The 72,089-nt window shown below is 42.0% G+C and overlaps 1 protein-coding gene across 3 annotated transcripts; it reads left to right on the forward strand.

Moving 5' to 3' along the window:
* Positions 1-888: 888 nt before the first annotated feature.
* Positions 889-39,118, forward strand: SEC23IP (SEC23 interacting protein). Of its 3 annotated transcripts, none has more exons than XM_054581615.1 (19): positions 889-1,129; positions 6,591-7,114; positions 8,043-8,265; positions 9,304-9,497; positions 10,406-10,495; positions 12,131-12,251; positions 13,394-13,483; positions 14,531-14,672; positions 18,004-18,212; positions 18,572-18,690; positions 19,011-19,163; positions 20,806-20,901; positions 24,613-24,810; positions 28,039-28,194; positions 28,818-28,920; positions 30,707-30,892; positions 31,536-31,698; positions 32,217-32,318; positions 36,466-39,118. In XM_054581615.1, exons 1-18 carry the CDS (start codon positions 970-972, stop codon positions 32,296-32,298), a joined length of 3,009 nt encoding a protein of 1,002 aa, XP_054437590.1. In that variant the 5' UTR covers positions 889-969; the 3' UTR covers positions 32,299-32,318; positions 36,466-39,118. The 3 variants fall into 3 exon arrangements, with proteins under 3 accessions (XP_054437590.1, XP_054437588.1, XP_054437589.1); XM_054581613.1 differs by having other exon boundaries at positions 898-1,129; positions 31,539-31,698; XM_054581614.1 differs by lacking the exons at positions 32,217-32,318; positions 36,466-39,118 and having other exon boundaries at positions 898-1,129; positions 31,337-31,624.
* Positions 39,119-72,089: the final 32,971 nt, after the last annotated feature.

The raw sequence follows: 72,089 nt of genomic DNA on the forward strand, positions 1-72,089 counted from the left end.
TCTATCCTTAGTGCTTTTACTAGTGCCTGGTGTTGCTTTTACGTTTGACAGTAAACACACTAAATAGTTATTGAATTAAGCAATAAACAGTTTCTTATATAGGTGTGAGCAGCTTGGGGGAGGTGTCATAATTTCAAAGCTTCTTTGGAGGTCTCGTCCATGTCCTTCTTCCACTCTGAGAAGCTGCTTGTCTTATGTTTTTCTTTCATAATTTCCTATGAAAAAAATGACAATTAGATCCATATTATCCACAGTGCATTTTGGGGATGAACTAGTCAGATTATTGTAGACACAGAAAGCTATTTAAAAGTCACAACCCTAAATTTCAATTATCTGATTTCTCTTTTAAACAGTTTTTCCCCCCTTAGGGCTTATAAACATAAAAAACTTTACTATCTCTATTTCTGAGCCAAAGACGAGTTCAGTCCAGTCCAGAAAAAACACGTAGGCGGGTTAGCTGTGGGTGCTTGAATGCGTGAGTTTGGCAAGGCCTTGGCTATACAATTGGCCCCCACACCTCTTCTCCGCCTGGGGACCGCACCCTGCTACCTGCTCCTGCAGGCTTCCTCTGTTCGTCCAAAATATTTGCCAGTTACACACGCTTGTCGGTGCTTTTTAAAAAGCCCAGAGCGCCCCCTGCAATTCGTGACTTTCCGAGGTAACTTGCGCCTTGATTCAGAACCCGCAGCGCTTCCTCTCCCATGTTTCTGCCCCCAGCCTCCTCCTCCGCCTGCAGCCTCACCCCACCACGACCGAGGGTGTCACGTGCTACGACTAGGGCGTGAGGCCGGCGCCGCCATGTTAAGTCACGGCGCTTCTGCTTGGGGCCGGAAGAGGGCCTCGGACCAACTGGAGTTCCGGCCCTTGTGCGCAACTGCGGAACTGTGTTGGCCCCGAGTGTGACTGGTTTCCGGCTGGTGGTGTCTCACCGGCTTCCCGGAGACGTGTAACGGGTGGTGGGCCACAGCCATGGCTGAGAGGAAACCTAACGGTGGGGGCGCCGCCTCCACCTCCTTGTCGGGCACTAATTTACTCTTCTCATCCTCGGCCACGGAGTTCAGCTTCAATGTGCCCTTCATCCCAGTCACCCAAGCCGCCGCCGCCTCGGCCTCCCTGCTCCTGCCTGGAGGTACGGAGGAGATGGGGGTGGCGGGGGGGAGTGGTTGGTGAGTGCGGGGAGGCGGGTGAGGGGCGGCTGTTGGGGTGACGACAGTCAGGACTGCAGGTTTTCCTTCTGCCTCGACCCGACCCTCTGGGTAGTTGCCAGGGCCATCAGTGGTCAACTTTGCGTGGTCTGGGTGCTTTAGGACCTTGGGGGTGGGGTTAGGTCGCAAGGCTTGCTTTGCTCTTCGTTCAAGGACCCCGGTTCCGAGTGCTGGACACCACTGCTCTGGCGTTCCATGAATTTTTATTGGACACTTCCTGGTGTGCCAGGTACTTTCAGGGAATGCGAATAAAGTAGACACTGCTCCCTCTTCTAGGGTACAGTCGGATGGATATCTCCTAGGGTAAGCGTGTACTATTTGCCAAGTAGAGGCACGGAATGCAGACCTCGTCTTTCAAGACGGCGCATCACTTCCTGTAAGGCTATTTCTTGTTCTCTTAGGTCCCACCCCTATGTGCACCTTAACTCCTTGTTCATATTTTTATTATTGGAGCGGGATTGCTCTTTACCGACTGTGTGGCATAACCCAGAGAGTGGTGTTGAGGGGCGCACGCTATGCTCCAGCCCTGGCCCTGCCAGTAACTTCCCGTGCGACCTCAGGCATGTCGCTTTACCTCTCTCTGCTCAGTTTCCATTATGTACAGCCTGAGAGGGCTGTAATGAAGAAGTGAGTTACTTTTTGTAAAGTGCTGAGTATAGTGCCTGGCACGTAGTGTTATATAGATGTTTGCAAAATAAACACCCATGTCTATTTGGACTGTGGGCTTCTTGAAGTTTGCAGCTTTGACTTATGTACCTTTTTGTTTCTAGGATATTTAGTGCCTAGCACATAAGATCCTCAGTGAATGTGGACTGTTTTCCCATTGGATAATTTATCCTTGCTTGGAGGACTAAGAAAAGCTTCTTTGGAGAAGTGAAGGGCAAACTGGAAGCAGTTGTACATGCAGGTTCCCTTTCCCTTGTGTTATTTTTCTTCTTGGTGCTTGTCATCGCCTGACGTGCACACATATTTATCTTATCCTTCTAGAATCGAAGTTCCACAAGAGCAGGAATTTATACCTAGGACAGTGCCTGGTATGCTGTAGGCCAGTTTTTCAATAGATAGTTGCTGAATGAATGAAAGGATGGGAGTCTGGGATATGCACGTCCCATTTTGACAGCATGGCCGAAGGGTTAGGCGTTGCCATTTTGGCGAAGGGCTAGCGTGGGTGGAGCAGGGTGCTGTGGGAGGTTTCCGGGATAAATAAGGCCATACATGGGGCTTTCGTGTCACCCCCTGCTTCACAAACGCTTGCTTCCTGCCCATCTTCCTTGCTGTACAGTATTCGGTTTGTGTATGTCACTATCAATTAATGCTAAACATTTTCATTGTCTGGTACAGGATAACTATACCTATTTTGAAAACTCTGGTTTCTTGGACATATTTTGTAATGAGAAAATTAATATTTTTTTTAGAACTGAAATTCTGTACAGTTATTTTTCCATCTCTAAAAAAAGATTTGATCATTAGAAACCATTCAGAAAATTTCCAGAGACAAAGGAAGCAACAGTTAGTTATCTTGGGGAGAGACCTCGTACATAGGAAGCAATTTTATTCATGCAGCAAACATGGATCGAGTGGCCTCTGTTTGCCAGGCCCTGTTCCGTATGTCTGGGAGTTCCAGAGCAGATAGCATTGTCCCCAATGATTGAACATTGATTATATGTGTACACACTTATGCAGGTTTTTAATGGCTAGAGAGGGGGATGACTAGCCTGCTGTGAAAGCTATAGAGATCAGTCCTGCTGACCTGGGAGAAGACATTCCTTGGGCCTCAGGGCCTCATGGCCTCACAGAGGAGGTGATTTCTTGAGCTCAGTGTAGAAGGATACCAGAAGTTAGGGAGTCTGCAGAGGCAGGCATATGTAAAAGTCTGAGGTGTAAGAAAATCTGCAGACCTGGTGGGATTTGGTGGTAGGGGCTCACATTGTCTCTCCTCCCGCGACCCCCTCTCTCCCGGTCCTTTCTTCCCTCCCCCAGTAGACCAGTATGACTAGAGTGTGTGCAGGGGAGCGGCTTGATTGGCCAATGGGGACCAGATCATGAAGGGCCTATAACACAGTGAGGAGTTTGTAGTCATCCTTGATAAATAAGGCAGCAAAATTAGTGGTGTGTTTTGGAAAGACTGGAGTTTTCTGACAGAGCACTGGAGGAGAGCTGACGGTACAGGAGCGGTCAGCCTGGAGGCCATGGTGAATCAGGCAGGAGTGGATGGCACTCTAGCCCTGTTTAGCCGCATTGGGTATGGAGGGCAGGGAATGGATGTGAGAGATTTTCAGGATGTAAAACTGCTGGGACTTAGTGACTCCTTGGTGGCCTGCCTGTCTACCATAGCAACTTCTCCTAGTTCAGCTTCAGCCTCAAGACCTAGCTCTAGCGCCTGGCACATAATGGATGCTTTGTATATATTTCTGGAATGAGGACCTGAATGATTAAATGGGGGGTATGAGAGAGAGGGAGGAGTCTGAGAGATGAGTCTTCTGGTTCGAGCGGATGGATGGATGTTGTGATAGAGAGGTGTGGTAAAGGAGCACGTGGAAGGGGACGGTGATGATGATAAATTCCATTTTAAGCATACTAAGCTTGAGGTATAAGTGGCCGAGCCTGCTGAAAGTGTTCAGGAAGCAGGGGGACAGTAGATTCTGGAACTAAGGAGAAAAGTCTCGTTTGAGACAGAGTTGGGAGCGTCACAAGTATACAGGTAGGTGCCCATTAAAGCTGTGGGTCTTTATGTTAAGCATGTCCACATGTAATTAGAAAGTGATCCTGAGGTGAGGCTGGCATCATGGTGAGACGAGTGTTTCATTTGTAATTGACGCTAATCAGGAAAAAAGCTTCTTGAATGAGGTTGATCCCTAAGTTGTCCTAAAGGATGGAAGAGTTGTTTTTTCTTTCTTCCCATGCTTGTAGTTATTTTTCTTTTTTTAAAAGTTTTATTTATTTATTTTTAGACAGTAAGGGAGGGAGAAAGAGAGAAAAACATCAATGTGTGGCTGCCTCTTGCACACCCCTCACTGGGGAACCTGGCCTGCAACCCAAGGATATGCCCTCACTGGGGATCGAACCGACAACCCTTTGGTTCTCAGGCCAACACTCAATCCACTGAACCACACCAGTGAGGGTGATACTTGTAGTTACTGAGAGATGAGATACAGGAGGTTTACATGATTGAAGAGAGGGTGGGAACTGGAAATACATAAGAAAAGTAGAAAGATACAAGCAGACAAAAGTCCTTGTGCAAGAGATGATATTTTATTTTTAGTTACAAAGAAACAGCCTAGAAGAGTGTTTCGAATAGTGTATTATTTTTGTTAAATTGACGAAATGTAGTGGGAGCAACCTAGAAGCTCAAACCAGAATCTCTGCAAGCCCAGTGACCTCCTGCAGCAGGTCAGGACGGAGCCTGCAGCTTGAAAGAAGGCTCCCTTTGTCAGGTGTCAAAGGCAGGGACCTCAGTGTGCCTGTGTACCGGGAGTGAGTCCACCCCTCTGACATGCTCCCTCCCTTCAGGAGTAGGAGATAGGAGGGAATGAAACAGGAGAGGGAAGAGATTAGGAAGAGGACAATGGAAGTTTAGTAAGGAAGAGTAGGCTGGACTTTTGAGGCCATGTAGAGGAAAAATGCTTTGATTTTACAACTTGGTAGCAGAATAGAAGTTAAATAGTTGGTGCTGTGATACCCACAGTGAAGATTAAGTTGGGCAGAGGGGAGGAAGGGAACTTCCCTTGGTTAGAAACGGACTTTCCTGACGATTTGGCATTCTCTGATGACAGATTATCTCGTTGTGATACTCTGTGATTTTAGGGATGGCAGTTCATGAGTGACCTACTTTGCCTTGTGAATACAAATATCACATGTTCATCTGTACAATCTGTGCTTTGCAGATAAGAGCCCTGACATACCCCTTCTCGTCAACAGAGTTAATATCTGTACTTTAGTTTCTTGTCATTACTGTAGAAATAAAATAATGTGTGTTGGGTAGCAGAATACTATTTGATTGCTTACCAGGAAACAAGAACATTCAAAAGAACGTGTAAAAATAGTGGGTATAGGTTTTGTTTCTATTTTTAAAAACTTCTATATGCAAATATATAGTTTCTGTATATTTACCAAAAAAAAAAAAAACACAACAAAACCCAACCCAAACACATAATTACTTATATTTATTTAAAAAGTATGGGAAGGTATGGACCAAAATATTGTTAATGGTGATTGTGTCTGGAAGGTGGACTTATGAGTGAATTATGATTTTTTATTCCTTTTTTATGTTTGTTTTTAAAATTTTTTTAAAAAGATTTTATTAATTTATTTTTAGAGAGATGGGGAGGGAGGGAGAAAGAGAGGGAGAGAATCATCAATGTGCTAGAGGTACATCAATGGTTGCCTCTTGCATACCCCCAACTGGGGACCTGACCCGCAACCTGGGCATGTGCCACAACTGGGAATGGAACCTGTGACCTTTCAGTTCACAGGCTGGCACTCAGTCCACTCAAGGACACCATCCAGGGCTATTTCTTTTATTTTACAAATTTTTTTATTTATAAAAAATTTTTATAAATTCTGGCTGGTGCGGCTCAGTGGATTGAGTGCTGGCCTGCAAACCAAAGGGTTGCTGGTTCAATTCCCAGTCAGAGCACATGCCTGGGTTGTGGGCCAGATCCCCAGTAGGGGGTGCACAAGAGGCAACCACACATTGATGTTTCTCTCCCCTTCTTTCTCCTTCCCTTCCCCTCTCTCTAAAAATAAATAAATCTTAAATTTTTCTTTTTTTAATTTATTGGTTTTTAGAGAGAGAAGGGAGACAGAGAGACAGAGAGAGACAGAGAGAAGCATTGATTTGTTGTTCCACTTATTTATGTATTCATTGGTTGATTCTTGTATGTGCCCAGACTGGGGATTGGACCCGCAATGTTGATGTATGGGGATAACAGCCTAACCAACTGAGCTCTCTGGTCAGAACCTTTTTGTTGTTTTTTATTCACATTTTTTAGTTTCTCATTTGAAAAGGAGGTTTTCAAAGAAAGAAATAAAAAGTTTTCATTTCTTTCCTATAATGCAGAAATGAAAGTTTGAACAACAAAATAAGAATTACAAGAGCCAGCCCTGGCTGGTGTGGCTCAGTGGATTGAGTACAAGCCTGCGAACAAAAGGGTCGCCAGTTGGATTCCTAGTCAGGGCACCTGTCCGGGTTGTGGGCCAGGTCCCCCGTTGGGGGTGTGCAAGAGGCAACCACACATAGATGTTTCTCTCCCTTTCTTTCTCCCTCCGATCCCCTCTTTTAAAAATAAATAAATAAAATCTTCAAAAAAGAAAAAGAATTACAAGAGCTAGATCTACAGAATGATATCATACTTTTGAAACCATTTACTCTTCTCTCCTTTTCAGAGGATTCCACAGATGTTGGTGAGGAGGACAGCTTCCTTGGCCAGACTTCTGTTCACACGTCTACCCCACAGACATTTAGTTACTTCTCTCAGGTATCAAGCAATAGTGATCCATTTGGGAATATTGGACAGTCGCCGTTGACAACTGCAGTCACATCAGCTGGACAGTCAGCATTCTCCAAGCCCCCAGCTCCCCTCCCTTTTACAACTGGATCCCAAGATGCGTTTCCACCTTCTAGTTCAAAGGCTCAATATGGTGCTCCGCCTTCTTCACAGATGGGAACAAATACTTATTTGCCTTCTCAGCCAAGCACTCTCCCGCCTTCAGATTTTGGGAGCCCACCCCAAGGAATGCCCCAACAAGGGTACAACCCCTATCGCCATACTCCCGTGAGCAGCAGAGCCAACCCTTACATCACACCACCACAGCTACAGCAGTGCCAAACGCCAGGCCGCCCCGCCCACCCTCCACCCTCCGGACCCCCTGTCCACACGTACCAGATGCCTCCAGGATCTTTGCCACCGGTACGGGGACGTGTTTTATGTACTAGTTATTCACTTTAATTTTTAATCTTTCAGTGCTTTTTATAATCAATATGATGACAGATTATTTTCGGAGGATGTTCTTTGTAAGCTGTATGCTTTGATTTCTTACCAGGAGAAAAGAGCATTCAAAAGAACATGTAAAAATAGTAGGTATAGATTTTGTATCTATATTTAAAAACTTACTTAAAACAAAAATGTTTTAAAGGTAGCTTATTGAATAGTTTATATTTTAGCTTGTGTTATCTGTATTGAAGCAGTAATTGATTTTAATGAGTTAATCTGTGCCAATATTTCCAGATTTTAGTGCCAGATACCAATAATAAATGGGATCTAAGGACCAGTGAGAGTCAAAGCAATTATTATCTTAAAAGACTGCCAGCTTCTCATTTTTTAATTATGCTATTCAATCAAGATGCTCAATTACAGGGACTAAAATTGATTACTCTAGTAATTTCTTTTATTTACATTTATGGAGTTTGGATCTAGACAAACTAGATCTAGGTCCTTCGGGTGTAGCCTAGGAAGCAGGCCTTCAGCACGAACTGCAGACACACTAGATCTAGTTAAACTCTGTCTCAGGAGAGTAATGGAATAACATTTGCATTGGGTAAATTTTGTGAAATTCCCTTACACTTTTTTCCCAACTGATATCCAGCTGACTTCCAAAGGGAAATCAACTGAATCAAAAAAGGGGAAACAACTGAAAGAAGAACCCAACCCAGAGTGGCAGAGATAGCAGTGGTTTAATAAGAGTGTGACCTAACTTTACTCTTGGAGATAGAGAATGGGTTTCATTTTATTTAATTTAAATCGGAGTGATACCCAGATTCTTGATAATGGGTCTGAAGCATATAGAAAAGTGTTCCTTGGAACAAGCTTGATGGTCTGAACTTTTTGTCCCCTCCAGATGCCTCCTTCAGTGCAGACAGGGTTGTCCTCTCCAACACAGGAGCAGGCACTTGCTAGACCTGTGGGCCCCTCTGTGCAAGTGCCACCGCCTTTTATACTTCAAAACCAATACGAACCTGTTCAGCCTCACTGGTTTTACTGCAAGGAGGTAGAATACAAGCAGTTGTGGATGCCTTTCAGTGTGTTTGACTCCTTGAATCTTGAAGAAGTCTATAACTCAGGTAAGTAAGCACTGGTCATGCATCATTTATCAATGTATCTGATTTTAGGGAGAGGAGAAATGAAGGGTAATTAGCCATGGCTTACTTTTTGTGAATGTCATATTCCTTAATCCTTATAGATCCCACCAGACTCTGTACTTTAAGATGGTGATGTTAATATAAGTCCTGAGTTATCTGAACAAGTTATTTGAAGAAGGGTTTTAATAAAATCTTTTTAAATCAGAGAAATAGAGCAGTTCATATAATCTAGGTGTCAGTTTTCTTTTTGGGTGTCGATTTCCTTATTTCCTTTATTCATTTGTAGCTATAGGGTATTTATAAAGCATTTTCTGTGGAAGTCTTATTTTTTAAGATACTGGGGGAAAAATTATTCATGCTCAGATGAGTTTTGGAAATGCTGTAACTACGTCTTTTGAAACAGTGCCCAGGAGTGTGCTAAGGCTCTGAGAAGTCCCGCAGTATAGAAATATGTTTCTTTGTGTATCCTGGTGATATTTTATCATGGGACCTAATTACCTATTAGTATTCTTTAGAAATACACTTCATTGAGTACTGTTGCTTTGGTTTAAAAAAAAAATCTACCAGTTATTGCAATTATTTTATCATCATGTTTTTAAGAATTTTGCTCTGGCTGTTTTTTCACTTAAGAAGAATCATGCCCTGGCCCACGTGGCTCAGTTGGTTGAGTGTCGTCCCTCAAAATGAAGGGTTGCGGGTTTGACTCCCAGTCAGGGCACGTGCTTGGGTTGGTGGCCTGGTCCCCAGTCAGGCATGTGTGAGAGGCAGCTGATCAATATTTCTCTCACACATGGATGTTACTCTCCTTCTTTTTTCTTACCTTTCCCTCTCTGTAAAATAAATAAATAAAATCTTTAAAAAAATCATAATTTTCATCAGTACAGATTAATCTTAAATATTTTTAAATAAAAATGAGCTAGTTCTTTGTCTTTAAGGCTAAGTTAATCACTGTATTCATTATTTATTGCTTTTAAATATGCCTTGTAAGTCTTGGGTTAAAATGTGGACTTTGTGCTCCAGTGCAGCCGGACCCTGAGAGTGTGGTTCTGGGCACGGATGGAGGGCGCTACGACGTCTACCTCTACGACCGAGTGCGGAAGGCTGTGTACTGGGAAGAGGAGCCGGCCGAAGTGAGGCGCTGTACTTGGTTTTATAAAGGGGACACAGATAGCAGATTTATTCCCTATACAGAGGAATTTAGTGAAAAACTAGAGGTACGTGAGCTTTAATCCTTTATGCTTTTGTTTAAAAAACCTAGGCCCTGTGTACATTGGAGCCTCACAGGGAGCAAACTTTGTTTACAAGAGAACTGGTCTTGATCCTGTGCACAAAGATCTTTGGTGTCAGCAAGGTGCAGGCCGGAGTGAGCCGCAGGTCTGCCTTTGCTGCTCACCAGTGTGTAATCACATGCAACTGTGAACTTCAAAGGTCTGGAAGGGGTTGAATTGCGTCCCCCCCAGAAAAGATATGTTGAAGTTCCAATCTCCAGTAGCTCAGAATGTGACTTTGTTTGCAAATAGCGTAGTTGCACATAGAATTATTTAAGATGAGATTATAGTGGAGTAGGGTGGGCCTCTGATCACGTATGACTGGTATTTTTTTAAGAAGACAATATGTTAAGATAGACATAGGGAGACTGCTGTGTGGAAACAGAAGATTGGGGTGATGCACCAGTAAGCCAACGGACACAAAAGGTTGTCGGCAAACCACCGGGAGCTAGGGAGTGGCGCGGAAGGAGGTCCCTGTGGGTTTCAGCAGCAGCGTGGCCCTGCTGACACCTTGATTTCAGACTTCTGGCCGCCAGAGCTGAGAGAATAAATTTCTGTTGTTTTAGGCCACCCAGTTTGTGGTGCTTTGTTATGGCAGCTCTAGAAAACTAACCGACTATCTAATCTTTGTTTTTGCCTCTATGTAATGTGGATATTATTATTTAGAAGTGATTGATAGTAATTAATTAAATGAGGTAATATATGTAAAGTGATAAGTATGGTAAAAAATTAGTACATGAGAGCTGCTATTACTGTTATTTTTATTACTCTGAAAGTTACAATTTTCTTCCACTTTTTCTCTTAACGTGTTACAGATTTGTAATAATGAATATATGTTGTTTCCATTATTGTAGGCTGAATATAAAAAAGCTGTAACTTCGAATCAGTGGCACCGCAGATTAGAATTTCCAAGTGGAGAGACAATTGTTATGCACAATCCAAAGGTAATGACATTTTTTAAGATACTAAAATTTTAGGCTCATTTAAATAATTATTTTGCTGACTGTGTTTGATAAATGTTTATTTTTATTAATTTCTTCAGTAGGGATATATTTATAACAAGTGCATTGCTTTTAGGTTGATAGTTCACATTGACCATAGAAACAAAAATAAAATTTAAATTTGGCTCATGAAGTTTCTGTTTGTGGCAACATGTTAGCTGAAGCTCAGTGTGCAGCATAGAAGTTACTTGATAAATTTTTGCACCTGATCAGGGATCAGCTGACTTTTTCCATAAAGGGCAAAAGAGTAGATATTTAAGGCTTTTTACGCCATATGGCCTTTGTTGCAGCTCTCAATTCTGCCCTTGTATCCTGGAAGCAGCTATAGTCATTGGGCATGGCTATTTGTAATAAAACTTGATTTGTCAAAATCAGCAGTGGGCCAGTTTGGCCTGCAGGCCCTGGTTTGCCCATCCTGCCCTTGATGATGGTTTGTTTCAACCTTTGAAATGTTAAATATGTTTTTCTTTCTTATTTGTATTGTCTTTAGAAACTTTTTCTTTTTGTTTTCATTTACCATTCTTAATCTCAGATCTATAGGCTCCTCACTTGCAATAAGATTTACCTCCCTGGGCCATAGTTTAGATGAAGTGAGGTAATTTATGCAAAAGCATCTAGCAGAGGGCTTGGCATACTGTTGCTCAGAACACAGAGTGTTTACTTATTACAGGAAAGTAATTCTATAATATTCTAACCACCTCTGTAGTCCTTCTGATATTAAAATAAATAGAAGTAGCCCTGGCCAGGTGGCTTAGTTGGCTGGAGTGTTGTCCCATACCTCAGAAGGTTGTGGGTTTGTGGCTTTGATTCCTGGCTGGGGCGCGTACGGGAGGCAACCTATTGATGTTTCTCTCTCTCATCAAAATCTCTCTCTAAAGTCAATAAAAAAAAAATTCTCAGATGAGGATTAAAACAAACAAATAAGTAAATATAAAAACATTATATGTCAACAAAGTTTAAACAATATAAAAAGATATGAAATGAAAAATAACGGCCTCATCTGCATTCCCCCAGTATCTCCTCTTGAAGGCAGCCACTCTTATCCTTTTGTTTTTTAATTTTTTTAACCTTTTGTTTTGTGCACAAACACAAATTTTGCATAACATTTTGCATGCATTTTTTGAAAGAAATATTTTCATACGACATCAGGTTTAATTTAATACAGTTGGATTTAACAGAATATACATCTTCCTAAAAAGTGGTGAGTAAATCAGTTTGTGGCAATGAAAATGCAATTGTCAATAGACTCTTATTGTATGTTACTTTTCCTTAATTTCTTATGTGTAAATTGGGATGTTTTTATTACATTCCTAAATCTAGGTGTATTACTTCTGATTTAGTTGTATTATTTTCCAACATTAGCATTGGAAATAATGGTATTTCTTTGCTTAGTTTTAATGGTTATTGAACACTAGCAGGACTGTTACAGATTTTTTGCGGGGGGGAATGGTAGTAGTACTTGACGTGTAAATTATCATGCTATGAAAGTAGTTTATTATGTATTGAAACCCATTTTTATCCTGTTGTGGAAATTAATTTGGCAGTGAGATGTCATAATCCTTCTGTTGTATCTTGCAGGTTATCGTTCAGTTCCAGCCTTCATCAGTGCCGGATGAATGGGGGACCACACAAGATGGACAGACAAGGCCCAGGGTTGTAAAGCGTGGGATTGATGATAACCTTGATGAAATTCCTGACGGTGCGTGTAATTTGTTTAAGGCCAATGTCGCTTCTAGACTTCTCTATTTTAGCACAATTTTTCAGAAGGAGGACATGAAGAAACAGTTAATAGGATTACCTGCCATAACATGCAAAAATCAGCTAGGTTGGCATATATCTTTTCAAAAATTTTATTACTTTTTGTCTCTTTTTACATTTAAAATTCTGTGAAGATATACAAATCATGTGATGTGGATTCTAAAATATGTATTATAAAGAAATACTTTACTGGTTGAAACTAGGTTTTTGACTGTGTTTTTGATCTTGTTTTGTCATGCCTCAATTAGCTTTTCTTATTCTAGTGCTCCCATGGCAAATGTTTTCTCTGAAGGCCAAATAGTAAATATTTTAGGCTTTGCAGGCCATATGGGTTCCGTTGCATCTATTCAACTCTGCTGTTGCAGTGTGAATGAGTCTATAGACTATGTAAACAAATGAGCATGTTTCAGTAAAACTTTATTTATATAAACAGGCAGTGAGCAGGGTTTGGACTGTGGGCCATTGTTTGCTAACTCCTGCCCCAGTGTTTGTCCTTTGGTTTCTCCTATTATGGCATTTAAAATATGGATTTTATTTTGATAGTTACATGCTTTATATTTGTTTCATTGTCTTATGAAATTACAAAATGAATGTATTCATATTGTGAATCTGAATGAAATAACCAGAGTAAAATAGTAGATTTAACTTGGAGGTGTTCCTATATATAGTATGTATGAATGTAACCAATCAAATAAAAGGATTTGGGGAAAACGTTTTAAAGTTTTACATTGGCAAATTGCTTCTCTGTACAGGGTTTAGTGCCCTGTGGAGTTCTGAAGAAATCACAAGACTATAGAGCCTCTATAGATACAAACCTGCTGATCTTCAATGTTGAGAACTCCTGGGACCAGAGACGGCCTGCTTCCTCTGTTCCTTGGTCCCGCTTACTGTTATTTGCCAAGACAGACTTTGATTTTGCTCTAATTTGGTAGAGAGTAATGAGGCTTATTAGATTGACAGGGCCATGAATTTCTTTGGGAAGTTTGTTATGACAAAAGGGATATCTGGAATATTGCTATTCAAATAAGAAAACCCAAACAAGTTTCCAGTTTATATGTGTTTGTGTGTGTATTTCTTTTGTAGGGGAAATGCCTCAGGTTGATCACTTGGTGTTCATGGTACATGGCATTGGACCTGTGTGTGACTTGCGCTTTAGAAGCATCATTGAATGCGGTAAGTGTTAGTCATTTTATTTCATGGAATGATTTGAGAACTAATAGAAGCACTCTTAAGTGTTCATTTTTAAAATAGCTTCCAGCTTAGGGACTATAAGAGGAGATTTAGATCACTGGGAATATTAATTTTTACTTGGTTTGTTCTTAAGACATGTATAACTCATAAAAATCTAGACTGTGAAGAATTAGATGCGGTCTTGGAAATAATTTAGCCTTTCTTACAGCCTCTGCTTGACCACTTCCAGCGACTAGGAACACCTGTATGTTGAACTGACTTATAGTGAATTAGTGGTGAGAAGTTGTTTAATGGAAGTATGAATCTGCATGGTTTACAGAAATTTTTGAAGTTTTTAAGCCTGTATAATAGTTCATATTTATTGAATACTTAGTATGTGCCAAATGCCTTGCATATATTGTTTTATGTATTTATTTTTATCCTTTCCCGAGGACATGCATATTGATTTTAGAGAGTGAGAAAGGGAGGGAGAGCGAGCGGGAGAGAAACATCAATTGGTTGCTTCTCTCATGCACCCCAATTGGGCACCAAAACTGCATCCCAGGAATGTGCCCTGACTGGGAATTGAACCCACAACATTTTGGTTTACAGGTCAATACCCAGCCAGTTGAGCCACACCAGCCGGGGCTATGTTGTATCTTTTAACGCTCACAATAAAGTCTTGAGGTGCAGGTGCTATCACTGTTATCCCCATTATTAGGTGAGGAACTGAGGCCCAGAGGGCTGAGTTAACCTCTCCCATGTCATGGTCTGTATATTCTGGAGCAGGTAGTTTGATTCCAGAGCGAGTATCCACAGTGCCATGCTGCCTGTATGTGGTAGTTAAACTAATGTTTTTCAGTCATTTGACATGTCTCTAAAATAATGAAAAGTTTAAAAGAACCTCTTCAACATTAGGTTTATTATTTGTTTTTATTCTTGAAAAGTTTGTTATAAAAATACTGAGGTAGTTGAGATAATTGTTAACTACCTGTCACGCTAGGAAAATTTAATTAATTTTATTTGTTGTTTTTCTTGATTTTTTTTAAGTGGATGATTTTAGGGTGGTTTCTCTCAAGTTGCTACAGACACATTTCAAGAAATCTTTAGAAGATCGGAAAATAAGCAGAGTGGAGTTCCTTCCAGTTCACTGGCATAGTGCGTTGGGTGGGGATGCCACAGGTGTTGACAGGTTTGTGGGTTTTGATAACTTGTTTTTCAGATTATTCAAACTTAGATTAAAAATTTAAGCCATAAATGAAATAGTTTATTATGATGTCAACAAATGTATTTTTTAACAAATATATTTTTTAATTTTAAGTTTATACTTGCTCTGGCATATGATTAAATACTGGTTATGTTTATATGCTACTTTTCTGTGCATACATATATTCTTTTTATAAATATTTAAGAGAATCTAGGAAATTTAAGCTGGTCTTAAAATACTCCTGTTATAATAGACTCCTGGTCAAGGAGGCAGCATAGGCAGATATGGCTCGTCTCTTTGCACAATCACATCAAAATTACAACTAAAATATAGAACAATCATCACTCAGGAATGTCAGAAATTGAGCTGAATGGAAATCTGATAACTATGGAATTAAAGAAACCACATCCATCCAGACTGGTAGGAGGGGCATAGACATGCAATGGGCTTGTCCCTCACCCACATGTGGTGGATAAAAACTCTGGGGGGGCGGGGATATCTCGGGATCAAGGAGTCCCAGCCCCACACCAGGCCCCCCAGCCCAGGGTTGCACTGCCAGGAAGATAAGTCTCCACAACCTCTGGCTGCAAAAACCGGGGATTGAATAGGTGGAGGCTTCTGGAGCCCCAAGCAGTTCCTCTTAACCCACACATGGACTCAACTACTCAGACTCACTCCTCTGAGCTTCAGTGCTAGTGTAGCACTTTGAAAGGCACCAGTGGTGTACAGGGAGAAATTGAAGTGTCTGGCATCAAGGTGAGCAGAGGCCTTTGTCCCTTTGCTAAGCCATCCACCCACAGAGCTTAGACTCCATCAACCTGGCTAACACTGTTTGACCTGCTTTGGAGATCCCCAGAGACTCTGCCCCACCCAATTTATAGGCCCACCCAAGCTGCTTTTCCATAAGAATGACTGGTGTTAGCTCCTAAATCCTATCATACAGGCAAGAGCTGGCTTCAGTGAGCCCCAGCTGCAGCCAGGTTAGATTCATAACTTGGTTTCACCTGGGAATCTCCAAGCCCAGCACAAGTAGCAGCCATCTCAGATTGCTTTACAGCTCAGGCAGGGTGGCCTGGGCAAAACACAGGTTGGGGCTGGCCTTGGCCTGCACCCAGGATGCTCCAGGGCCAGTGCATTCAGTGGACAGCTACAGGCCACATCAGAGCAGCACCACTCTGCCCCTACACAGCTGATCCTCGGTGGAGGGCAGAGACTGGTGGTCAGTAGTCAGCTAGTCCTTGCAGCTGACTGGCCTGGGTAAATCCCTCCCATTGACCTGCCAACAGCAACCAAGGCTCAACTACAAGACGAAGGTGTACTCAGCCCACATCCCAGCTTGGGTAATAGGGGAGGCTGTGCCACTGGACCTCATAGGACACCTACTACTTTAGGTCATACTACCAAGACAGGGAGTCAAAGCAGCTCTACCTAATACATAGAAACAAACACAGGGAGGCTGCCAAAATGAGGAGACAAAGGAACATGGCCCAAGTGAAAGGACAGATCAAAACTCCAGAAAAAGAGCTAAACTAAATGGAGATAAGCAATCTGTCAGATGCAGAGTTCAAAACACTGTTTATAAAGATGGTCAAGGAACTTAGTGAGGACCTTAACAGCATAAAAAATATCCAGTCAGAAAGAAAGGATTCACTAATTGAAATAAAGAACATTATTTACAGGGAAACAACAGTAGAGTAGATGAAGCCCAGAATCAAATCAATGATTTGGAACATAAGGAAGCAAAAAACAATCATGCAGAACAAGAAGAAAATAGAATCCAAAAAATATGAGGATAATATAAACTCCTCTGGGACAACTTAAAGTGGTCCAACATTTGCTTCATAGGTGTGCCAGAAGGATAAGAGAAAAAGCATTAAATTAAAAATCTACCTGAAAAAGTAGTGAAAGAAAACTTCCCTAATTTGGTGAAGGAAATAGACATGCAAGTGCAGGAAGCACAAAGTGTCCCAATTATGATGGATGCAAAGAGGCCCAACCCAACACATCATAATTAAAAGGCCAAAGTTTAAAGATAAAGAGAGAATCTTAAAAGCAACAGGAGGAAAGAAGTTAATTACCAGATGCTTGTCAGATGGGAGGGGGTAGGGGGAGAATGGGTGAAGAGTTAGTGGATTAAGAAGTACAAATAGGTGGTTACAGAATAGCCATGGGGATGTAAAGAGCAGTGTAGGAAATGGAGAAGGCAAAGAACTTATATGCATGACCCATAGACATGAACAGTGGTGGGGGGTTGCCTGAGGAGTAGGGTGCTGGGTGGAGGGGGGCAAAGGGAGAATAATCAGGACAACTGTAATAGCATAATCAACAAAATATTATTTAAAAAATACTGATACATAGTGATTTAGCAAGGGGGCTGTCCGATACATTATAGGGTATCTAGCAGCATCCCTGATCTCTTCCCACTAGATAATAGTAGCACCTTCCCACAGTGTGACAACCAAAAATGTCTATAGTCATTGCGACGTGTACCTCGGAGGTAAAACCACTTCTGGTTGAGAACCACTAATCTAGATTATTGTTTCTCAGTGGAGGCTCTTTTGGCAGGACAATTCTTTGCCGTGTCAGATTGTTGCATGTGTACAGTATGCCATTTAGTCTCTCTAGTGTAAATGCCACTAAATGTCCATAGCACTTACCAGGCACTGTGACAACTAAAAATGCCCCACTCAACTTGAAGTGCTTCTAATTGAGAACCACAGATTTAGGTAGCTTTTTTTTAAGTCTAGGCAAATATTTATGCTAGGACACTGGACTAATAACATCTGATTTTTGGTAAATATCCAAAAATGTCCACAGTTTAATAAAACTGCTCCTGCAAACAGTGTTCTATTCATACTGGGCCCTGTTATGAGGGTGTTTTCTTTTTCTGTGGATGTTCTTGAACTTTGCTATGGCCATTCTCTAATCAGGAAAGATTTTCATTCCCTTAAGCTCTTCTTCCTACTACTTTCTCTGTGGTCCTTTCCACTCACAGTTTTTGTCATTCTGATTTCCAGTAAATTGGAAGACAAATGAAGCTGTAGCTTTTCTTTAACAATAAAAATCTTTTTATAAGCCATGTTTTATATGATAACTCTTCAGAGAATCCCCAAATTCATAGTACAGTTAAAGGCACAAATAGCAACTTTTTTGCTATATCTTGATTTATTTATAACAACTCTGTCTACAAAATCAGCTCATAATTTATGGGATTTTTTTTATTCAAGTGTATTTTCAAGATTCAAAGTCTGAACTATAAAAAATGCCTAGGTTTAAGGTAGCTACTGACAATATACTTTTCTTTCTTTCTGAACAGGAATATTAAGAAAATCACTTTGCCAAGTATTGGTCGGTTTCGTCACTTTACCAATGAAACCTTGCTGGATATTCTATTTTACAACAGCCCCACCTACTGTCAGAAGATTGTGGAAAAAGTGGGAATGGAGATGAACCGCCTGCATGCACTCTTTATGAGTCGGAACCCAGACTTCAAAGGCGGGATCTCTGTTGCTGGTCACAGTTTAGGTAAAACTGTCAAATATCCATATTTAAAATATTTCTGGAGTCATCACCGTTTTCAGTGTGGATGACATCGTTAATGCAAGATTCAGAATAATAGATTTCAAGTTTAATAAAGGGTAGAAGTGAATGCTTTTAGTTCAGGTTCTGCCTTTGCTATTCACCTTTCATGTTACCTACTAATGTTTTATATTTTAATTGATTCTGCTGTTTGGTAAAACAAGAATACTCATTACTGATAATCTTGATTAACACCTAACTTTTTTATGACTTCTGCCTAGGGACTTTGAGAAAAAGTAGGAGAATGTATTTAGTGCTATAAAGAGCACCTAGAACATGATAAAGCAAAATGTTCTGTTTTTCAGGTTCTTTAATATTGTTTGACATCCTGTGTAATCAGAAAGATTCGGCTTTGTCAGAGTCTCCAAGGCCTTTTGCTGTTGCTAATGGAGCTGTCAAGCCGCCGCGTTTTCAGGAGAAGCAGGTATAGCTCAGTTAACATTTCGATTGGAGCTGGAGCTGAACAGTCTCCCAAAATCCGAACTGTTTCTATAGGTCAGAGTACACTGAGGTTTACAAATGTGATGGAACCACATAGCTTGTTGTTACTGTAAGAAATGGGAGCATGAGTGGTTTATTAAATTTCTATGCATTTTCAGAATATATAACACTTTGGATGACATACTACCAAAAATTATGATTTGTTTATAGAGCAGAATGATTTTAGAGATTCTATAGATCGGGAGACATTTCCTGGGAGATGTTCTGAGCTTCGTAATGTTTCCCCAACTTTTTTTTTTAAAGATGCCTGAGGAGCCAAAGCTGACCTTGGATGAGTCTTGTGACCTTGATGTTGAAAATGAAGAAGTCTTAACTTTGCAAGAAACTCTGGCAGCACTTAGCCTCTCTGAATACGTTAGCACTTTTGAAAAGGAAAAGATTGATATGGAATCTCTGGTACTGATGATAGTTTGATTCATTTTTATGTAAAATTGTTTTTCCTGTGCATAAATTAAAAATTAAGGATGATTTAAACACTCTTATATTCTTACATCATAATATATTCCAGATAAGGCAGAGGCTTAAATGTTTAAAAAGTTGAAAAACACAGGAGAACTTAAAAAAAAAAAAAACCTGAGGAGACTTTTCTAAGTGTGACCCAAAACCCAGAAGCCATAAAAGGAAAAACACTGCATAGCAGGAGATGCTGTAAACAACATCTAAAGGCTGATGGTAGATTAAGAATATTTAGAACACATGTAGGATACAAATGGCTTATCTCCTTACTATTCAAAGCTTTTACTACTTAGTTACACAAAGATACCAACACAGTAAGAAAATAGGCAAAGAATAAGAGCAGATGATATACAGAAAAGAAAATAACGTGGCTTTGTGTACGAAATCTCATACCTATGAGAAATGCAAATTAAAAGAAAAATGAGATTTTTTTTTTTAATCTATCAGTTTGGCAAAAATAGTTTGATGATAACAGTATGGGAGAGCTCTGGTGGTGTGGCTCAATGGATTGGGTGCCGGCCTGCAAACCAAAAGGTCACCAGTTCTATTCCCAGTCAGGGCACAAGTCTGGGTTGTGGGCTGGGTCCCCAGGTGGGGGCGCACCAGAAGCAACCACACTGATGTCTTTCTCCATCTCTTCCCCCTCTCTAAAAATAAAATCTTTAAAAGAAAATACAGCATGGGAGAAAAAGTAAGTTTATAGTTGTATATGAAACATAGAGTTTATTTTTGTATTAATTATTAGTTATTGGATTATAGTCCATATGAACAACCAGAAACCCACTTTTGCACCATTCTGTATACTATGTGGCCAGAATGAGGGGAAGTAGGCAGTGTTACATATTGTTGGTAAGAGTGTAAATCTTTCTGGAGGGCAGTTTAGCAAAGTCTTTTAAAATATCAAAAGTACCCTTTGCCCCCAGCATATTCACTGCCAGGAATATTTCCTGTAGAGAATTATTTACTCAAGAATATGCATGAAGATACTGCACTGTTCATACTAGCAAAGCCTTCATGACGCCTTTTGTGTCCACTACTAGGGCACTAGTGAGGTTATTGTGCATCCACGTAATGGCTCACCTACCCTGTAGCTGTTGAATGAATGAGGCAGTGTCTGAGATACCAGGGAGAAATAACCTCATAGGCACATCATATGAAAAGACCAAAAGTTCAGTCCTGTTTGTATAGCAGGACACACTCACACAGAAAGGCACAGAGGTGCTGTGTACGTGTCAGATGTCTCATGAAGGAGAGCAACTTGCCGTCAGCTGCTGGTGAGAGAACCTGGTTGGGTGGTTGGGGCAGGATTGGAAGGGAGAGACGTCAAAGTGTCAGCTTGATTAGCTTTTGAATTTTGTACGACATGCATGTATTTTCTGTTAAAAAATTAATACAATGATTTGGATGTGGAGGACTAAGATTTTACAGCCTACATTAATCCATGATTTAAAAACAAAAAAATTAACTTCTAAAAAAAGTGATTAGATCTTAGATTGCTTTAGATGTGTAGTTCCTTTTTATAATCTTTTTTCAGTTTCAATTCTGTCAGTAGACTAATTAACATGTTTGTTTTCTCTTAAAGCTTATGTGTACAATCGATGACCTGAAGGAAATGGAAATACCCCTGGGACCCAGAAAGAAGATTGCTAACTTTGTAAAACATAAAGCAGTCAAACTGGTAAAGTTCCTCTCTGGCCCCCACTCATCTGTGACTATTGTGTTTGTATTTGGAAAGATTTCGTTAACACCATCATGGCCAGGCTGGCTGAAGTGCCCCGGCCCCAGGACATAGTTACGGAGCTGATGGAAGCTCCGACCTGGGAGTCAGTCAGAACTGGATTTACATTCCAGTTAGGGAACCTGACCACCCAGTTTCCCTGGGACTGAGAATTCCCTGGACAGTGGACTTTTTATTTGTAAAGTCGGAATTTCCTAGTGCAAAAACTGGATAAATCCTGGACAAATAAATGAGTTGGTTACCTTGATTCCCAGTTCAACCACTTATTAACAGCATATTCACAAACAATTTGCTTACCTTTTCTGATCCTTGCTTTCCTTCATTCCTGAAATGGGAATCATAATACCTTACTTACAGGGTTGGAATGAGGATGAAGTAATGTATATGAAGATCAACACCCAATAAATATTAGCTCATTTACTCTCCTCCCAGTTCTTCTCACCTTCCAAAGATAGGAACATACACACAGATCTCATTAATGGTAACCAAAAAGCAAAAAAATTCTTAAAAATACAAAACAAAGCAACAATAGCAACAGTTAAAAAGCATTTAAAACAGGGGAAAAACTCACTTGTTTAGTTTTCATTTATTAAGTTGATTTTACAGAGATTTTTCTAAATACTTAATTCGAAAAATTAGATGGCACCTAGGGTGGTTTTTTTTATTGTTATTAACATGATCTCTGTTGATCCATTTTTGAACTTCTGTGATTCTTTTATTTGTGTTACTTCCTTGAAACTTAACATATGCCACCTTACCTAATGTCATTTTGGTCATAGGACTGATTTGTTGTGACTTAAGCGATTGAGTTGGTCAACACTTTTTTTAAATATATCTTTTGGGTCAGGCACAGTGCTCAATTCTTGGGATGTGGAGATGAACTGAGGATGTTGTGTCTAGTTAGAGGGAGAGATTGACCACAAATGATGACACATAGAGAGCTGTCCATGCTGTCAGAGCCAGGTGAGCGTGGCAGGTCTGGCTGGGAGAGAAGGGACTGGGGTCGGTATCAGGAGACTTCCCCAGGACGTTGGTATGTGAGCTTGAGGGAGGGGTAGGATCAGGGACTTGGTCTTGTAGGTGTGGGCCTGCAGCTGAAACTGAAGGCAGGCTGAGAGTGGGGCGGGCAGGGAGTTCTGAAGGCCCAAATGGCAGGTGTGGAAGTTTGGATTTTTCTCTTGTAAGGGTGTGGTTCTCAAATATGTTTTTATGGCCATGAAAATCATGACTTCTTGAAACAAACATCATGAAATGCTGACCTGCTTATAATTCTATCACTAATTACAGTTTAACACCAAATCACCTGTTTAGTCTAAATCTTAATGTTCACTTTAGAATTTTTAAAATTTAAAAATAACATACTATAAATTCATTATAAAATTTTAGCCACAAGCAAATATTTCTATATTAAATGCATTTTTAAACATACTGACTCCTTTCTGGTTTTTCCATTAACATTTGTCTCCATGTGCACAGCAACAAAACACAAGCGTGTAAAAACAAAAACAAGAAGCCAGAAGTTGTTTTCGGGCCCTACAGCATATCCTTGACTTTATTCTGTAATAGAAGGAAAAAACAGTAGAAAAGCATTTTAGACTTCTTGGAAAATTTGTGGAAGGAGTCTGGTTTATACACTATAGTTGCTTGGATGTATGATTTACGGCATTGTAAGAATATTTTGAAAAGGGTCAAAATCTATAAAGTGATCTTTTTTTTCAAAGTCAGAAGTAATTGCCTGTGGGTGAACCATGACGTCTTCCCAGCCATGTTGCTCTTCATGAAAGATGAAGATCACTCTTCATCTTTCATAGATAACAAGGTGCTGCCAGATGAATAATTAGATAATATAGTGTGTCCTGTTGATTTAGTGTAACTGAAGTAATGGGACCAAAATTAGCCAATTATTTTATAATATGGACATCAAGTATTTATAGTCTGAGTCTTTTTGTCCCTTTGTAATCTATCTTAGTGATTTTCATTTGGAAAGGAATAGTTTTTAATGTTGGGAATATTGATAGTCAAGTATGTGTATGTTTTTATAATTATTGCATGAGTCTAGGGGAAACAAAACAGTTTACAACAGGACAATTTATGATCTATTTAGACAGCTCTCTTAAGCAGTTGAGAGAGTAAGTTCTGTGAATGAAACGGGATACGCTTCTGAGGGAGAAAGCAAATTTAAACTGGAGAACCCCGGAAACGCCCTTCATTTTGGGTTTTTGGGTTAATCCTGTGCTACCTTCCAAGGGCGGAGATAAGCCTTCCGAAACATGAAGGGTGGAATCAGTTCCAAGGTGGCTGGCAGAGTTTCCTTTTTCCTGTATTGCCTGTTGAATTAACCAGTTGGACTCTTCCTGATTTCCTAGTTCTGTATTTTGCCGTGTACAGTGTGCACTGTTTTTGCCCAAATTTTCGAGAGAAAGATATGCATTATACAGTGGTATAGTAATGGGCATAATAATCCCATACATCATGTGCACAAAAACTTGGGTGCGCATTAAGTGTGGGAGCACATACTCATTATACACGCCAAAACATGGTATTTGGGGTTCTGTGACAGATAAGACTGATTTGGCAAGCTGTTTTGTTTAGGCACTGTCAATAACAGTTTAAACAGAGACTTACGCAGTCATTCACAGCCTGTGGATTGAGGGCCACTGGAACATGTGCTTGTGGGGAGGGGACAGGTCTACCCTGGCATTGCTGCTGCTGTATCTGTGTGATGACAAATCAGTGTGAATGGGTTTCATCTCCTTTTTAGATACACCTTTTCCATAATGCTCCCGAAGCTTTTGTTCACTTACTGAAATGTGGAGATAAATTGATCTTAAGTATTTGTGGCAATAAGTTTTGACAATTTTCGCACCTTTGTAATCACAACGTAAAACAAGAAATGGAATATTTCTGTCACGCATGCTGCTTTCTAGTACGCTTCTTCCACATACAACTACTGTTCTGATTTCTATCACTATTGAAAGTTTGCCTGTTCTATGTAAATAGAATGAACACTGTGTATGTACTCTTTTGTATCTGGCTTCTTTTACTCAAACTTTTTGTGTGTGTGTGATTCACCAAATGGTTGGATCATTGCTATTCATCACTTTTATGTTCTGAGTAGTTATTCTATTGTGACTATAGAGCAGTGCGCTTCTTCATTCCTCCCCAAATGCTTTTGAGGAAAACTTGTAGTGGTTCCATGCAGACATAATGTGGAGTGAAGAAATTTCTCCTAAGTTAGGCATCTTTATAGAAGTATGTATTTTAAAATTATATAATACTTCTAAACTTTCTAAAGTTTATATCTTGAAGAAATTGGCATTTTTACACTTTCATTAAAACTTTATGTGGGAAAATATTACAGTATAATGATAAATCAATATTTAGATTGAATTGTAGCTATTTTGCTGTATTTTTCATGCTTCATAATCTTTTTTCTTAAGAATTTTAAAGTAAATTATAGACATAATGGCATTTCTTTCATAAATATTTAGTATGTGTCTCTAAGAGGGACATTTCCTTAATGCTACTACATCACTGTTGTGCCTAAGGAATTTCTCATTCCTTAATATTGAGACAGCATGTTTTGTGGTGATAACTCATAAATGGACTTTTTTCCTCAAGGTTATGTTATGAAATTTTGGTATGTCACAGGAACAGAAAAAAGCAGCCTCAGAAAAGAAGGCAGTGATGGCAGCTTCGACAAAAGAACAAGAAGAAAGTGCTCAGAAACCTAAAGAAACAGCTTCTCTCCCCTCTGAGTCTACTGATTCCAAAAGGAAACTTCCAGTTGGTACTTATGTTTCTTCTGTTCATGTTGATTATGAGTCTTTTGAAGTCGGCACTGGACAGGTAAGTTTACCTGTGACTAGAGCTGCATAGTTTATGTTGGAATCACATATCTTTATTATGATCACATATTTTTAAATTCCTTAAATATTTATTCAACATTTATGGGAGGGCTAGAGAAACCTGATCTTAATAAAACTTGTACACTTCTTTTATAATGTTCAAAATAAGGGATTGAATGTGTACTGAATACATAATCTAACTTTTGAAATTGTCTTTATTTCAGTTTTTCATCACTCAGTTTTACAGCAGCATTCTCTCATAGTCACTGGCAGCAGAAGGGGCAGTGGTGTTTTTAGTACTCACAGTTCTTTCCTTGCGGAATCGATCAAGTAGTTGATCATGCTGCATTTAACAATATACTTTGATATGCTTGTGTCTCAATGGCTTAGAAGTCTGAAAGTTTTTTGGACATTTCTTTAGTATATTTATTATTATAAAAGTCCATTATCGCGAGTTTATGAGTGATGTCAAGAAGGCAGAAGAAAATGGAACTGAATGTTTGCTACAGCTTGTTCAAGCTTTTTTTAAAAAAAATATTTTATTTATTTATTTTTAGAGAGGGGAAGGGAGGAAGAGAGGGAGAGAAACATCAATGTGTGGTTGCCTCTTGTGTGCCCCCTTCCGGGGACCAGGCCTGCAACCTAGGCATGTGCCCTGACTAGGAATTGAACCGGCGACCCTTTGCTCGCAGGCCAGAATTCAATCCACTGAGCCACACCAGCCACGGCAGCTTGTTCAAGCTTTTAAGCCCAATTTATTTATAAAGATTGCCTTTTAAAAAATGCCTCTCATTTTTAAAAACATGAGCAAATTTGAACAGACTCTAGCAAATAAAGACAGATAATTCCTCACCTCACTGTGAAGGATCAGGGTGTAGGAGACTTGTAGAACCAGGGGCTCCATGCCAACAGGATCCTCACTGTGTGCCTTGCTCTGGAACTTGGCTTTCTTCAGGAAACTGGAATCATGGGTGTCCGTGGCTTTGTGCTCATTTCCTTACCGCTTTATGGTCACAAGGATAAGGAATCTACCCTGCTAGTAGGTCCTGTTAGGAAGTTTCAAGAAGGTATTTTACTTGATCTAGTTTAAGTCATGAGTCCATTTGGGACCAATTCTTGTTGCCTCGGGAATGGGGCACAGGTTGATTGACCCAGCTCAGGTCACCTGCCACCTCCATGGTGGGTGGGCTGGGGTGGGCCATGGGATCTGTTACCCAAAAGGTCCTTGGGCATTCCAAATCATAGCAGCATTGTGCATCATTCGTTTCCAGGGAGCCAAGAAAGAAACACCGATTAAGCAAATGAAGATTAACAAATAATCTCAAAATGTCCTTAACCAGAACTAACCACCATTAGGGGTTTGAAGAAGGCCTTCTAGACTTTTCTTTGAGCTTCTACTTACTTATATATTTTAACAAAAATGGGAAAATACTACATGTAATGTTTAACTAAAACATACTGCTGTTTCCAAGCAGTATACAGTTGACCCTTGAACAAAAGGGGGTTGGGGCGCTGGCCTTGCATGTGGTCACAAGGCTGCGAATGATCTTTGACTCTCCCAGAACTTCATTGCTGATAGCCTTCTATGGACTGGAAGCTGTTCTGATAACATAAAATAGTCGGTTAACATGTATTTTATATGTTACATGTATTATGTACTGTGTTTTTAAAGTAAGCTAGAGAAAAGAAAATGTTACTAAGAAAATCATAAGAAAACATACATTTACAGTATTTATTGAAAAAATCTGTATATAAGTGGACCCATGCAGTTCAGACTCATGTTGTTCAAGGGGCAACTGTATTATGAATATATTTTGTTTCTGTATTTTTCTACAACTTCTTTTTTTAAAAGTATTTTATTAATTTATTTTTAGAGAGAAGGGAAGGAAGGGAAAAAGAGAGGGAGAAAAACATTGATCAGTTGCCTCTCACACACACCCAGCTGGGGACCTGGCCTGCAACCCAGGCATATGCGCTGACTGGGAATCAAACTGGCAAACCCTCGGTTTGCAGGACAGTGCCCAACTCACTGAACCCTACCAGTCGGGGCTACAACTTAATTTTTAATGACTGCTGTGTTTCACTGTTTTGAAAGATAATGATTTATTTTGACATTTACTTATTGGCTATATTAATGTCATAGGGCTGCCATAGCAAAGTACTACAAATTAAGTGGCTTAAAACAACAGAAATTTATACTCACAGTTCTGGAGGCTGGAGGTCCAAGATCGAGGTGTCAGCAGGGTCATGTAGAGGAGTCCTTCCTTGCCCCTTTCTTGCTTCTGGTGGTTTGCCTCATGTTCCTTGGCTTACAGATGCAATCCTCCATTTTCACGTGGCGTTTTCCTGTGTCTTCTCATTATCTTGCCTTTGTGCGTTTCTGTCTCTGCCCAAGTTTTTCCTTTTTATAATAATACCAATTCCATTGGGTCAGGGCCCACCCTAAAGACTTTATTTTAACTTGACTACTACTATTTCCAAATAAGGTCAGAGGTACTGATCTGTATCTTTTTGGGGAGGACAGATAACATTGGACATACAAGATATTTCAATTTTCTAGTCTTCTAAGTGATCCAGTGAGGAACAGTTTTAAACTAGTTTTCCTGTGCACATTCTTTATTCTTTCTTTCAGTTAAATAAGTAGAAGAAGGTTAGCTGGGCCAAAGGATGTACACGTGAAAATGTTGGTAGTTGTTGCCACTTGCCAGTTGAAAGGCTGTGGCAGCTGGCACTCCTACTGGCAGTTTGTCAGATTGCTTTTCTCCCTGGCTCCCTCACTAGTACAGACAGCCCCCAACTTGTGGAGGTTCAACTTTGTCATGGTTCAGAAGTGATATGTGTGCAATAGAAACCATACTTGGAGTTTAGGACTTTGGTCTTTTCCTGGCCTAGTGGTCTGTGGAAGGACACGCCCTTGTGGTGCGGGGCAGTGGCAGTGAGCACAGCTCCCAGGCAGCCACGCGATCACAGGGCAGACAGCCAGTGCGTTCTGGATATTGTGTTTTGTGTTTTCACATGAATTACATGAGATATTCAACACTTTACTATAAAATAGACTTTGTGTTAGATGATCTTGCTCAACTGTAGGCTAATGTAAGTGTTCTGAGCATGTTTAAGGTAGGCTACGCTAAGCTATGATGTTCTCTATTAAATGCATTTTTCACTTAAGATATTTTCAACTTACGATCATTGGAATGATCATCTTTTATTGTTCTTTGGTTTTTTCTAGGTTTCTGTTGTTTATAGCCCATTAGACTTTGAACCAGAGATTTTCTTTGCATTGGGATCTCCAGTTGGTATGTTTCTTACTATTCGAGGAGTGGATCGAATAGATGAGAACTACAGGCTTCCCACCTGTAAAGGATTCTTCAATATTTACCATCCGGTGAGTGCATTGAATTAGCTTCCTGGTTTGTTTTTTTTTTTAAGATTTTTAAAGTTCATTTTATTTATAGAGAGAGGGGAAGGGAAGGAGAAAGAGAGGGAGAGAAACATCAATGTGTGCTTGGTTCTTATGTGCCCCCAACTAGGGTCTAGCCTACAACCTAGGCATGTGTCCTGGCTCGGAATTGAACCAGGGACCCTTTGGTTCACAGGCCAGTGCTCAGTCCACTGAGCCACACCAGCCAAGGCAGCTTCCTGTTTTGAAGAAGATGAAGAACCTGTGATATTTATCCTAATATAGTCTCAGATTCTTATCTCTTAGGAATTAATACTGATCTGGATTTTGTACAACTTACTTCTGTGTCCTAATAGATACAGTATGATATGTTCCAATAAATGTTTCCACCAAAAAGAGTTTGTTCAAGGAAATAATTCTATTGCTTTGTTTGCAAAGTAATTTTACCCACAAACTTGAAAGTCTTCTTATAATTACCAATATTTGAATAGGTGTGAATAAAAAAATCAAAATATCTGGTTTGCCAGTTTTTTGTTTTTTTCACCCAACTGAGGTATGTGACTTAATATAAACTAGTTTTTCATAAATTTTAATTCTTCTATTTACAGCTTGATCCAGTGGCATACAGACTAGAACCTATGATTGTTCCAGATTTGGACCTAAAAGCCGTTCTCATTCCACATCACAAAGGCAGAAAAAGGCTTCATTTAGGTAAAAAGCAAATATTATAAAACTTGTTTCCTTCTCCTTGTTTTTTAATCTGCCATTTGTAATAAATCAAAAAAATGTTAACAATTCCTTTCTTACACAGTTAATGTTAAGTGCCTACTATGTTTAGAACTTGTTTACTAACTATTTGGGAGTGCTGTAAAGCTAGTTATGAATGAGTTAATTCTCCTTGGTGACTTTACTCTTGATAACATTGTAATTGCTGAGATATTTTGGACTGGGGGGAAGATGGTAATAAAGTGATGTGGTGCATATGATGTCCGTCCAGAAAGTACCCATCCATGTAATATAAAAATAGAGACATTTATTGAAGAAGATACAAGAAACATGATACTTAGGACAATGACACCTGAATCCCCTTCAAAGTAGGCACCTTGAAACATCACACAGTTCTCCCAGTCACCATCAGCTGCCCTGTCATATTTTCCTGAATCTCATTGATGGTCTGAAATTTCTTCCCTTTAAAAAGTGATTTTAGTTTTGGGAAAAGCCAGAAGTTGCAGGGCGCCAAATCTGGGCTAAGAGGGGGCTGAGTCACCTGGGTGACTTCATGTTTCACCAAAAACCTCTGCACGAGAAGTGCTGCATGAGCAGGTGTGTTACCGTGATGAAGCTGCCAGGCACCATTTGTCCCTACCTACAGCTTTCTGAATCATCTGAATAGTTTCTGTGGAGGAATGTTCAAGCTTAACGCAAAATTTGATGCAGGTTCGTTATTCTACTCGCTCAGTCATTTTGAATGTGATGGCCACACAGCGCACTTGCTCACTCATCGGTGTCTCCCGCTCTCACTGACTAGTACAGTGAAGTCATTATTCACACATGTGCATTCCAGTCCACTCCTTGGCTGCCAGGTTACGTTGATGTCGTGCAAACCATTCTCATTGTATTAACAATGGTTGAATTTTTTCTGGACAGACCCTGTAGATTTTGGTTAAAATTTTGGGCATTGGAAAGCAGAGTAACATTTGAACTGACCAAACCATCAAGAAATAAGTTCGATGGTCTTCAAGTCAAGTGGGCTTTTATTTCCTTGCTAACTAGACACTTTTCCTTTAAAAAAAAAACTCATTAAATATGTGGATCAATAATAATCCTAAGTGGGGTTTAAGTTTTTCTTATGTCTATTTATGGTGTATATTATTTATCCACAGATTTAAAAGAAGGAAAAGTGATCATGCCCTCTTATTTAAGTCTTTTTTACTTTTGTTTTGCTTTTATCATATTTTTAAAAAGTATTTTAACTCTTTTGGAGTTAAAATGAGAAATTTGATACTCAAAGAACTTGATTTCAAATAGGAATTATTAGACAAAAGTAGAAAAGGTAAAGGAGTAGGAGTTTATTCGTTTTTAAATTAGCAATTTAAATTGTACTTTTCGCATTTTCAAAATCATTTCACTGTTAGAGATTAGAAAAAGTCATTTTTTAAATTTTGCATGTCTACTTTTTAACCTAGAGTAAGAAAAAATCACGTTTGTGTTTAATTACATCTTTATGGTATTGAAGTCTTTTTTCTTTTTTTGGAGGGAGCAAATTTACAGGTTTTGGTTGGATCAAGTTTAGTCATTACAGAAATGATAGGGATAAGATTCCTCAAAACATTTTAACATAGTGAAGATTTTTGGTTGAGATTCTCCATGTACATGACATTTAAGAGAAGACTAAATGGTTCCACCTGCTTGAGAATAATGTTAACTTGTGTTTTAATTTTGGTGCAGAATTTTACCCACAGACTAGTAACTTGATGTGTTGTCTTGATCTCTTTAGAGTTGAAAGAAAGTCTCTCTCGCATGGGATCTGATTTGAAGCAGGGTTTTATTAGCTCTCTGAAAAGTGCTTGGCAGACATTAAATGAGTTTGCTCGTGCTCATACCTCTTCAACTCAGTTACAAGAAGAATTGGAGAAGGTAGCCCATCAAATCAAAGAAGAAGAAGAAAAGCAAGTTGTTGAAGGTAAATTTGATATTTGAGGCCTTCTCCAGTTGTTCCAAATGTTATTTGTGATACATAAATAATTTAATGGTGCTTTTCCTCTAGTCTTTTTTGTTAAAATGTGAAGACCCTTCTTACGATAAACTATACTTCAAAATGTGTCCTTTTTTACTAGGTTTCTGTCTAGTAGTTGAACTTTTTTACTCTGCAATGTTAAAACGGTATTGAGATTCCTAAGGCCAGAGTGTTATATCAGAGTTGAGAACTAAGTTTATAGTCAAGCAGTTGAAAGACCCACGCTGAGGAATTATCTTTTCTGATGCTGTTGTTTAACTGTGTTGTTATGGACTTTACTGCAATGTCAGGTCATTGTGCCTTGATGTTTTCGATTTTTTTCAGATTCTAATTCTATTTCTTTTCTCTCTGCAATGCCCTCTCACCCCTTTTCTTCAAAACCTCTGCCAGCTCCTTGGCTCTTTCTCCTCTCTCTGGGGTAACCAGCCCCTCTTCCCCTGGCTCTTTGGAGGACTGGGAAGTGAGCCTGCTGGCTCCCCAGGTTGCTACGTGTGTCAAGCAATATTCTCATTGAGCCCAGTAAGTCAGCTAAAATCAAGGGAAAATGATTAAGTGATTGACTTTGATATTGAAATGGTTTGAATTCTAGCAGAAAAGATTGTTGAAAGTCCAGATTTTTCCAAGGATGAGGACTACTTAGGAAAGGTTGGAATGCTAAATGGAGGCCGCCGCATTGACTACGTTCTTCAGGAAAAGCCAATAGAGAGTTTTAATGAATATCTTTTCGCTCTTCAGAGTCATTTATGCTATTGGTAAGTATTTTCATCTCTGATACCATTCATGTGGCCTTTAGGTGCTTGTGCGGGAAGCAGTTTTAGTTTTAGTGAGACTCTCTTGCTGATTTATCACTTGTTATGGAGTATTAATTTGAACACCCATATGTTCAAAATCAGCATTTTCCTGATTTAGTTTGGTTACTCACAAGGTGGCAGGACGTCATCTGCCTTTGACCAAAAGCCCTTTGTTACTTGCACACTGTTTTTGCAGGGATGCCTTTCGCAGATCGGAAGTGACAGGGGAGGGCCTTAGAAAAGCCATCCTTGCATATATCCCTGCTCACCAAGGGGAGCTGCAACGTGGTGGTTTTGGAGCTGAGTGGTATCCATCCAATTTTTAAGGACAACTTTGTGATTACACTATTTCAATTTCACTTGCTCTTCTTAAGTGGAGTTGAATAGAACAAAACCTGCATTTTCCATCTTTAGACATAGAGATTAATGTCCACTAAATGTCTCTTAAGTAAATGTGCTTTTTTTTTCTTTTTTGATAGGGAATCTGAAGATACTGCCCTGTTATTACTTAAAGAAATCTATCGAACAATGAACATTAGTCCAGAACAGCCCCAGCATTGACTGGACTTCAGTTTCACTGTGTGAGTATATCTTTATTGTGTGTATAAATTCTGAATGCTTCATTCTGAGGTCCTTTTTATGGGGTTGACCATAATTTCTTCTTTTTTCTGTTTCCTCTGAGTGCTTTTTTATTTAAAAATTTAGATAGTAAAGGAAAGGAATTAGTGAACAATTTATACTTCTGATATGTTATAATCTTTTAATTCTGCATAGAATTTGAGTTCTTTTAATTTCAGTTTCTTTTAAAAATAAATTCTTAGGAACATCAGCTAGGAATTTTTGGTTGTAGATAACAGAACCTAAGTAGAACAAATAGAGGTTTAGTTTTCTTGCTTAAGAGGGAGGGTTCATTTGTCGAATGATGCCAACGGGTAAGAGGTAAAATGAGCTGCGGAGAGTGACTGGGGTTGCTTCTGGCTAAGGCCTTGCTGACTTAATGACACTTGAGTTGAAATTTGAATAATGGGAAGGAAGCTGGAGATCTGAAGAGAAGGGGAAGAGCAATCGAAGCAGAAGAACAGCTATGAAGGTCACAAGATGAGAACAGACGGACAGTGTGAGGGGCAGAAAGCCGGCCAGTATGGCCAGAGGACAGTAAGTGAAGGGGAGGATCGAGGAAGAGGGGCAGAAGTAGTGGGCCTGGTTATGAGGGAACTGGTAAGGCAGTTGCATTTTACTCTTAAGTGTAATGGAAGCGTTCGGGGTTTTTAAGAAGGGACATGATTTGGTTTATACTTCAGAAAGATTGCTCTGGGTGTTGGTTGGAGGGTAGACTATAGAGCAAGGACGGAGGAAGGCCAACTCGGACTAGGGGTATAGTGGCAGGGATGGTCAACAAGGATTGAATTCAGGTCTCTTGGAGGTAGAGTTGTTTAGGACTTACTGATGAATTCATTGTGGAATGTGACTCTTGGGATTCTGATGTGAGCAACTGGTTGGAAGGTGGTACCTTTTCCAGGGAGGGCTTGTGGAGGGTTTGGGGGGTGCTGCTGGGGACGAGGAATCAGGAGTTCTGCTTTGTTCAGCCAGTAGCTGGCCTGAAGCACAGAAGAAAGCTCAGAGCTAAAAATAACACCTTTAGAATCCCCAGCTTATACTTGCCCTTGGAAGGCACAGACTGGGTGAGACCACCTAGAAGGAGTGTGTCGGCGGCGAAGAGAAAGGGGTCTGCTGAGAAGGAGGAGCCAGTGACGTGGAAGACAGCCCAGGGGTTGCGATCTCAGGGCAGCGGAGGGAAGGTTGCCCCCAGGAGAGCGTGGGCGACCATGTCAGATGCTGCTGAGGGGTCCAGTGAGGGGGGGCCAAGAATTTGCTGTTGTCTTGAGGAGGGCTTGGACGCACATCACCAGTGACCTTGAGCAGAGGGAAAGTGGACTGAGGAGAGGTCAAGGACTGGGTTGGGGGGTGGGGGGAAGAGTTGTGCTGGGAAGGGTAACAGAAATAAGACGGGGACGTTGTATGATACTAGGGTCTGTTTGTTTACTAATGGCAGTGATTCATTATTGAGGGGGGAGACTGATAATACCAGAGCAAAAGGGGACAGTTCTCAGAGAAAATACTTGAAGAGGCAACAGGGCATGGGCCCAGGGCAGGCCGCAGGGTTGAGCCTTGGGAAGGGAGCAGGGGTGCATCTATCTTTACGTGGCACCGGAGGAGGAGGCCGGCTGAGGGCGTGGAGAGGGCTGCGGGGTGAAATGGGTGGTGGGAAGAGGGGCTCCTCTGGTTACTTCGGCCTCCTCTCGGGTGTTTGGGAAGGGAAGGCCACCAGTCCAGGGCCTGAGGGAGACACAAGGAGGGAGGAGCAGAGAGAGGCTCATCTCAGCATGCGGGAAGGACTCTCCCAGCCAAGCGTGGTGGGGTTGTATTGCAGGCTTGAATGAATGCTTATTGGATATTTTGGTCAAAAATTTGAAGTGAGTACAGCGAACATGATTGCTTGGCTTTTTTCTGGCCATGTGCCACTACTTGGGTGACACTGAGAGTAAGCAGATACTTGGTGTTACTAAAATTAGGGTTTTGTTGGTAAGACAGGAAGAAAAAGACAAGGGCGCCAAAGGAAGTGATGGAGAGTGAAGAAGCTGAGAGGCCGGGGGGCGGGAGGCGGTCGGAGAGTCCCAGGAGAGAGCGCCCTCTGTCCGAAGCGGGGACCCCTGGGGCAGGGCAGTGCGTCGCTATGTCCGAGGGTCCGGTGCAGGTGCTGTCATACTCTGCTAAGCAAATGCTCTTTGTGCTTAAAAGCAATTTGAAAAATTATAAAATAATAGTACCTCATACAGAAACCTTAGGAAATACAGAAAGGAATGAGAAGCAACGGAAATCACCTATAATCTTGCCAATTAAAAATGTTAGAAGTTAATCCTTCTAAGCTTTTCTAAGTCTCATGTATTTTATATTATTTGTTATTTTGTAGCCTGTTGTTCCCACTTAAGAATATGTTGTGTAATTTTCCCATAGCCTACAGTTGTGTTAGTGAGTGGATGTGTAATTTTTATTTTTTTCTCAATGAGTTATACTTACAGTTGGTTCAGCTTTTGAGTGACAGAAGTGAAGGCTCTCCCTGTCTCTTCCCCAGTTTTCTTTCCCAGAGGCAATCAGTGTCCTAAGGATATGTTAACGCACGTGATTTTCTTTCCTTTTTAAAAGGCAAATGATAGCAAAATAGACAAACCGTTACTACCTTTGTATCTTTGAGATATTTCCATATCCGCACACCCATTTATCCAGGCACCCATCTGCCTCTTCCCTGTGCGCCCGCACACCGTGCAGTCATTCAGTATTTGGTGAAGCTGCACTGAGTACCAGCTGCCGCTTTAGGCCCTGGGATTCACCTGGTGGACTACACACAGTCTCTCCCCTCCAGAAAAAAGGGATCTTTTTTTCTTTGGGGGAGGACAGGCGGTGAATAAACAGATGGATTGTGTCAGATGGCTATAAACAGCAATAGGGTAAGTAAGCATCAGAGGCAGTGCCTTTGTATATAATGTGGCAAAGGACACTCTAACTGATAAAGTATCATTTGAGCAAGTGCCAGGTGGATGTCTGTGGGAAGATATTTCAGGAAGAGAGAAGACTATATCATAATATAAGAGCTGCCTCATTCTTTTTAATGATAGTATAGTATTCCATTTGCTGTTATACTGTAATTTATATAACCTATTCCTTGCTGATAGGTATTTAGGTTATCCTTTTACTGGTACAAACTGCTTCAGTGATACATAGTATTTAGTAGTTGCATTGTGTTCCATTTTATTGGTTTACTTACTAAAATACATGGTGGGGTGTTTAGGTGATTTTTCCAGTTTTCACTATTATAAATAATTCTGACATGTATTGTACCTACATTTCTGACTGTTTGCTTGGGATAAATTCCTTAGCAGCATTGTAGATCTAAGCATATTGCACATTTTAAAAGGTATTTTGATTTATACTTATTGCTAAGTGACATTTCAGAAAGCTTGTCTCAATTTTTATTAAACCAGCAATATATGTGCTAGTTTTTCTGCACCCTTGCCAACACCGAGTATAATTGTTTTTTAAAACTTTGCCAACTTGATAGAAATTGCTGTATCATTGTTTTATTTTACATTTTCATTACTAATGAATTGAGCTTTTTTTTTGGTGTATTTATTTGGCTGTTTGTGTTTATTGTTTTGTCAATTGCCTATTCTTACCTTTGCTTTTGCTGTGGGGTAGGGTATTTTTATTTCTTACTAATTTATAATTGTGATATTTAAAGATAGTAACCTTTTGCCATTGCAAATACATTTTTTTCCAGTTTGAAATGTGCCATTTATTTTTGCTTATGCTTTGGATTTTTGGGGGCAGAGAACATGGTTTTAAAATATGTAGCTGGTACTTTAAGATTATTACTTAATCATTTATTTTTTTAAGTTCTTAAATGGTGTTTTCATTTGGCTTTATAGTTAGAAGAATGTGGTTTAGAGAGGAATTTAAGTTTTTTCTCAATATTTTTTGCCTGTGCCATGCTTTGAATAATGCACCTTCATTGTCATTGGTTTGATGTTTTTATGATATGCTATTGTTTGACAGTTTTTAGCATGTGTCCAATATTTGTTTTCTAGTCTTTGTGCATCTCTTTTATAGACTTAGTTATCTGTATACCATATTATTTCACTGACTTCATATTATATATTTTTCACATTTTAGAATCTTTAAACTTGGAATGCATCTTAAAATCAGCCGTTGCCTCGATGAAAGTGGAGTTCTTCCCAACGTGGCTTGCAGTTTCTACGGCCAGTCGCTGGGGGGCACTACCAACCTGCATCTGCTTAAACTGACTTCTCTGAGATTTTCTTGAACTGTGCTGGTGTTGTGAATTGAGACCACAGAATTTGCAGGCAGGACCTTGTGGATGTATCAGTTGAAATACCAAGGAATTTTTCCCCCTCTTCCCATGGCTAAGGAGGAGGTGTACAGACTTCTTTGTCATCCCTTCTGTGGGAAGGGGTATTTTTTTAATCCTTCATCGAGGTCGTGGCCATTTGACGTTCTCACTTTTTGTGAAGGCCTCTGTCTCCTTTTAGATTTCCTATCCTGGGCATCTTTTCTTCGCATGGTATAAAAAATAATGGTGCATTAGATTCATTGAAATATGGTGTTTTGTTGTAACTTCACAGTTTTTACTGTCTGGCAGTGCAGGCTATCAGTAGACGATAGTCTTGGCGATTATTCCAAGTGAATTTTGAAATGATTTAAGTTCCCCAACAGTCTCTCCACGAAATGAACACAACTCTAAAATGTATAGTAGTCCCTGGATTTTAATATTACCTAATGTGAAAAAGTAAGAACCTTTCACACTTAATTAGTTCACTCTTTACTATTTTATTTCTTATACTTGGTTGTAAAATTTAGGCAAGAATTTAAGTTCCTAATACTGTCCTAATACTATGAAGTAATTAATTTAAAATATTAACAATTCTTCCATACATCGTTCATTCAAGCAGAGATCAGTTTTGCTGAATTCTTTTATATTCATCTCATTTATTCCTTTCTAGACTTGTTCTTCAAAAAGCCCCAGATTAACCTGTCAGAAGCTTCCTTTTACTTTCTGTACTCATTATGTTATAAAGATTATCATGCTGAATTAACCCCCGGCATGCTCCTGGCCGCACTCTGTCCCTTCCCTTCCCAGGGCCTGTCTGAGGACTTGCGCTCGCAGTGTTCCTTGTTCAGAGGCACTTTACAGTGTGTGCTCAGTCAAGTGGAGCCCTTGACAGCATGTTCTTTTGGTTCAGAAAGGAACAGCAGTGCATTATTATATTATTACTGTAAGTTTGTGAGGTTCACCAAGGATTCTTTTTTTCTTTAAAAGACTTTTTAGGTCTTTCCAAAAAGTCACAGTATAAATGACATTGCTGAGAAAATCCTCAGAGGACATTCCCAGTTTGCTCCTGTGATGGATGACAGAAAAGTCATGCGCTGACAGTTGCTTAGATGTACTCCTCAGATGTAGGGGTTCATGTAGAAGAAAACATACAGAATGAAGACACAGTGGAAACGGTACCGCCTTTGACAGTATAGATGAGAAAATGTAATTATCAAAGTGGCGCAGTTAAAAATTCCTCAGATTAGTTAGCTGTACAGTTGTCAAAGTAATGTGTGATGTCAGTGAAGATAATTTTGTGGCATGCAGACGGCTGTTTCTGTTTCTTAAAAACCTATTGTCTGTGGGCTGTTAAACTTGCATTTTTTTAACGTAGTATGTTCTTTTATTCAAATATGGATTTCTTGAGAAACTATAGAAATAAGATTTTTAAAAATTTTATGTTCTACTTTAAATGTGAATTGTCCAGAGCTGCTGTAATGCAGGGTCGTTTGTATTTGTTAAGAGGCAGTAACCAAGATCACTTATACTCCAAGTTGAAGCGGAGGTTTCTATGCAACCTTTCACGCACAGCTGTGGGGGAAGGTGCACGGAAGCCCTCGGAAGCCCTCCTGGCCGCCGGTGCCACTAGGGGTGGGCTTGGGGCAGTGCTCCGGCTGGGTTTTGTAGGGTGTCACCTCATTGCTGAAATTCCAGTTAATGTGAGAGCCAAACTAGAGGTTTTATGGTTTTCTTCTTTTTTTCTTTTTGCTTTGTATTAATTAATTTCACTTATACCAAAGTGGTTGAAAGAATGAAATGTATTGCTTCTAGACCATGAATCTACTTCATGAAAAGACTATTCTGTAATATTTCATTTTGTTTTACTATAACTTTAAATTGCATTAACTATTTTCCTAATACTACATGGGAATACTGATTTTTCTTTTTTTGTTATGCAGTAGAAACATTTTACACTGTTTACATAGTTCTCATGGAACATAGAATTTTTTCAAAGTAACATATGATACACATTTTTGTGTATATATTCTAATTAGTGTGAATAAAACAGTAACATCAATGCATTTTTTTAAGCAGCACACTTCTGTTTCTCGTCTTCCTTAAAAGTATTCCTATGAATTCGGCATTTATTTACGTTTTATTGTGAGTACATGCTATATATATATAGTTAATACATAGCATTTGCTCCTAATAATGGAATTAGGACAGTAGAATTTTAGACCTGCGGTTGACCCCCAAAAACGTGTGTTGCACGCACCTCAGTGTGTGGCTGAGGACACGCCGCCAAGTGGCTTTCTCAGGCTGCCAGTGGCGGCCCCGGGCTGGGCTACGGTTTTCCTGACTCCCTTCGGTCTTCAGTTCTCTGTGCCTGTGCTCCTACTTTTCATTTATTTTTCACTTCCCCAAACTGACAACATTCAGAAAAACAAGGGTTATTTATGTATATTTTAATAAAATCTCGTGTGATTTTTCAAATCACAGCTGGTTTTGTCTGCATTATTCAGCCTGTCTTCTGAGTCTCGGGCAGAGGAAAAGGTAAACTTGAAGCAGTGTCCATGGAAGAAACTGCGCCAGCTGAGTTTCAGAAAATCTTGTGGTTTTATTTTAACATCGAGAAAATATAAAATAGGATTGTTTGGTGACTCTGCCTGTGATATTTATAACACTCTTCAATTTCCTACAAAAAACCAAACAAACAGTAGGTGCCCTGAGGGCAGAGTCTCTATTAGCATATTGTTTGTATTGTTTACTGTTGTAACCACCAGGCCTAGCAGAATCTCGTCACATAGTCAGGCACTTCCCAAATATTGTTGAATAAAATAATTTTGGAAACAAAAATATAATTTAACACTTGGACGAGACCTTGGAAGACCACTTATATCAGTGGTTTGCAAACTTTTAAAAAGCAGCAAAACCCTTTTTCAAGTGAAAACTTGCACCAAATTTCAGTATATAAGCTAGATGAGAGTGGAGCTGCTGAGTTAAGGTACACCGCTTCCCCTTCCCTTTTTCCCAGATACAGCTCATCCTCTCCTGGAAACGAGCCGCTAAATAGGAATCATGCCCTCGTTTTCCCCAAATGAGGGGAGTCAAGTCTCTAGTTATTCTGGTTTCATATGAACAGTTTGGGACAAACATTAAAATTGTCAGTGTCCAAAATTGCAAATCAGAGAAGCATCCTAAAGCTGATGAGGATGATCGCCTAGGCCGGGTTCGTTAACATGGCGTATGACGAGAGGAGACCACAGTCCCAGCCTGACAGACCTGTGCACTTCTTGAATCTCACAACCAGAACGTGATTAAAATAAATGGAAACTGTACAACTTATATTAAGTTTTGGGGTAAGTATGAGGTCTGCCCAGAAAAAGTCCAGCCATGGTTAATATGAGAATGGTTTGTGCGACATTGATGTTAACCTGGCAGCCCAGGAGAGTGGACTGGAATGCGGGTGTGTGAACGATGGTGACTTCACTGTACTAGTCACTGTGGGTGGTAGGTGCTGTTGAGTGAACATGTGTGTGGCTGTCACATTCAGAATGACTGAGCTAGTAGAGCGACAGATCTGCATCCAATTTTGCATTAAGCTTGAACATTCCTCCACGGGAATTACCAAGATGATTCAGAGGCTGCAGCTGTGGGCCACTGATGATTGGCAGCTTCGTCACAGCAATGCACCTGCTCGTGCATCATGTCTCATGCAGAGTTTTTGGTGAAACATCAAGTTACCCAGGTGACTCAGCCCCTCTTACAGCCCAGATTTGGTGCCCTGTGGCTACTGGCTTTTCCAAAAGCTAAAATCACCTTTGAAAGGGAAGAGATTTCAGACTGTTGATGAGATTCAGGAAAATAGGACAGCTGATGGCGATAGGGAGAGCTGTGTGAGGTCCCAAGTTGCCTACTTTGAAGGGGACGAAAGTGTCACTGTCCTGTGTACAATGTTTCTTGTATCTTGTATTTTCTTCAATAAATGTCTCTTTTGTATAGTACATGGCTGGCTACCTTCGGGACAGACCATGTATAGTATTGGAAAAGTGTAATCTACATAGAGCTTTGAAAATGAAGTCAGGGTGGATACCGCATCTCAGCAGGGATGATCATATATTTTTAGTAGTAACTCACAACAGAGGTTCTGACTTGAAGCAGAGTACTGGAAATCAGCCCTGTTCCAGAAAACCCAGGATGACTGGTCTTTAGATTACCATTGTTTTAGGTTTTTATGACTTGACGCATCTAACTACCTTAGTGCTGTGCTTACCAAGCAACATTCTGGTGGCTTCCCATGTAGATTTTGCCACCCTGGGAAGAGGGTGAATTAAACTGCAGATGCCGAGTGTTTTGTTTTTCTTTCAAGTTACAGTTCTCATTGCAACATACTAAGTTGGCATTCTGGGTAAGGAGTCAGCTCCCCAGGACTGGCCCTGGGGAGCAGGCAGAACTTGGCTCCCTCATGAGCAGAGGTGCTGACGGGGCGTTCCTGCTCTTGGCCATCCTTGCGCAGCACCGGATGGACTGTCAACTGACGTGTCTCCTGGATGTTCTTGTACTTTCAAAGGTTATTGGTCTTGTCCTGGTATTTCACCTGTCAATTGAGCCTACCAAAAATTGATCTCATACTAACGGGTTCTGGTGCCCACCTGGTTTTATTTGAGTCGAAGCTCTACCTCAGCTGTGGGCCCTTGTGAAGATTTCCCCTCCACCCCCCAACCTCTTGGCAAAGTGCTTTTTGTTTTCAGCCAGTTTCCTCTGTCATGAAATTCCTCAACCTCAGAGATGCTGTCAGACTTAAACGAAAATATGAGTAAAGTACATGGGACAGTGCGGGGGCCTCACAGTAAGGATGAAAATGTTAGGAATGGAGGAATGTTAGGTGTACTGTGTTTTGCTGTGTATAATGCGCACTTTTTTGCCCAAATTTTTGAGGGAAAAAGCAAGGTAGTACTAATTCCATATCTATATAAATGCTTATGCATTAAAAGTATAACTCTAGAAAGCAAGAATGATACCCGTATGCAAAATAATACCCTGGAATACAGTAATCGGTTTTGTTTCTGAATATAAATAATTGAATTAAAAAAATTAAAGGGAAAGATTTTTTTTCCCCCTGAAAGCTTGGGCCAAACATGTGCGTGTGCATTATACATGGGAGCACATTATACACCGCAAAATACAGTAATGGTCAGTACTGTTGCTGTTCTTTTACCATGAGCGCTCAGGGTCAGGAAGACCCAGGCTTTCTGTGCACGTCACTGCCGCTTCCTGTCCTCCCTGGCTTGTTCTTTGACCAGGTGTTTTTGTTTTTGTTTTTGTTCTTCTTTAGCTTAGACCAAAAAAGAGGCTGAGAGCCTGCTTCAGAGGCGTAGGGGTGTGCGGGTGTGCAGGTGTGCGGGGCGTGGAAGCCTGGAGGAGGAGCAGCTCATCGGAAAGGAAGATGTGCTGTGGAACCCGTGGGGGCAGGTGGGGGAGGGAATGGCGAGGCTCATTTGCTTGTCTTTCATGCAGGTTCGTGGGACTCTTAAACAGCCCCTTTTAGTAACTTCTACACGCCCTGATTCTCTAAGCTCATTTTAGGATAGAACACATATCATTCCTTCCTAAATTCTGTCCTCTTTTCCCCCAATTTTTATTTTCCTGCATTAAAATGTCAACTCCGTTGCAGAATTTCCCCAACCTGTTGGCCCCACAGAACGCTTGAAAAATGACGTAATGTTGCTAACACTAGTGGGAGCTCCTGAGATGATGCAGCCTCTTTTTGCAGTTTCCGATCCAGTGAAATGAGTTTGGGGACAGTGTACATGGTTTTTTCCTATTACAGTAAACTGTCACAGTATGTGTTCAGGACATGAAATTGTATGACCTACGAAACAGACCAGGGATGATCAAGGACCCATTCAGATGGTAGACCAGGGCTGCTGTTTGTTTATGGGGGAGCTGCAGTTCAGGTTCCTGGACGGGGGGATCTGGTATACTTGGGATGACCCACTGTGTTTTTCTTTCCTTTCTTATATTAAAAAGTGACTTCTAAAGAGACTTTATTGTGGAAACTTTCACATACTCAAAATGTTATGGAGCACGGTATAACGAGCCCCCAGTGTGGCCTTCCCCTAGCTTCCGTGGTGGAGGCAGGGTAACCCGAAAGGCAGGTCGGTGGTGGCAGCCAGGTGAGAAGGGGGAGTGCTTTGAAGATGTGCAAAGCTGTGAGATGGGAAGGAGCACCGCGCATTTGGGCAGCTGGAAGAAATTTAATTATTAGGCACAAAATGCAAAAAACTATGGAGATGTCGAGTATGATTTTCATTAAAATTGTTTTGAAGACAACATTTCTAGTGGCGCCTTTCTTACTGTAGCCGCCTAATAGCATTCACTCTTGCTGAAAGCAGCACAGTGTGGAATATCGGGAGGTCCTTCCTGTACCTCTCAAAAGCGGGCCCTTTCTCCGAAACCCACTTGTTTCTCTTTCTAGGGTATACAGGGGTAGGCAAAGATAGGTTTACAGTTGTTTGTATGGAAAAAGACATTACCCAAAGGATCAATTATGAGTAAGAATATGAAATAATCAGAAGACAAAGAATACAATAATAATAACAGGAATAAACTTTTGCATACTCACAACTGTAAACCTGCTTTTGCCCAACGCTGTGTTTATTTGTCAGGACTTGCATAGCCGTTTTGAGGAGCACTTCCAACTCCTGGAGAAACTTCAGGGTGGCCAGGCTGCCGGAATTCTCTGCATGTTGCTCCCTGGAATACAACTGGGAAGGGGAGCGCGTGTTCTGCGTGCTGGCCGTGTTTCCGCGCTGAGTTTAGCTCCCTGATGTAACCTTCACAGAGGCGCGGTGGAGATAGCTGTTCTCCGCCCCATTTCACAGGCGAGGGAGCCGAGGCTCACTAGAAGCCAACTGTCTTGCCAGGGCCACACAGTTAATGGCAGGGCAGAATAAAGTGCATTCGGACCTCAAAAGTAAAAAAAGGGAAGCCTCCACTATACATAGCAAGACATCCCTTCAAACACGTGCAAATCGACTGCTTGCCTCTTTAAAAAAACAACAAAACAAACACCCAGGCAGTTATAAAACCCATTTCATTTCTTTATTTTCTCCCTCTCCCTCCCTTCCCAGAAAAACCATCTTGAAAGGATGCCTTTGAAAGAAAAGAGTAGTTTTAAGAGATGTGGGCTATAATTTGCTTTTTCTTTTTGATGTGGGGGTAAAAACCTAGTGTAAATGAAGATTCCTAAATATTGGTCTAAACAAGACCTAGACGTTTGCACAACTATCCTTGAACCGAAAAGGGAGGAATAAACACAGGGTGGCCTTTCACCCCCTTTTTGAGTCTAGAACGCGTCCTGCCTCGTCTGCATGCCCGCCTGAGTTCCACAGTGGTCCCAGCCCTGTTTCATCGTTCCCCCAGTTGGCTCTTGCTTTCTCACTTCCATTACCTGGGATTTCCTTAACCCCAGGGACCCGAGATACCACGGCCAGTCCGTCCAAAAGCCTCTCGCTCCCAGCCCTCAGAGCGCCTGGCTCTCACCACCTGCCAGGGCTTTCCTGTGTTCAGAAGGTCACGTTGTCTGTCAGGCTACTCACTCACTCTCCCAGTTTGCTCTCGTTTTCTGCACTGCCCTGAGCTGCTTGGCTTCTCCCTCCTGCTGCATGAAAGCAGAGCCTCTGGCTCTTTTCTGGAAGCCTCCACATGCAGAGTCCCTGAGCCAGTGCTGCTCAGTTGATGTTTAATTGACATTAATTTTGCCCTGGTTTGGTCTCAGGCGTCTTATTCAAGAAGCACAGTTCAACAGGGGGAAATGACCAATGGCATTCCATTCTTTACCCTTAAAGGACATTAAAGGGAAGTAAACCCAGAGTCCACAGAAAGGCTAATAAGAACCCCTTTCCTCTCCTCTTCCTGGGTACCTGCAGCCTCTACCAGGCTGTCCTCACCTTGGCACCATCTTCCAACAAAATGAGAACGTTAGAATGCACGAGTTTCTTACCCTGATGTATGGGAGGGAGTCTTCCCCTGCCTTCCAGGGCTGCGTGCACGTTACGTGTGTGAGCAGGTTGTGGCCTGTTGGTGAGGAAAGGAGGTGCTGATTTCTAAAACGCCTGGTAAGGGGGCCTTTTTAGGCTGGAAAGCTCACATTCACCCTAAGGATCTGGACTTACTGCTTTTTTTTTCTCTGAATGAGGCAACTTTATTACAAAGCTTTCCCTTGGAAAGATACAAAATACCTCCTCCCCAAAGTATCTTGTTTTAGTTTCTTTAAACACTCCTCACAATAGCTTTTACTAGGTAGACTTTTCTAGACCCCATCCTGAAATCCTTCAGTTGCCTGTTTTGAAGTGTCCCTTTTCTGTCATTGTCATTTGAACTTCCTGTAGGCCGTACTTTGGGCAAGTGTGTAGAGGGAAGCTTTTGCTATTTCAGCATCTGGTAGGCAGCTCTTCGGTCTTAGGTCCAACACATACAGCTGTAATCCAGAGTTGCTTTTTTTCCTTGAGAATATGTCTGTCTTTTAGCTCAAACACCTTTCACCTGACTCCTTTTAAAATTCATTGTCTGATGCTACTTTTCCTTTTCTGGCAACTTTTAAGACCAAGCCTTAGATGTCCTGACATTTTCCCCCTCCCCACAGTGTTCTCGTCAGCGTCTGAATCTAGTATGGCTGGGGTCTCTGGGTGACTGTATGCGATTATGTCCCTCCATCATCGCTTTTATTGCCTGGGCCCTCAGGAGCGCTGTTCTCTATGAAGTGACAGCATTTTGTTACCTGAAAATGATAGCTTGCCTCAACTCTTGTCTAATGCAGTGAGTTCCGAAGCGGTGATTCTGAGTCTCAGTAAATCGCCTCCAGCAGATACAAGTGAAGGTGAAGGTTTCTGGCCCTGGCCGGGTACGTCCGGTGGTTGGAGCATCCCCACAACAGGCCAAGGTTGTGGGGTCGATCTCCAGCCAGGGCACATTCAAGAATCAACCCTAGATTGCATAAGTAAGTGGAATACAGAAAAACAGGTTAAAAAAAGATTAAGATTTCTGAGTCCTTGGGTGTCTTTAGTTGAGCGTGTGCTGCTTACATGCAGGGTTAGAGCCAGCCTGCTGGCTGCTCTTCCAGACCGTGTCTCTCTGGTTACAAGACACCCCACTTTTCTGATCTGTTTCCTTCTCTGTGAAAGGGGCCTGCACCATTCTTATGCCAAACCTATTTCTTTGGTGCAGAGAGAATAGTCTTTCCCTTGGCGTATCTTAGAGTTCTAGAAATCTATCTTTGAATTGTGAGAGTGATCATTTGTAGTTAACTGGAACTAAACTCCCATTTGCTGGGCCCCAAAGGGAAATAGATATTTAAAGAAATTTCTGTTTTCTAGATTTTATTTGGTTTTCCGTAGTAGAAATCACAACCAGCTTCAAAGTGGGCACTTTTTATTTTTACAATACAGTGTTCATCCTCATCAAAAATACAAACTAAAATGTAAAAAGAAGGCCCCTTTTAAAAACTCAGAATTAAAACAAATGGAAAAAGAAGAGCTGGGCACAACGCACTTCATGTGTTGCCAACAGGAGTACCAATTGGTTTCTCTGTTTTAGAAAACAATTTGTGTATCAAGAGCCTTAAAATGGCCTGTGCCTTTTAATCCAATAATTTCACTTTCAGAAATAGAGTCTTTAAAAAAAAAAAACTGATAGAGATTTATATACACTGGATTATTCATCCTGGGAGAGTGATAGAGTGAAACCCGGAAATCAGTATTTGCTGGAGTGAAAAACGGTGGTTGGTTTGGGAAGCAGTTAGAGGAGAAGAGGGAGAAAGACTTGAAGTTTCATAAAGTTCTAGCCTTGGCCACATGGAGTCTCCTTGGACAGGGCGGGCCTGTGGATAGCTCAGTACAAATCTGTTTATTTCTGTAACTATAAAAACAAGCCAAATGTGTTCCCGTTCGTGTGAGGCTGGTAGGACCACATGTACAAGGTCAGCACGTCAGACAGAGGCAGGGTGTCGGGTGCCATCTGAAACAGTAGGGTGGTCACCTGTATAGGAACGGACCTGTCTGCGGGGACAGCGGAGGTGTGCAGCTTGAACGGGGGCTGGAGTTGGGCTCTCAGGAACCTCCCAGCCAGTCATGAGCAGATAATGACAAAACCAGCATTGGAGTCCCATCTCTTGAGTCCAGTCCATAGGTCCACCTTGAATCCAGGACTCAGTAACGGCTTCATATGCCACTTTGATGTTTGTGGCGTAGCGATGGCACTGACCCATGTTATAGATTGGGAAACCGAGGTCAAAAAAGTTGAGTGACTTGTCCAAGATCACATAAGGGTTAAGTGGTGGAATTTGGTGAGAGCAGAGAAAGCAAAAATTTTTAAATAAGATGAGAATTCAAGCTTTTACTAATTACAGCTTTCCCTTCAATGTTTGAGTAAAATCTTTTAACTTGTTGATCAAGATTCTTTTTTTTTTTTGTAGTAGATTTGGAGGGGAGAGGAATATGTTATCATCTAAAAAATTACCCTGTTCTTCATACGTGGATATGTCTCCCACACCTTTACCTTGACTTTTTCTGCCTCGTGGAATTGTCGATAAAGTGCCACCGGGGGCCCAGGACAGCTGTGTCTTCAATCTGGTGGTTTTTGCGAACATCCTCATTTTCCTCTGTTGGCTGGTGCCACCGCTGGTCCAGTACTCCTCTGGTGCTCTGTGCAGGGCCCACATTCGTATTTGAGGGAACAGGTGCCCTCTAAGGATGGGTATTTTACCTGATACAAAATATGCCGCTTTTCACTTAGAAGCGTGAGTCAGGTCCACAGGAACTTGAAGAGCACCTTTAGTAGCTGGCTAGTAGCAGTGTTGCAATCCGCCCAACTGTACGTTGACTGTAGCTTTAAACCTCCTCCACGACCTAGCTAGCTAGGAGGGTGGTTTTAAAAAAATTTTCAGCCCCAAATTACTTCTACTAAAAAAATCAATTTTTAAAAAAGTGGAACAGACAGGTACGGAGAATGTGACTTGGACGAGGCATGCCTGTTAGAACACGGTGGCCAATTAACACACCAGCCAAGTCTCATTCAGTCGGGAGGGCAACGTGCACCAAGCGACGGTATTTTGTGTCGGAACCCGCAAACTGGTTTGACCTGTGGGTGCCATTTAAATGAGGCTTGCACATGTGGTCATGCAAACCTAATCTTTTTTTTTTAATCTTCTAGAAAGGTCTTTTATTTCAGAAAATTTTGAATTGCCTTGTTTAGGCCGAGTAAGTGATTTGCATTCTTTTGCTTTCATTCAGATGCATGTGTCTTACTTCAGTGCCAGGTCTGATTCACGGAGCCCGTGACGCGAACGCTAGCCACATCTTAAATTCCTCCCGCAGTATGTGTGGCGTTTCATTTATTTACTCATTTCTAAAAATGAAATTTGCCCTTGAACATAAAACTTTCATTTCAGAAAATACGGTTATTGGCTGTAGGTATTGTTTCCTCACAAACCTGTTCAGATTCTCTAATTTACCTTCGAAAAACTCAAATCCCAGTCACACATGTGAGAAGGGCAGAGGGAGAGTAGGGTAGTCCCTCAGTGCTTCCTCTCGCCAGGTGGTCTTGTCTTCTAGAACACACTAGTCCCCTGTTGGCCTTCCCCCGTACCCAATTCCCAGTATCCATCACATTTATGTATGTATGTATGTATGTATGTATGTATGTATTTATAATCCTCACCTGAGGATACGTTCACTGATTTGAGAGAGGAAGGGCGGGTACTGAAATTGGTGCAATCTTCACTTACAAGGTGGACCTCTGCCAGAAGGTAAATGACCCAGAGTATACTATGTGCTGGGATAGAAATGACTGTGAGGAATATATAGATGTATTCCTTTCCCAGACTGACATAGGAAACCACTGTCACAGTTTTGAAGACCTGGGTTTGAATCCCAGCTCCACCACTCACTAGCTGTGTGACCTTGAGAGAATTACTTAACATCTCTGAGCATTGGTGTCCTCATGTGTAAAGTGGGGATCATTGTAACAACCTCAGAGGATGGTTTGGAGATTAAATGAGATGATGTATTTAACTGCTTATTAGCGCATTGTCTGGAACACATTCGGTAATGTTGAACGTCGTTATCATTGTCACCGTGTCGGTGGCCTGTGTGGGCAGCTCGTGTGTGCCTGGCAGGGTTCCTGTGAGGGCCAGGTGAGGCAAGGCGGGCGGGAGTGCTTTGCGAATGCCATTGTACTTTCAGAGAAACTCCATAGTAGGGGCAGAATTTGCTGTGTGTAAAGTGAGCCTATGGAAAGGGCACATGGTGCTAATGGGCTGGACATCTGGGCATGTGGCATAGAAGGGGGAGTGCAGGAGAGCAGCTGGGTGTCGGCACTGGGGGTTCCGGCCATGCGTCACCAGGGGGCCTGTAGAAGCTGAGGACCTGGGGAGGCGCCTAGAGTGAAAGGAGAGGGGTTCCCGCGGGGAATGCCTCCGCCACAGAGGCGAGGGCTGGGGCTTTCTCGGCGCTCAGGAAACGGCCTGGTCTTCCCTCATGAAAGCGGGGTCTGGTCTGTCACAGGGAGGGGACAAAGCCTTCAAGTCTCAATGCCCGGGGGAAGCAGAGGTGCCCAGGGCTGAGGGTGGACAGAGTGAGGGAAGGCTTGGTCCAAAGCGCCTGCGCAAGGGAACTGGGTCCAAGCCAAAGTGTCGGCCTTGGGGCCGTGAGGTGGGACACACTGCTGGAGAGAGTGGATAGGAGATTGGGACAAGAACAGTGACTTGGCCGAGCTGTGGTCCGGGGGCGCCATTTATGTGGAATACCATGGACTGTGCCTGCCCACCAGCCCTGCCCCTCCCCACGTGCCACATGGTGGCCCCTGCTCAGTCCATTCATGAATCAGAGAGCCTCTTATAAAGACTTTGCCCACCCCTGGAATCGTGCGCCGCATGCCTGTGGGTCAGTGAGCCCTCCACGGGAGATTCTGGTCTTGTGTTTTCATTTTAGTGATGATCTTAAAAAGCATGACAACAAAAGAAACAGAACAACAGGGGACACCCTGGGTAGATTTTAGGGCGCTGGAGCAAAAAGTAACCCTCTGGGTCCAGGATGATTTGCTCTCAAATCCCAACACTGGGCAATTTTTTTAGCCTCACTTTTCGCTTGACAGCTTTTTTAGGTGTTATTCTAAAAATAATTAACAAAAATTCAAAATATTCTGGGGTAATTTAAGGTGTCTGAAGTCCTATAACAAACTACCATAAATTGAGTGGTTTACAAACAACAGAAATTTATTTCTTACATTTCTGGAGGCCAGGAAGTCCAAGATCAAGACATTGGCAGATTCACTGTCGGCTGAGGACCCACCTCCGGGTTCACAGACTGTGTCATCTCACTGTGTCCTCACAGGGTGGAAGGGGTGAGGGGACCCTCTGAGGTCTCTTGCATAAGGGCACTGATCCCATTCGTGGGGGCCCCACCCTCATGACCTAGTCACCTACCTCCTAATACCATCACACTGGGGGTTAGGATTTAACATGAATTTCAGGAATAGGGGGACATATATGTTCAGTCCACGGAACCAGGAAAAAAGTAAAATTTTTTCAGCCCTGGCCAGTGTGGCTTAGTTGGTTGGGTGTTGACCCCCAAAATGAAAGGTCGCTGGTTTGATTCCTGGTCAGGGCACATACCTGGGTGGCGCCGGGTTCAGTCCAAAGGTTGGGGCATGTATGAAAGGCGACTAATCAATGTTTCTCTCTCACATTGATGTTTTTCTCCCTCTCTTTCTCCCGCCTTCCCCCTTTCTCTGAAATCAAAGTAAAATTTTGAAAAAGTGAATTTTTTTCTTATTCTATCCCCTTGTCCCAATTTCTCTTATGTATATGTATATATATTTTTTCAATAGATCTTTACCGTGCTTCCTGGCTATTTTTGTAGTTTTGGTTGTTGCTGTAACTGGGATGACTTTTATAAAACAATTTCAAATTGGATGTTGCTGGTACATGGGACAGCATTGATTATTTTTCATTTATCTCATGTCCACCCACCTACTCCTTGCTCATATTAATGCTAATAGTTTTCAGGTTTGTTTTTTTTTTAAAATTGCAGTTTTCTCATCTGCAAAATGCAGATAATATTGACCTTGCTGAGCTTTCATGGATTATGTGAGATAAAGTAGGAAGCGTAGCTTAGAGCCTGGCTTAATGGGGGCTTGATTGATAGTAACTTCATTCTCACTACTATCGTCTTCATGACACGATCTTTTCTTCACTGATTATGGAGAAATGGGTCACAGAGAAAAATGAGTGGATCACAAAAGGCTCTGCTTACAGTTGCTTATCCAGAAAGACTGACATCAATCAAGGGGCTGCCAATATATATTTTTTTAATTCTTAAAAAAAATCTGAAATTATGGTAAGGTACACGTAACATAAAACTTACCGTCTTAACCATTTTCAGGGGGACAGCTGAGTCTCATTCAGTATCTTCACCTCATTGCGCAACCATCGCTGCGTTCATCTCCAGAACTCTCTTCATCTCACAGAAGTGAAACCCGGTGCCCATCGGGCAATAGCTCCCGTCCCCCTCCCCCCCGGCCTTGGCAACCGCCATTCTGTTCTCTGTGTGTGTGAATTTGACTGCAGTAGGTGCTGCATGAAAGTGGAATCCCATAGCATTTGTCCTCTTGTGACTGGCTTGTTTCGTTGAACATAATTTCCTCAAGGTTCATCCATATGGGAGCATTTATCAGAATCTCCTTCCCTTTTAAGGCAGACCAGCATTCCCTGTATTGAAGGACAATATTCTGCTGATCTATTCTTCTGGTCAGTGGACGCTGGGGTTGCTGGCACCCCTTGGCTATTGTGACGAATGCTGCTTTGAATGTGGGTGCACCTATGTCACTTTGAGTCCCTGCTTTCAAGACTTGAAGGTATATATGCCAATGGCTATTTGAACGCTATAGAACCCTGAGGAAGAAATGCCCATGGGCCTCTGTGATGTCAGCAGCCATGGCTAGCCTGGCCTAACCAGCACCCTGGGCTCCTTAGCCTCCTGTGACAGAAAGGAGGGGGTCCGTCTCTGATTGTGTGGCTGCGTGTTGAGCTTGCAAAGTCTCTCCCAGCCGCTGCCTCAGCACACAGGGCTGCAGGAGGTGCTAGACGAATGCGAGGTTTGCTGCTGCTGTTGCTACGTTCAGGGCTTCCCCAAGTTATACTTTTCTATTTTATTGTGTAATTCCAACCGTCAAAATGACCCTGAATAATGTGCAAACTGTAGCAAAGCACCAACATTTGGCTCCCAGGAAAATAAAAATGCAACAGGAAGAAACAGCAGCAGGAGAAAGAAATTACTGGGAACACTCACAGAATGAAGCGCCTCGGCTATTTTTTACATTTCCCCCACTGTTTAAACTCTGTGTTACTCGATGCGGCGTTGTTTGTGATGGCGGCAGGCTGCTGACACCCGGGATGTCTGTCAGTGGGAGACGGTCGATAAATCACAGTCCTGCCCAGCATGGGGCCCTGTGAAGCTGCACAAGGGAACGATCAACTCTCCATCAAGAAGGAGCTACCAGACATTTTAAGTGAAATTACAAAAGGCAAAATGCTGAGTAGATTGGATAGTATGCTATCCTTTGTGGAAAAAGGGACTCAGTGACAATGTGTGTGTACGTACACACATACAATATATTCTTATGCTTGCTTGTGTAAATACAATGAAACTCTGGAAAGAAACCCACATCACTGGTTATATATAGGGGTGGGAAGGAGACTTTGACAGTATGACTTCATACACACACACACACACACACACACACACACACACATGAGCCATTTGAGTGTGTGTGTGGGTGTGTGTGTATTTGAGCCATATAATAGGAGTATATCACCTATTATAACTAAGGAGAAAAGGCTTATATTTTCCCACCAACCTGGCCAGAGGAGAGGCTCAAAATCTAAATGAAGTTGATTTATAGGCAAGAAACAACTGTTTAATTTGTTGTAAGAAAAAAAACAATCTGTTACAGTCTATTTGGAATTTATCTGTGGTCAAGGAAGCCAACAACTTGCTCTGACCCTGACCTTGGAGGTGCCTGAGAAGAGATGGGGTGGGGGAGGGTGCGTGAAGCCTCACTCTGAAACTGACCCTGGGCTCTTTGGAGAGAGCTGGAGTAGCTGGGCAGGACAGGGAGCCAAAGCCAGGGTTTCCAGGACCAGGACTGGGTTTTACTCAGGGCTTCTTCTCCCCCTCACACTCCCCTGGGTGAACCAGGTGGTTGCTGGGAGTTGCTCACCAGTTCCATGGCCAACCTTAGCTTGTATGGCTAGATCAGAAGTTGGGTTGCTTACAACCTCACAGTCTACAGACATTCATAATCAAGCAGGCAAGTGAACACACTGATGGGTGAGTGCCCCCCTCCATGTGACCAGAGCTTCTATCACTGCCAGCCCAGAGGGCGCCCAGGCAGGAGTTGCTTGACCTTGGAACGCCTAGGTAGGGGCTTTCTGTCCCTACACCCCTAAGTCACCCAGAGAAAGTACAAGGAAGAGCGCTTTCTCTACCAGAGAACCACCCCTAGCCAAGGAATAGTTTTCAGGGAGCAATAGTGAACTCAGGAGAACAATTAGGAGACATCAGAGGAGCAGGAGCCCCATGAAGGAAGGACTTTCAAGTGTGATGGACTCGGGAAGGCTCCACTAGAGAATCCTGAGATCCAGCAACATCCTGGGAAAGGGAAAAGAACAATCCACAAGGACTCCCACCCTATTTCTTCACCTTTGCTTTCTAATACCTTTATGTGGGGTTATGTGAGGAAATGACCTTTGGACTGTAACCATGAAGGGGCATCCAAGAGAATTAACCAACCTTGAGAGCTTTTTCCTTTGGCTTATTATAATATAAAACAATAAGTCTCTCTTATTTAAGTTATTTTAGTAGGTCATTCTATTGCTTGTATCTAAAAGCATCCTGACTCAATATAATTTATGATATTAATAGATATGAAAAGAAAAATCATGATCATTTCGATATATTTTTAAAAAAGCACCTGAACGTGGTATTTAAAAAAAAAAACCCATAGTTAACATCATATGGAATATAATTACGATAGGCAGAGGGAGGTCTTGGCCAACAGAGTGAGGTGAAGGGCAGAAGTGAGAGGCCTTGAAAAATATGACAGCATCTGCTAGGCATCCCCCTATAGCTGTCTTTCTCTTCTTGTACTATAATGGAGTCTTGGGATTCTTACTGAGGCCATAGCCACTTAGAATAAAGGCTACATTTCCCTGCTTCCCTTGCAGCTAGGTTCTTGATGGTAGGTTGTAAATAGGAGCTGTGTGGGCAAGTTCTGAGATGTTTCTTTTGTTTGTCCTGCTGCAGGAGCGTGCACATGGTGCCAGGAGCAACACTGTAGAACATGAGGACGAGTGACACATTCTGAGGCTAGTGAGCTAGGTGGTTCCTAGATGACTGCAGAGCCACCACACCTGACTGACTCCCTGTAGCCCATCTTTTACATGGGAGAGAAATTTCTGTCTTTTTAAAGCCACTGTTATTTTGTATTTCGCTTAGATGTAGATGAACCTAAATTATAATTAATAAGGAGTTGAAGAGACAAAAGTATCCTTATTTTTAAATGGTATGAGACTTTATATAGTAAATCCATGAGACTAAATAAAGCATCAGAGCTAATGAAAGAATTAAAAGTTCATTAAGGTTTGGGATATGAAATCATTATTACAGTAACTTCTACTCTAGAAATAACTTATAAAATGTAAAAAACACCCCAATTAAAATAGAAAAAAACTGCCAGCCCCATAAACCTATAAATTCTATAGAATTAGTATAATAAGAAGTCTCAAGACTTTTATGAAGAAAAATTTGTAACTCTTTTAAAGGATATACAACAGATGTAAATAAATGAAGAACTATGGCTGGGATGACAGCATTATAAAACTATTGATTTTCATGTAATCTATAAATTCAGTGCAACTTCAATTAAGGTTCCAAGAGTATTTTTAGGGGACTTATACAGGATAAGGAGATAAAATTTCATAAATAAGATTTTTTTTGGGAAAAAACGAGCAAAGAAAGGAGAATTATGTTATCAGATATCAACATATATTATAGAACCAGGGATAAAAATAGGCCCACACGAAAGAGAGGAGCATCCAGACATAGACCATGTATAAAGAGGAACTTGCTATTTTATAGAGATAGGGAAAAGATGGAATATTTGGTAAATAATCTTAAGAAAGTTATTATCTGGATCCTCATCTCATTCTGTATTCATAAGTAAGTAGGTTCCTGGTGGATTAAAGACCTAAATTTAAAGTTAAAACTTTTAACATTATGCAGGGAAAAGGTAGATTATCCTTTGCAATCTTGGGTGGGGAAGGATTTCTTAACAGGATCCTCAAAATATATACAATAAAGGAAAAATAGATTTGAATACACTAAAAATAGACTTTTTTGGCCACTGTTAAAAGACGAATGCCCTTGTCACAGTAAATGGGTAGGTAAAGCTGGTAATAGATTTGCAGCATCTATGACTGAAAAAAATGAGTTTCTGGAATGTAGAGAAAAACATCTAAAAATTAGCATAAAAATAGGAAACAAATTAGGAAAAAATAAAAAGGGGAATTATATGAATAGGCCAATTACTGAAGGGGAAGCTGGAATGAATGGCAAGTATATGAAGAGGTGCTCAACCTCAATCAGAAAAACACACAGTTAAGTCATAATGAGATCTACACGTATCTGGTAGGGATCATGTCCCTCCCTGTGTAAGACCCGTCAGGGGCTCCCTGCTGAGGAGATAAAAAACGCACATGTATATGGGCTGCACGATGGACCACATACCCAGCTTCTCCACCCTCCTTTCCTTCCTCACATTGCATTTGCATTTTAGTAGCGGGTTATGACAATGGAGATTGGAGAGAGAAGACACTAGAAGCGGAATGACTGGTTGGAAGACAGTTGGAAGAGAACAGGAAAAGATGTGCCTAAACTGGGGTATGCAGAGGTGGGGCAGGGTGAAGGAACCCCGAGAGGGAAGCATGCTCAGACCTGCTGCTGAGGGGCAGGGCGGCTGTGAGTGACCTGAGGTGCGGCTTGAGTAACCTGTCACCTAGGGGCACCACTCGCTGAGACTGAAAGGAGAGAGTAGAGTTTGGAAGGTCAGATGACCAGGCCAGGTGTTGGAAAGTCTGGCCTGAGTAGCCACAGGCCCTCCGGGAGGAGACGCCCAGCCACAGTGGGCTGTGCAGACGTGGAATGCAGGCGAGCCGCCTGGCGGGGGGAGCTGATTGGGTACCATCAGTCCACAGGAATCATACGGCACAGCGGCTTCCCTTTGTTAGTAAAGAGGGCACTGCCTAGTTATTGTCAGACCACATTTTTTTTTTCCAGAATAGGGTGGTTCCCCACTCTTTCAGTTTGACCACCTCCTCATTTTTTTTTGTCACATGATAAAAGTTTGTTCTTGTTTCAGAGTCAGACCTCACGTGTTTGAAAAGTTACTGGTTGAAATCAGTGACCAACATGAGGACAGGGAACTGAGGAAAGTTAATTGCCGTGCCTGGAGATTCAAATGCGTGACCTTGGCCTCTTCAGCGCTCTGCTTTGACCGGAGACCTAATATCTGCATATGTGGCATGGAAATAAGTGAAAGAGCCTACTTAATGCACTTGATTATTAGATGACATTTTGAAGGAGTTGTAGGTTAAACTGATAATTCAAGCTATTGATATTCAGGGATTTATGCTCTAGGGTCACTTTCTGGTATGAATTAATATACAAGTTCAAGTTGCAGAGATTCTAGAAAAGGGCCCTGATCTAATTAGAGGCACTTTATGACCGAGCTACTGGGACATAGTAGGAGCCAAAGCATGACTTTTCCCTGAGGCTGTTATCCCTGGTTAGTCTTTCAGTGTTTATTTTATTGAAGACACAGAAAGAATTCAATGTTAGACTTGTATATTTATCTAAATGCAGCAAATGACATTTTTTTTGTGTTTTATATGTAGAAAAAGTAAAAATGTGTTTCAGAGTAAAGTACAGAAAAAAATTGGTGAAGTATAAATAGAAGATTGGGACTCTAATATATTTTGGTAGTGGCAGAATGCCCCAATAAATCAAATTTGTTTGTTAATGTTCTTTATCATTGATTTTCCATATATTTTAGCAAGCCACAAAAAAATTCAGCTTTAAGCATGCCTGTTTTTATCTAAGACCTTCTATGGGAAGAAATTATTTGTGTCCATATTTTAAATTATTTGACTTCATGAAATTTTCATGACCTTACCTCCAGGTTGCTATTCCCAGAAAGGGCTCACTCGTTTATTCATCCATTGTTTGTAAGCAGCTTGCATTGGATTCCCAATCAGTAGCTCAGTGTCTGACATATAGTAGCATTTTATGCACACTTATTAAATGAAGAAATGCTCTCTGCATAGCATTCATTTTGAGTGGATTTCCTAAGACACAGTCACTTGGGATGGCTAATTTTATCTCACTATATGTTCTCCTTTTCTTTGGTAGTAAAACCACTAGTAGGTAATTTTTATTCAGTATTTACTGTATACCAGACACTAGTGCCTGGTGAATAGTGACTGTGTTCCTTCTGACAGCCAAGTAGAAGGCAGGGACTTACCTTCTCCTTACTACCTTTCCCCCTCCTTACAGGTTGGAAAGTAGTAAGCCATTGTAGACAGATAAAGGCAATCCTCTAAGGATGGCAGAGTCACATGTGGAAAGTTCCTGGATCCCTGCATCACGCAGTGGAGCAGAGCCGCCGTCCAGCCCCACACTCAGCACCTGTACCACTATGTGAGCGAGTAGCTAATTCCCATCTTGCTGAAGCCATTGTTACTCAGATATGTCTCTTGCACAGCAGCCAGACCCATCTTTTAACCATACAGTTCTTAAGGCACTTCATGTTCAAAAGCATGAGAAGTACAGTTCTCAAGTACAGTGCAGCTATAATGTAAGTAAGAAATCCCATAAAGGAGTTCAATAAATGCTCTAAGGGTTTGGAGGAGGGGATACTCACATCTATTAGGAGAGCAAGTTAGGTCCCTGGTTGGGGCAGGTGCAAGAGGCAACTGATCCATGTTTCTCTCTCACTTGATGTTTCTCTCCCTCTTTCACCCACCCTTCCTCTCTCTAAAAATAAATAAATAAAGTCTTTAAAAAAAGGAGAGCCAGTTAGGTGTGCTTTACAAACTGGGATATCTGAATGTCGCGAACAGCGTTTCTCTAGAGCCCGATGGATGTGGATATAACTATTCATAGTACCCTAATGCCTGGCTTACCTGTCTGTGTGGCTGGCACAGGATCACCACCTGCAGACGTGGGGATAAGGACTCAGACACTCTAGAGGACCTGGGGTGGGGATGGTCGGTGTGCAGTCAGCCTCCACCAGAACAAAGAGGCAGACTGAGCTTTCTCTGTGTAAATGGATCATGGCCCTGGCAAATTTTCAAGGGGATCAAGACTTTAGAGTCAGACAGACACAGGGTCCAAATTCTGCCTCTACACTTAGCAAGTTATGAAACTGAGCAAAAGGTTGGAGTAACTGAGATCTGGCTCTCTGGGTTCAAATCTCTGTTCTGCCATTTAGGAATTATGGGACCAGAGCAATCTGTTGAACCCCCCTGTGACCTGATTTCATCATGTGCAAAATAGGGATAATACAGGCACTCACTTGTTAGGATCGTTGGGGGGAATTAAGTGAAGGCTCCTGATAAGTCATTAACACACATTCAATGCTTAGTATGTACCAGGCACACAAATATATAGCTATTTTATGCATGTAAAGAAAGTAGTATCTGGTATATAGTAAACAATAAATATGAGCTATTATTGTGCTTATTGATGACATAACTTCATATAACTCCATTTACTCCTATGTGAAACAGAGGTTATAATACTTATTCTTGTCCTCATTTATGAAATGAGGACCCTAAAGGCCATAAAGTTATGTCTATAATGGATTGCAAAATGCCTGGTCAGTATACAAGGCTGGTCCTTTGCTTGGAGCCTCTGTGAGTGTGTGTGTATGCATAGTGCATGTGCATGTGTCTGTTTGCATCCTCCCTTTGCCTTATAAATCCTTCAAGTGATGAGAAAAATCCCACCAAGTCACACAACTTTGTACAGAAACTATGTTGTGATTGTATGTTTCTGTTACTTGGTAGCCATTAGGAGTCACCATGCATGAAGTGTTCTGTGTTAGGAGTTTTTGAGGAGTCATGCCAAGCACCCATAGGCCATCTTTCGTATCAAGAACATTCACCGGAGGTTTAGGGGCTTTTGGACAAGCCCCAAAATAGGTTTCATGAGTGAGGGCAGCGTGTCATTGAACCATACCATAGCATGTAGATTTGCCATACGATCTTTACCCCAAATCTATTTTAGATAAAGCCATGTGACGCTCCGACAGCCCCAGCCTGGGGATGTCACACAGCAGCCTTCTCTGGGGGCGTTGGCTCTTTGCCTGATGCTCTGTAGTCGTTTGCAGTGGGACATGCGCTTTGAGTCACAGATCTGAACGCAACGATGTGTACATTCGGGGCACGAGGAAGCCTGGTGGACGTTACATGTAGGAGCCGCTGCCTCTACAGGGTCACTTCTGAGCCTGTCCTTACACTGAGGTTAGGTTTGAAATGTCATCGCTTAGTGGCCACGCCAACAGATGTCGCGAGATGGATAGTTGGGAGCGACATGGAAAATCGGTAGGCAGGGCGGGGAGTAGGTGGGAGCTTTCTGTTTTAACTAAAATTTTTAGGGGTGAGATGATGAGGGTGAGAGATGACTTAAGATACAAAATGTATCTTGAAATTTACTGTCAATGTTGTTATTTTTCCAGATAATAAAAGTAGAAAAATCGGAAGAGACAGACAATTATAAAGAAGAAAACAACTGCCCATTATTCTGCCACCCAGAGATAAACTTTTCTCTATGTATATATTACTGCATATGTTATGTTATATTAGAATATGTTACACTTGATGTTTTATAAACATTTCCTTTACAGAGTCTTTATAATCGCGAAGCAGTGCATGCACAGAGCGGACCGTGTGAGCTAACAGGGCCCTACCACCTGCTAGAGGGTTGCTGGCGCTGTTAGGGCTGCAGCCAGCCAGACAGTTTCTTCACGTGTGTACTCTCTGCGAACTGACTTTTTTCACTTAGCTATTTTTCCCCACAGTCACTTGGCCATAGATTTCCAATGTCTTCTTCCTGTTCTCTGTGCTAGTGCCTGATGGGCTCAATTAATGAGCTCACCATGCTAAACAGACCAGCCGTCAAACAGGGATGGGATGGTTTGCAGGAGAGTAGATGACAGCAGATGACAGCGAAAGTCCACTTTCCTTTCTGAGAGAGAGGACTTCAGGGTGTTGTCTGGGACCTGTAGGTTCCCCTCGTACATTGTCCTCAGGCTCAGCCATTCCCATCTGCCTGCGGCGGTACTCTGTGCGGTCATGGGGGCTTGCTCAGCAAGTGCCACCTGCATTTAAGTCGATTTAAAGACGGGAAAGATGGGGCATGTCTCACATCTCAATGTTTGCAGTTGCATGGTCGTGTTTGTTCCAAACTTGCTCTTGATCAGCTGCTCAGGAACTGGAAAGGTAACCTCTGAGCTGGCTTCTAACTTGTCTGAAAAGTTCTTTCTGCATGGGAGGTCAGGTCTAGTTTTTCCCAGCAGCACATTGTCTGCTGACACTACCCCCTCCTAAGGAGTGTGGCGGTGAGTATTAACACTGGCTTGGCCACTGACAGATGAATGGGAGACTCAGGGGCTCTCAGTTGTCACCAGCTGGGCTTGTTCTCTCTCTCTCTCTGTCCCCCTTCCCTCCCTCCCTCTGTCTTTCTCTTTCTCTCTCTCTGACACCCCGGAGGGGGGCAGCGCCGAGTGTTGCCAGAAAAGAGTTTTCAAAGTGTACTTGGAAGCTCACATTTTTCTGTGAACTGTTCCAATTTTTCAATGCAGGCAATTAACCCAATTTCCCCAAACTCCACGCAGGTGGAAAAAACCACATCTGTGGGCTGCATCTGGCGTCTATGGCACCGGAGGTGAGGGCAAAACTCTCGCTGCTCATTGGGTTACATCGTCTTTTCATAGATTTTTTGATCTATCTCAAGTCCCAAAGTCCGTATTTGCCTATGTCAGTGACTTATGGGCAGTCAGCTGAGCAGTTACATTACAGACCCTTTAGCTTGCCCTCCGATGGGACTGAGGGCCGGCTTTAAAATAAAGGTGACTGTTCTTCTGGAGGTGCTTTAATGGACACTAATGGGACTGCGCTTTAAGAAGTGAGTTCTGTGGTTCTGGAAAGAGCAGCTGAATGGGAGCTCAACGTGCTATGGAAATGCCAGCGGCCACATTTACCTTCCTAACGTAAGTTTAAGCCTACATTGATTTCGGGCTGTTACGATGTTGTTTATCTCTTTGAACAGAGTAAAATGACAGCATAAATGATAAAACTAAAAGGTTGTACAGTTTCTTTTTCTATTGTTACAGTCTAAAGCTCATTCTTTTTCTCTGTGAAATAAAGGTGACAATTATAGAGGAAGATATCAGATGCTCTTTCTATCTCCCCTCCCCCACCCCCAACGTGTATCTTTCTCCTGCTTCTTCAGTACGCCCTCACCCTGCCTGCCACCAGGTCAATGGGAATGTAATGTGGCCTCCTGGCTGCCAGCCCTGACTAGTGATTCATCCATTTTCTGGCCCATCACCTTTTTCTTTCGAGAAGTTAACGGGCTCTTAGGGCGTTAAGAACTGTGAGTAAGGGATTCTATAGGTTGATAAGAGAGATGAGTGAATGGAATTAGGCCATGGCTGCTGCCTTCACTCTTTATGTTCCTGCCACCAGGAACCAGGCATGATGATAAAAGCCACTTCTTCGATGGAACTTCTTTTCATAGGAGTCTGGAGGCTCCACGTGTCTTATTTAGTTCCCAGACCAGTGGAGGCTTTAAAACGCTGCCCTTCAATGGTCAGTAGGAAGTTTGCCTTCCAAAGTCAACTCAAATATCTGACAATTAGAAAAAATTGCTAATTTGGGGTGTGGGATAAAAATAGAGCTTCATCAGATCTAATTCTTACATTTAATCTAAGGACAAACTATATATTAGAGGGTCACAAAAACTGTTCTTTTGGACCATATTTATTTTTTCTTAGTTCTCCATGACAATCAATTGGGGCTTAAAATTCACAGATGGTTGGGTTGAACTTGTTCTTGCATTTGCCTCTGTCGGTAAAGACATTCTCATAAATACAATGTCCCTTTTGGCTTCCAGGAAAGATCTTGTTGTTGATGTCTTTTCACACAGTTCTAAAAACCACAGGTTTTCAACAGCAATATGTCCCTGCTATGGTATATTGCCAGGGTCCAGCCTCGGCAAGTCTCAGGGTTCCTGAAGGAGGAACGGTTCGGTGAAGAAACAGAGGAAGACACTAGGATGAGGTGGGGGAGAACAGTCAGACTTGTGAGCCTGGACTGACCCCTTTAAGCTTAGGAACGTTACTTTAATAGGGATAAAACAAGGAACTGATACATGGTGTCATTACATAAAAAGTTATTACAAAAAATAGCACAGCCTAGCACAGGGAAACTTAAATACAATCATTTTAAGTAAAAGTTACTTTGATTGGAAAAGTACCATTGTTTGCAGATATAATTGTACTAAGCAAAGGTCATTCTGACCAGGAGGCCTATTCATTCAAATAAAGCGAGAAGTACAGAATATTACCTCCTACTAAATGTCTATCAGAATTCTTAAAAATTAACAAAGGTTAAGAAAAGTTCAATAGACAGAGCAGTTTTTCTATAATGTGCAGCCTTCAGAACCAACCAAGGTCACAGAGGGTTCAGCAGCCCTCGTGGCTGTTCTGTGGAGGTTTAGCTTTAAGCCGTACACAAAGAGGAGGATTTCTTTGTATTTGTTCCCAAGTACTTAAATCATAATCCCTAACTAACTTCCCTTGCCTTTTCACCCACACGTCTCCATGAATCCATGCTCCCGCCCAGGGTATGAGAGGGGTAGTGGTCTCCATAATTCTGGGAGGTGGCGTCCCACCAGAGGGAATTCTTAGAAAATATTCTTCCACCCTTCTGGCAGCTGGTCAGCCCAATGTCTAATATTAACTTTCCAACAGGGGAAGGGGGAAGCAGCAGGGTGGCCAGGGGCTTTTGCTCTGCAATTAATAATTCTTCCTGGGCAGTATTAGGGGAATTGTGCAAGTTTCCAGCAGCAAAGTACAAGCGCCATAAAACCCCACCACCAATTATTAACAATAGCAGGCATGTGAGGAGGGGTCACCGCGAGACCCAGCCGCGGCTGCTTCTGCTGTGTGGTCGCGCCTCATCCGTCCCGACTGTGTCAGGGGTCGGCTGTGGGTCCGCTCCCGACAGCATATACTGCCCCTAGTGTAACAAAAAATGATCTCAGGGGACATAATGAATGGTTTCTAAATTTAAGCAGCTATATATTTGTTTTAAAGTAAATTGAAAAACTATAACTAGCGCACCAAACCAGTCTAGTGAATTCATGCATACACACACACACATACACACACATTCCTTTTGAAATAAAGTAGATGATTTAAATTAAAGTATTTAGTAAATTACAGCTTGGGTGATATGTGAGTATGGCAAAACTCACACAGATGGTCCAGAAATGACAGAAACATGGGAGAATGTGAATTAATGGAGACTGGCCGGTTCTGGCTGGGGGATACTATCCTTTAACTTTAAAATTTTGATCAGGTTAGGCTAGATGGACCTCAGAGGTCACCAGAGATAATTCCAATGATTTAATATCTTGAGGAGCCTGAGGAGACCATCAGGTCGGTTGCCGACTTAAGTTTCCCCTTTTACCATCTGCTTAGAGTCGATTCTTTCGGGGCACCTTGCTTTGTGCGGTAGGATGGGCTCTGGACTCCTCACCTAACACTTTACTGTTGTGTGAATGCAGGATAGTTATTTAACCACTTGGAACTTATTTTTTCTCACCCTTAAAATGGAGAAAAAATAGTACCTAGGTTGTGAGGTTCTTCTTAAGATTAATAAATCAAAACACACCAGGGATTGAGGCTGTTAACGCAAGAAGCCCTGAATAAATATTAGCTATTTTTATTTTGTGTTTCTGGAAAGTTGTATAAAGATAATGGTTTAGGTATAAAATTTCATTTATGATGTCGCAAAAGATTTTAAGACAAATACCTGGTGAGTCCCACTGTGAATCAAATAATTACTGTGAGGCGTACTGCTTTTCAAGGTCCGTATTTTTGGATAGAATGGGTTTAAGGTGAGCAAGTTCTTAGAAGCATTTAAGTCCCATTTCAAATGGGTTTGAAAAGCATTTCTTTCCACTGGCTTCTCACTATAACTTCTCACAAAGAAAGTTACTTTGAAAGGTAATATAAATTAGCTCAGGATTCTTGAAGGCAGATATTCCAAACTGTATGTGGAATACTTTAGGACAATGGCGTGTATACCTGTAAAAAGAACTACACTTCTCCTGGGAACCTTTCAGGGGGACTCCAGGTTGAGGCCCTGGGAAGCGAGCTTTTGGTTTCCATTCTCTGCAACACCGCCTGGATAGGACGCCATTTCATTTTTTGAAAAGGTTTGTAAGAGAGCAAATCTTTTGTAGCTGTGTGTCAGATATTCTTACTTGGAAGAAGTTTTGGATGCTAGCAATTTAGGTAGGGCTCTATGTCGAATCAGAGAAGATTTAGAGCTGGAAGAAACCCGAGTTATCTTCTCCCTCCCATTCTCTTCCTCACAGAGCCCTGGAGAAGTTCACCAGCTTGTCTGAGGTTGCCGGGCTCGTTGGCGGTAGGCTCAGCTGGGGAATAAGTGCAAGTAACTCAGCGCATCCCCGGCTGAGTTCCTCCCCTGGAAAGCAGGCTTCCTTGGGGTGGGAACTGCATCTTAACTACCTTTGTGTCCCTGGTCTTCCGCCCACTTGCTGGCACACAGTCACCAGTGAGATTCTCACGAGCATCAGATAACGCACGATTTCCACTTTGGAAGAATCTTTTTATAGAAGCCATATATCTTTTATTTACAGAGTGCTCTTTCAGATATTTCTAGTGAACCACTTCTTAATGTTTTTTAAAAAGTTATGATCTATGGGCTGATCACGCCAGAATCTTCTAGAGTGCTTGGTAGAATGCTGCCCCACCATAGAACCTTGGTGATGTCTCAGAACCAGCATTTGGAATTCCCACGTGATTTCAAAGTTTGCTAAAGCGGGAGGATCCTTGCTCTGGGAACTTTTTAGAAGGGCATTTATATAAGTATCGTCTTTCAAGTCATTTAGGATTCCGCATCCCAAGCACAGATTTCAGGAGGAGTTCTTTAATATTTTAAATACAAAATGAACACTTTCTAGTAGTGTTCATGGGGGATATAGGGCAGGAAATTTCCCTTTTATATGCCAAGCAGGGGCTGTTTTGTTTTTTAATTTAAGTTTTTTTATTTTTTAATTACAGCTTACATTCAACATTATTTTGTATTAATTTCAGGTGTACAGCTCAGTGGTTAGACAATCAGATATTTTACAAAACGATCCCCCTGGTATTTCAAGCGCACACCAGGAACCACGCATAGTTATTACAGCATTGTTGGCTTCATTCCCTGAGCTGCACCTCACATCCAGCCGAGGCTGTTAGGAACCCCGTTGTCTGGTGCCAGGCCAAACACTGGCGAGCACCTCTAAGACAGGTCAGGGCACTTGGGACAGGAGTCCCCCAGCCTTTAAAATGGGCTTCATTTGCATAAGCCAACCACCCCTTCTGGAAGTGCTGGGGGCTGTGTCCTCTCCCACAGGCTGAATTTCCTCCTGTCATTGTGCCCCTTGCCTTTGGATCCTAGGACCTTAGAATTAACCCCGACCCCCTGCCCCTACATTTAAAAAAATATTTTATTTATTTATTTTGGGAGAGAGGAGAAGGGAGGGAGAAAGAGAGGGAGAGAAACATCAATGGGTTGCCTCTTGCATGCGCCCATCAGGGGACTGAACCCGCAACCCAGGCATGTGCCCTGAATGGATCGAACCAGCGACCTTTCACTTTGTGGGATGAGCCACACCGGGTCAGGGCTCCCCTGCATTTTTTATCTGCAGCACAGACTCCACGGTCCTGGCCCCAGCCCCTTCTTGTTCTGGCTCTGGAATATAGCGTCTCCTGTACATACACGCTTTGATGTTTGGAGATTCTAGTTGCTCAGGCTGTCTGCTGATTGGATGACGAGAGTGGCAAACATTCACGGAGCACCAAAGGTTTCACATGTCTTGGTTCACTTCACAAGGGATCTGTGAATGGACCGCTGATATTGTTGCCTCCATTTTGCAGATGAGGAAACTGAGGTTCGGAGCAGCTCAAGGGCCTTCTCCTGGTCAGTTGCCGAGCTGGGATGGAATGCAGACACACCCGATTCTAAGGCTCGCTTCCTTACCCCTGCGGTAGACTGTTTTGGCCGGCCAACTTACATCATCCCTTCCCAGGGGCTGGGGGACCAGCCCTGCTCTCCTCTTAGTCAGAGCTGGGTGCCATCCATGCAGAAGTTGTGTCCTTCTCCTGTTGAGAAGGTGGCGTGGCTCCTTGTGTTGAGAGCCACCTTTAGGTGGAGGTAGCCCAGTGGTTGTGGGCAACTCAAAGTCTGCTTGGCAGCGAGCTGAGGGGCCCCCGTGGGACGTCCCCTGGGTCTGCAGCTGTGGGGCTTGCTGCAGAGCTTCCACAGCTGTTCCAGCAAGGGGGGCGGGGGAGCAGAGCTGGCGTCAGTCACCATACAAGCGGCAGTTTCTCAGGAAAGTTCAGCCACCTGGAGTGAGGGGGTGATTACCCCCCCCCCCCCCCTCCCAGGACAAGGCTGGATTGGGCCTGTGAGCTGGCCAGCACGGACCATGTGCTTCTTGCCTGGCCTGTGGGGACCAATAGGGGTGGATTCATTTAGTTGTGACAAACTGTGAGGACCATGCGGAGAGCTGGGCACATGATTTCTGCAAAGAGGGGGCTAGACTGGATGTGCAAGGGGCGCGGGCGTCCCTGGCAGAGTTGTCTGTGAGTCACGTTTCTGCGTGCAGTGTACTGAATCAGCGTTTTAGAGCTCCTTGTGGGGAATGTTACAGACCTGTTCCATGCATAAAGGTGAGGGAACCTTAAAGCCATAGACGATTACCTGGAGACAAGGCTCAGATGGGCGAGGTGTTCAGGAATTTTATTTTCCTGCTTCTGGGAGACCGTGGAAAACTCCACTGAGAATCTAGGGGCAAATATGCGTTAGAAAAAATTATCTTGGTACTTAAAATTTTTTTTTTAATTTTATTTTTTATTTCTTATTTTTTAAATTATATTTTATTGATTATGCTATTACAGTTGTCCTGATTTTTTCCCCCATGCCCCCCTCCATCCAGCACCCCCACTCCCTCAGGCGATCCTCCCACCGCTGTTCATGTCCATGGGTTGTGCATGTGAGTTCTTTGCCTGCTCCATTTCCTACACCGTAGTTTACATCCCCATGGCTAGTCTGTAACCACCTATTTGTACTTCTTAATCCCCTCACCTCTTCCCCCATTCTCCCACTCCCCCCATTACGGCCCTGCCAATTTGGCAACCATCTGGTAACTTATTTCCTCTTGCTTTTTAGAGTCTCTCTTTATATTTGACCTTTGGCCTTTAAATAATGATATGTCTTGGGGTGGGCCTCTTTGCATCCATCATAATTGGGACTCTCTGTGCTTCTTGGACTTGCATGTCCATTTCCTTCACCAAATTAGGGAAGTTTTCTTTTACTGTTTTTTCAGATAGATTTCCAATTTCTTTGCTTTTTCTCTTCTCCTTCTTGCACCCTTATGAGGTGAATGTTGGACCTCTTAAAGTTGTCCCAGAGGCTGTTTATATTACCCTCAATTTTTGGATTCATTTTTCTTCTTCTTGTTCTGTGTGGTTGTTTTTGCTTCCTTAAGTACCCAATCATTGATTTGATTCTCAGCTTCATCCATTCCACTGTTGTGTCTCTGTACCTTGTTCTTTATTTCAATTAGTGTATCCTTTGAGGTGTCAGGATGGCTGAGTGGTCTAAGGCACCAGACTCATGGTAGCTCAATTAGTGTATCTTTCATTTCTGACTGGGTCTTTTTTATGTTGTTAAGGTCCTCACTAAGTTCCTCGAGCATCCTTAAAAACAGTGTTTTGAACTCTGCATCTGATAGATTGCTTATCTCCATTTTGTCTAGCACTTTTTCTGGAGTTTTGATCTGTTCTTTCATTGAGCACGTTCCTTTGTCTCCTCATTTTGGCAGCCTCCCTGTGTTTGTTTCTATGTATTAGGTAGAGCTGCTTTGATTCCCTGTCTTGGTAGTGTGGCCTAAGGTAGTAGGTGTCCTGTAGGGTCCCGTGGCACAGCCTCCCATACCACCCAAGCTGGGTACTCGAGGTGCACCCTCCATGTGGGCTGAGTATACCCTCCTCTTGTAGTTGAGCCTTGGTTGCTGTTGGGAGGGGTTTTCACAGGCCAGTCAGCTGCAAGAACTGTCTGACCACTGACCACCAGCCCCTGCCCTCCACCGAGGATCAGCTGTGCAGGGACAGGGGGGTGCTGCTCTGACGTGGCCTGTAGCTGTCCATTGGATGCGCTGGCCCTGGAGCATCCCACGTGGTGCAGGCCAGGTCAGCTCCCACCTGTGTTTTGCCTGGAGCCACCCTGCCTGAAGCTGTAAAGCAATCTGAGATGGCTGCTACTTGTGCTGGGCTTGGAGATTCCCAGGCAGAGCCAAGGTGTGATTCTAATCTGACTGTTGCTAGGGCTCACTGAAGCCAGCTGTTGCTTGTTTGATAGGATTTAGGAGCCAATACCAGCCATTCATATGGAAAAGCAGCTTGGGTGACCCCTAAGTTGAGTGAGGCAGAGCCTCTGTGGATCTCTAAGGTGGGTCACATGGTGTTAGCCAGGTTGATGGAGTCTCAGATATGACACCAGCCTGCCAGCTCTGTGGGGAGAGGGCTCAGCAAAGGGACAATGGCCTTTGCTCACCCCGATGGCAGACACTTCAGTCTCTCCTTGTATACCATTGGTGCCCTTCAAGCTGCCACCCTGGTGCTGGAGCTCGGTGCGGGGGAGTCTGAGTAGGTGAGTCTGTGTGTGGGTTCCCCAAGAGGAACAACTTAGGGCTCCGGTCCCCTCCTCCACCGACTCAATCCCCACTGGTTTTTGCAGCCAGAAGTTTTAGGGACTTATCTTCCTGGCACTGGAATCCTGGGCTGGAGGCTTGGTGCTATTTTTTAAAATGAAAATACAAGTTCTAGCATGCTAAAACCAAACCCTTGATTTATAAAGGAGTTGAATTCTATATTGCTGTTGCAAAGGAGAAAGTCTAAAAATACTTGTCGTCATTAAATCTCTGCATATATGCCCCATTTCTCCTTTCGTCTCTTGGTTTATGGTCCCAGCAGCCTTGGTTAGTTCATGATGTTCAGTTCATTTATATTCAGCCCATGCTGCACCATCCCTGGTTCCAACATGTGTGATGCAGCATAAATACTGATGAACTAATCTGTCTCTCCTACTAACAATAATAAGGAAAAGTAACTATTTGGGTGTCCCCAAAAGAGTTAACCAAATAGAGACTTTGGATTAAAACAAGCCATCCTTTGGACGGTTCTAAAAGGGGAAGTATCAGCCACTCATTTCTTCGTGGGAAATATGTAGATTATTTTTCTCCCAACACCCATCTGAAAGCTACATTAAAGAATAAGTTTATCCATATTTATGACTTGGAGAAAAAGTGGGGGTGAGGGAGAGGAGGGTGTCATGGCACCTGGGGTGCTTCTGACAATTCAGAAAGCAGGAGAGGATGGCCGGTCGGCTGGGCGCTGGTGCTGGGAGGCAGGAGGGGGCCGAGGTTAGCTCCGGCTCTTCAGTAGTTAGTCCAGAGTAGGAGGAACTTCTCTAATTCAAGAATGATTGTATGGGCATTACAAGTTCTGCTCTTTCAAATGTACTTACTAGAAAGTCATGCTGAACTAGCCTGGTGGGGCCTTTGTCTTTCTCCCATTTATAGAGCTGCCTGGGGGGGAAACATGGTGCGCAGCACATTGGGGTTTTTGCTCAAGGAAGCTTTTGCCTTGGCCAGCCCTGCAGCCAGCCTTTCATTGGTGGCCAATTGTCTGTGAATCTCAGGAGCTGAAGAAAATTGGGAATCAAGAAATCGGAAATCTCAGTAAATGGGACATTCTGAAGGTTTTCGGGAAACATTTGTTTCCTTCTAAAAGCAAATTTTGCTTTCATGCACCTCTTGCATAATGATCTCAATGTCTTAACATGAGTAGGTCTCCAAGATATATTAAGAGAACAAAATACAGTCACATGCTGCTGAACTTCGGGGCTATGTTCTGAGAAATGCACTGGAAGGTGATTGGTTTGTTGTGCAAACATCACAGAGTGACTTACACAAACCTAGATGGTATAGCTAATTGCATACCTGGGCTCTATGGTCCAGCCTGTTGCTCCTGGGCTACACACCTGTACAGCACGTCCCTGTAAAAACAACATGAGATTAAATGAAGTACAAGAGAAAACGATGCTATAAAAGACACTGTAACACGAGATGTATGAGGATGCTGCCGGCGTAACACAGTTATGTAGAAGGCTTTACAGCAAACATTTTTTATACATAGAATACATCCTTGAAAAAACCATTAAAAGTATAGTATAGTAAATACAAAACCCAGTAACAATCACTTATTATCATTATGAAGTACTATGTGCTGTACTTAATTGTAGGAGCTATACTTTTATATGACTGGCAACGCAGTAGGTTTGTTTATGACAGCGTGGCCACAAACACATGAGTAATGCCTTGCACTGCGATGTTTCTATGGCTACAGCATCAGGTTGGCTACATTGTCATGCGCCTATGCCACGGTGAGAGGAATTTTTCAGCTCCATTATTATCTTATGGGACCACCATAGTATATGTGGCCCGTCATTGGCCACAACACCTTTACGTGCCACATGACTGTAAGTTTTAGGACTAAGTCTTCTGTGTGATGTATTTTATGTTAGACACACAGTGCTAGAGATCCTGTATCAGTAAATACATGAGTATGTATGTGAAAAGTAGCTGCCTCATGAGGTTGTTATGAGGAGAAAAAAAATATGGGTATAAGATACTTAGAACAATGTCTAGCACAGTGTCAATATGTCACAAGTATAACTATTGCTATGATGTAATGCATTTAGAATGATTTGTACTGAGCTTGCAGCCAAACTTACAACAGTGTGGTGGGTTAGAGGGAAGAGTTGGATTTTATCCTTATCTTTAATGATTAAATACTTTGGCAATAAAGAAGAATGTTCAAAAATTGCTTGTATAATTAAAAATTAGTTGAACAGATTCTAAAAAAACCCCAGCAGATATGCTAAGACTAAAAATTTAAGAGATATCACAAGAAGAGCTGCCCTTGAACCTGGACAGAGGGAACCCTGTCTTGAGCTTTGTGCTTGAAGAGTTCTGTACCGCACCCCCACCCCACCTCTCTCTCTCTCTCTCTCTCTCTCTCTCTCTCACACACACACACACACACACACACACACACACACGAGCAGCTCTGCCACTTAGGAACTAGTTCTCAACATCGGCACAGTATGATTTAACACTAATTTAAACACTAAGTTACAACCTAAACCTCTGCTTTTGTAAGGGACTCCGCTCAGGCCCCTGGGGCTGCTTCTCTGTCTGCTGCCTCGTGTCCTTAAAACAGAGGCTAGCGCCCTGTGCAGGGTGGGTGACGGCTCCGCTGGCCTGGGTCGGAGCTGCTTTGGAGTGTAGCGCAGAGCACGGAGCTCAGAAAAGGCCATTTAATTAATGTATCGCTAATTAGCTTTCAACAGATTCTCGCATCAAGAGTAACTGTCCCCCGGCGGTGCCCAGCACTCGCTTTCTTGCTTCTCTCTGCGCTCCAGCTGTGGGGTTCAGAGGCGCCCCTGAGCGAGCGCAGTGCTGCCGCCCAGTCCCCAGGGCCGCTGAGGGGTGGTGTGCAGGATTAAACGGTGTGTGTGATTCTGAAATTTGTATGTGTGTAGGTCTAGGTATAGCATGCCCGAAGCGGGCCGCCAGTCTTTCTGCTGCATAGGCAACTGCGTGGACATTGAATGACAGAATTAAGTTCTGATGACATTTAAAAAAAATTAAATGAAACTTCAGTTTCAAGTACTTTTGATTAAAAAAATTTATATTTAGCCCTTAAAAATGTTATTTTGCTCTTGCATACCCTCTACTCCACACATACTTTGGAATATTTTAGAAAAAATTAACTTACTTTTAAAGCATAACAATAATTTTAATTTTCAGATTCTAATATTTTCTTTGTACTTACATTTTAAATGAAAATTTATTGCAGTTTTGTACATTTTAAATGTTATTACATTTTGATCATTTGACATTTACATTTTAAATAATTA

Source organism: Pteronotus mesoamericanus, unplaced genomic scaffold (assembly GCF_021234165.1).
Source record: "Pteronotus mesoamericanus isolate MK-2021 breed Mesoamerican mustached bat unplaced genomic scaffold, CSHL_Meso_final contig_657, whole genome shotgun sequence".
NCBI classification, from domain to species: domain Eukaryota; kingdom Metazoa; phylum Chordata; class Mammalia; order Chiroptera; family Mormoopidae; genus Pteronotus; species Pteronotus mesoamericanus.

Coding starts and splice junctions, on each gene's coding strand:
- SEC23IP (XM_054581615.1), top strand. CDS start 970: ATGGCTGAGAGGAAACCTAACGGTGGGGGCGCCGCCTCCACCTCCTTG. Junction 1,130..6,590: donor CTCCCTGCTCCTGCCTGGAG/GTACGGAGGAGA, acceptor TCTCCTTTTCAG/AGGATTCCACAGATGTTGGT. Junction 18,213..18,571: donor TGTTGCTGGTCACAGTTTAG/GTAAAACTGTCA, acceptor TCTGTTTTTCAG/GTTCTTTAATATTGTTTGAC.